Source organism: Miscanthus floridulus, chromosome 2, assembly GCF_019320115.1.
Source record: "Miscanthus floridulus cultivar M001 chromosome 2, ASM1932011v1, whole genome shotgun sequence".
Lineage (NCBI taxonomy): Eukaryota > Viridiplantae > Streptophyta > Magnoliopsida > Poales > Poaceae > Miscanthus > Miscanthus floridulus.
Window position 1 is genome coordinate 118026290 of NC_089581.1, and position 70005 is coordinate 118096294.

A 70005-nucleotide genomic window follows, 5' to 3' on the forward strand; every position below is an offset into this window, starting at 1 on the left:
GGCACCGCCGCGAACGCACATGGCCAGCTCTGCTCAGACCACCTCCGACTGAACCATCAACGTGAAGGTATCCGTGAGTACTCCCTGGTGCTCGCTAGCTCGTGTGCTGGCCTTGCCTTCGCTGTTGCTTACGGGAACGCCTCCGCCATTATAGGTCTGGGCTCACCGCCGGGGAGGGATTTCGAGACGATGCCCCTGCTCGCCGAACCGCTTCTAGACCACGTGTGCTGCCTTGGAGGTACTCATCGGCCCCTTAGTTAGGTTGTGGGGAGTTGGGTGTCGCCGGCGTGGCCATCCTGTGCCCACGCCATCGCGCCGGTGCGCGCCCTGGGGGCCAGGGACTTAGCCGCGGTGAAGAAGTAGAAATGGGAGGGTGCAGCTATAAAACGGTAGACTGAGGAAATAGTGCTCTGGTGCTCACGGAGATTATCTAGGACTTCGGGGGTGCCCGTGCATATTTGTCGACGCGCGCAGGCCTTCCCCCCGTCGTGGGTCGTTGGCCGTCTGGGCCGCACGGTGGCCTGCTATCGCGCACGGGTGGGATGGCGCACTGGGCCGAGCCGCACGGTGTGGGCCGACGTAGAGAATTTGGTTTTCTTATTTTTCCAGAGGATAGAAATGCTTATTCATTTTGGTTATGAATCCAACTTTGATAAATCATAGTAAATTGCGTGGTTGTCCAAAAATAGTGAAACTACTTTTGTTAGGTTCGCAAAAATACCATCTATCTGTTAGTGTAGTTAGTTCGCAGCTAGCTGTTATGATTATAGGCTCATAAATTCTAATTAGAAGACTTAGCATTATGTAGAATAATGTTTGTATGAATTCTTGTGGCAAATCGGTAATAGTTTTAGCTTTAGAAATTTTATAGTATGTTCACTAGGATATTATGTGCTTGCTGTAAATTTTGTAACCTTATAACGAGTTGTTAGATAGAGTGACTATTACTTTTGCTTTATCGCATATAGGGTAAATTAGCGTTCGGAGTAGGAACATTAGTAATTGCTATAAGAATAGATGCCATGTTTAATACTTGTTGGTGGGGACAATACGTAGCTTAGCCTTTAGTGGGTAGACCTCACTTAGTAGTTAAATAGATGTACTTTTGCATTTAGAGTTGTTGTTGCCATAGTGTTAATCATTGCATCATCATTTCATGTAGATCACGAACAGGTAGACTTCGTACCCGTCTGCGAGCCAGAGTACGACGAGGTGATCGAGGAGTACGAGGAGGAGCTCTTCGCATAGGAGGGAGCCCAGGAGCCTGTTGGTACTGACCTTGCTTACCTAGCACCTGCCCAAGGCAAGCCCCGGTACATAACCCCTATTTTAAATGATCACTGAATATATATATTTATGATATGCATTTACGTTATAGGCATTTTATGGAAACTACATGCATAAGTATATCTACCATGAGTCCTACTAGTTCAGGTCGAGTAGTTGCTATGCTCAGGATGTCAGGTAGCGTGAGTAACCTGACGTTACTCGCAAATAGGTGATTAAACTATGATATCATGATGAAATAATGGAAAGGAAAATGGTGACCGGGCAGGGATGTGGATTTGGTACTGGTGGGTGTGAGGGGTTGTGTCCTACGGCCAATAGGGCATAGCCCAGTTACACTTTATCCCTGTCTGTGTCGATTAAGGACCGGTCGTTGCATATGACTCTAGGCAAGTCATAGACTATTGTCCCGAGCACATACTTGGGTATGGGCGCAGGGAAGACTTGCTGCTCTCTTGTCGCGGATCCGGCTCTTTCCGGACCGACTGATGGGAAGAGGAGGTGGTGGAGGTCCTTGCACCGCACTGAGTCTGGGACTTAGGGGCGGGGGCTTGGAGTCCAAGTTTGGACGGGGACCTGGACACCCGGGACAGGAGAGTGGTGGGTTAGTCCTGCTTGTGCCTGGGGTACAAGCGGGGCATGTGTCTTCAGGGCACCTAGCTGGGCAAATTGATTCGTGAATCACCGGGTTATCCGGTACGGCTTGTCTGCAGTTTAGCACCATAGTAAGAACTGGAAGTGGAAAAGGAGAAGGAACAGTATCGATTGCTCAACTCTTGCTTGAAAGTAGAACAGGTGCTTATATAGATTGACTAGATGAAAACTTAATGCGGCTGATGATAATAATGTATCAATAAGGACTCACTATTAGTATTGCTTTTGCTAAAAGAGAACCAACAACCATAAAGCCTAGCATATTCCTTGGAGTTGGGGAAGTATTCCCACTGGTCAGATAAGTCTTGCGAGTACATTGTGTACTCAGGGTTTATTTACCCCTGTTGCAGGTGATGCTTGAGGAGTACCTTGTATGGAGGATCCTTCTAGTGGGCTCAGACAGAATCCTCGTTATCTTATCGTTAGATGTTATCTTTTAATATTCCGTTGTTTATCATTCCGCACTCTGTATCTAGGTATTGTAATAATGTACTTTTAAGAAACTCTAATGTATGAAATGGACTTGTGTTGTAACTCGTTCTCATTATTAGATCCTTAGGAAAAATGTGGATCTTTTGGGTTCTCCCTCGGGGTGTGCCCGACGGACACCATTCGCTATAGCTGCTTTCGGGGTGCTTAGTGTCTGGTGGAAGACAAGCGCCTCCATAAGTACGCTATTTCGGGCGGTTCTACCATAGGACGTTGCACCATACTCTAAAGTCCAGTGTCCTGATCAGTTCATAGGAGGTGAACTGCTGCTGAGAAGGAGTGATCGGACGCTAAAACGGTGCTTTCCCAATGTCCGATCAGATGGCGATCCAGCATCCGATCAAGCAAAGAAGACAAAGTAAGGATTGATCGTACTCTGGCTGTGTCCGGTCAGTGGTGATCGGACGCGTCCGATCGCGATTCTAGGGGTTTTGGACCTTTCTAGAATCGACCGGCCGCTGGGTGGCAACGTCCGGTCGCTGCCACCGGAGCGTCCGATCAGTAGAAAACGTACGAGATCCGGTCTCTTTCCTATTTCCTTTTCTGTTATGTCATGGGGACCCCTTATAACCATAGGGACCACCATGCCTACACCGTCGCTGTCTGCACCCTGCCTACGCTACCGCACCCATGCCGCCATGCCCTGCCTGCACCGCCATGCCGCACCGTCGATGTCCGCGCCCTGCTCATGTCAAGCGCCTGCCGCACAGCCGCTCCTGCCCACACCCTAGCTCCATGCCGCCATAGCAACGCCACTTCTCCTCACGCCTATGCCATCCATGCCTGCGCTGCCACCCGTGCTGTGCTCCCTGCACTACCGTGAGCCCATGCTGCTCCCTACACCGCCGTGCTAGTGCCATCCGTGCCCACGCCATCCATGTCCAAGCCATGCTCCTACGCCGTAGCCCGCGTCGTGCTCCTGCTCCGCTGCCCACATCGTGCCCTAGCGCTGCCTTGGCCCTGCCCTGCTTTAGCGCTGCATCCAGTGCCCTCATTGCATGGCTCGGCCATCGAACTTCGCCGCAACCCCAACCCTAGCCTCGCATTGCCGATCCGGTGGTTCCCCAATTCGTTCCACTTCTTGTCGATTCGCCGGTTCGTAAGGTAGCAAGCCCTCATTTCCAAATTCGTATCCATTGCTTGCTTTTTAGGGTTTTGTATCTCTAGATATATTGTATTTATTTGTATATCCTATCTATTCTATTGTATAGCGAGTCGGTGCTGTTGTGGTCCCATTGACAGTTGTCAGTTAACTCGGGGCCAAGCTCGCGAGTACGGATCGAGGCCAAGCCTCAGGAAGTGATAGTTGATTGTTGATCTTCGTTAGCGACAGTTATTCTTTTCAGATCCATCAGATGGCTCGTGTCAAGAATGTCGGAGGTGGTCCCGGTGATGAGGATCCAATGCCCCTGCCTCGCTAGCCTACAGATGCAAAAGGCAAGGCGACAAAGAAGCTAGCAACAAGGAAGCACAAGTATCCTGATGCAGATACAACGAGAGCAGTCGCAGTTGCAGAGGCCGCAGAGCGCGTAGAGAGAGGAGGTGCTCAAAGTGGTGTTGTTATTGCAGATCAGCTTTCTCCATCTACGAGGGCTGCACTTGAGCAGGTTGAGCGCCGTCATGGTGGTCCAGCTAGGACTCTCATGGTTGGAGGATGGCATGTCGCTATTGATGAGACTCAGTCTCAGGGGGAGCCTCAGCAGTAGCCACAGCCAGCAGAGCAAACTCAGGAGGGAGAGCAGGCCAAGGAGATAGAGCGGCACCTTAGCCATAGCTTCACCGCTCTGGTCGTACCCGTGCTACAGTCACATCGAGGTCAGAGACACAGCGAAGGGGTTCTCGCCCACCGCCTATACCATAGGGTCCGCCTCTAGTGACTCACTTGGATTTGAGGGCCACCACGGCCAAGCAGGTTCAGTAGCTCAGATTTGTGGACTTTGAGCAGTGGTTCTCGCTGAGGCGGGATGAGCGTGCTTCAGAGGATTTCTACACACCTCTATAGGAAGATTTTTATAATGCATATCTTAACAGTGGGGTAGTATTGAGACCATTGTAGCAGCAGCTGGAGATCATAATCGCCCTTACCTAGCTTACCTGCCAGGGCTGATAGATTTACTTGGATGGACAGGCTTATATGTTCCATCTTGGATCCATCAGTTCTATGCTACACTCTAGATTGACCCGCAGCATAGATTTATACACTTTACATTCAGAGGCAGAGATTACAGACTGATGAGCACTAGAGCCAGAGAGATACTCAAACTTCAGGAGCAGCCCATCCAGCTACATAAGGTTTGCTATGGACAGATAGCGCCTCCTAAACGCCCTCACGACGGTCTTGTGCCCCCTACAGATCTAGTCCATCATTGTTTTATAGAGCCATTCGGCGAGGGGTCGAGCAGGACACCCAGTGATCTCACTCCTATAGCTAGAGTGCTTGGATGCTATTATGAGGAGGACACTGCTTTCGAGGATGGGGTATCAGCGAGGGCTTGACTCGCATACAGTTATGGTTACTGAACTCTCTGATGTAGCAGACAGTGTTTGACATTTGGGATCTCCTTCTATCAGAGATAGAGGATACTATTGCAGAGGGGTTCAGGGGTCATAGGCAGCTGCCATATGCTCACTGAGGTTACATTCCTGATCTATAGGGCAGTTACTATGAGGCCACCAGAGATGCTGATAGAGTATAGTGGTGCTACTATAGAGTTCCCTGCATACAACATGACTTAGATGATCCGTCATAGTATAGTAAGGACACCCTAGCCAGCCGAGCCGACATCTAGAGGTGCCAGAGACTGTAGCTCAGCAGGATGAGACCATTAGGAGCATAGCAGCTATAGAGGAGGAGCAGCTTGATGCTCAGTAGGAGGGGATTATCACGAGCGACTCCTAGTGATAGCTTAGATGATGACTACCAGCCTATTCCTCAGATGCCTCCACGTCGACATGACCACGAGGCCGATAGTTCCAGTTAGCTCCACCTGCACCGCAGACAGACCCCGCTCTACTTGTCATACTTGAGCAGATGAGGTAGGATTAGGCTCGCCAGGCTCAGGATACAGCTACCACTTTTGCTCAGTTTCAGACTAGGCAGATGAGTTCCAGCGATAGCAGTAGGCGATCCAGCAGCAGCAGGCTATACAGCAGCAGCAGGCCATGCATTCAGTAGCAGCTTCTCATGTAGCAGCAGCTACTGGGGTTTATGCAGCATGTTGTGATAGCTATTGGGGCTCCACCTGCCACAGTCCTTCACCCTAGCTTGATCAGCCTGCCACCACTTCTATGACTCCAGCATTACAACCTAATGGGCTTCAGAGTCAGGGACTGACCACCAACACAGTTTGCTTCACCTACAGAGCAGGTGTCCTAGTGGTTTGCCTCACTAGTGCTAGCCCATAGTTCACACCTTTTGAGACAGGCTTCACATCGACTCAGACTTCTTCGCTACTAGTGCTAGATACCTCAGTCTCCAAGAGCCTTGGAGCAACTTTTAGTGAGTTAACAGGGCAGCCTACTCCGCCATATTTACATGTCCCAAGTCCTTCTACAGTTGCACCTATTACTGGGACTACAGAGACGCTCCCTTCTTCTATTGCATCATCAGAGCCGCCTGCTTCAGTGATTCCTGCACAGTCTATGGCTGCTTTAGTCCCTGATCCGACCCAGACCTGCTTCAGCATCGCTTCCAGCTACACAGGGTCAGACAGCTCAAAGCTTAGGGTTAGATGATGATGGCACACAGTTCTAGCTTGCTCCTCGTACCTCAGCGCCTAACTTGCCCACTGTAGCTCCGCCGACTGACCCTTAGGTTTTGGTGTTTGACGCCAAAGGGGGAGAGGGATCGAGTATGTTAGACTAAGGGGGAGTGACTTAGGGGGAGCTTAGTATTCTATTATGTTTGGTTTTTATGTGTGATACACTATTATGCATTCGTGTGTGTTTACTTTCATGCATCAAACTATATTTATGTGATAGTGATACCTACGTGATCGTGATATTTGACATGTGTGCTCTCTACTTTGAATCTTGTATATGTCATATCACTAGTGTTATGCTCATTTGCTTTGCTTCCTGCGTTTTACTCCGATGCAAATGAGCTTTATTACTTGTACTCATGCTTATTTCATATCTTTTGAGTACATCATATTGGCTTGGGTCATATAAGCTTGCCTAACTCTTTTGTTCTTATTGTCAAAAGCTTATATGAACCAAGCATGTTAAAAACCTCAACTCTTTTATATACTCAAGGTGGTATTGTCATCAATCACCAAAAAGGGGGAGATTGAAAGCATCTAGGCCCCTAGTTGGGTTTCGGTGATTAAAGACAATACGTGATTACTATAACTAACTGTGTGTTTTATAGAGACAATTAAGTTAGGCCATGGTAATGGAGATCGATTGGGCTATCATGGTGGTCATGCCCCTACGATGGAAATCATTTCGGTTTTCAAAGGATGAACGACAAGGTTAAGGATGAACTAGTTCTAAGTGTCGATTGGAGTGGAAGAGACACTTAGAGTAGTTTAGGACTTTGTTTTTTCTTTGGCCATACTATTAAGAGGGGTATGGACAAGTAGCTTGACCTAGATGAGTCTAGTGAGTTAGGTGTGGTGCACACTTGCTAAATCTAGCACTAGGTAGCTCCTAAAAAGCCTTTAGATCCATTGGAGCAAACTTTATTCACATATGATCGAGAGTTGAAAGTGAATGGAGGGTCAAATACTGACCAGATGCTGGCTCTAGGATGACCGAGCGCTGGCGCAGAGTCCGGTTAGTTTATTTGATCAAGGTGAAATCGTCTGGTGCGACTAGACACTGAGAGGAGAAGTGACCGGACGCTGAGTCCCAGCATCCGGTTGACTCTAGTAAGGTTTCAGAGAGGGAAAATCACGACCGGACGTGTCCGGTCAGTGTTGACCGGACGTTGTCCAATGTCCGGTCATATCTTAAACACTGGAGTTCGAGGAGAACTGACCGGAGCATTCGGTCACTCCGTAGAAGCACATAACGGTTTATTTTTCAGCCATGGTTATAAATACTTCATTCATGTGGGGGGTACTTTTGTTCATTCCAACAGTTGAGAAACACCTTTGAGAGTGCCAAGAAGAGCAAGGTCCTAGTGAGGTGATTGAGATTTGAGAATTCCAAAGAGAGCCCTCATTAGTGAGATCAAGAGTAGCAAAGTGTGCATCCACCCTTCTCATTAGGCTTGTCGTGGTCAAGTAAGAGTTCATGCTTGTTACTCTTGGTGATCGCCATCACCTAGACGGCTTGGTGGTGATTGGGAGTTTGGTGATCATCTGGCGGAGCTTGTGGATGACCCAACTCAAGTTGTGAGCGGTTGTGGGTGATTCACCGCGATGGAGTATCAAAGAATCAACCCATAGAGAGCACTTGATCCTTGCGCGGATCAAGGGGGAGCTACACCCTTGCGTGGGTGCTCCAACGAGGACTAGTAGGGAGTGGCGACTCTCCTGATACCTCGGCAAAACATCGTCGCTGTTCCTTCCTTCTCTATTTACTTTGAGCAATTCAATTCTTGTCATTTACTATTCATAGAATTGTCATGCTAGAGTAGGATTAGGAACATAGGTTGCTAAACTTTTGTGCGGTAGATCAATAGAAACACTTTCTAGATACAAGGGATTAATTAGGGCTAACCATAAGACTTAATTATTGTAAAGAATTTAGAATTAAGCTCAATTCACCTCCTCTCTTAGGCATCTTGATTCCTTTCAAAATGATTGATATGTTCCTAGGACGGTGAGACGATGTATCATAGTTTTGACTCCGCAGTAGATGATCCACATAACTACTATCCATTGGAAATTCCTTAACAGTTTGACCATCAGCGGGCTGCCTCCACATGTCTTGAAGCTCAAGCTCGGGTGTCCTATCATATTGCTTAGGAATATTGACCCTACCAATGGGCTATGCAACGGTACAAGGCTGGTGGTGCGGGGGTTCCGAAGAAATACAATCGGCGCTGAAATTGTGGTGGGGCAGCATGCTGGAAAGCGGGTATTCCTTCCTCAAATACCGCTATGCCCGTCTGATGACGAGATGTTCCCGTTCTAGTTTAAGATGAAGCAGTTTCCTATCAGGCTGAGCTTTGCCATGACGGTCAACAAGTTATAGGGCCAAACTATCCTGAACGTGGATGTGTACCTACCCACACCGGTGTTCTCTCATGGTCAGTTGTACGTTGTGATGTCTAGAGCCACGTTAAGAACCAATATTAAGATCCTTGCCCTCCCGTCTACTGTGGAGGCACAAGAGGGGGAGGCCAAAAAGGCACACAAGAAAAATGCTAAAAAGAATGTCGAGGAAAAAATATAAGAATGCATCAAATAAAAAAGATAAGGATAAGAAGACCCCAATAACAGATAGAACTTTCACAGAGAATATTGTATTTAAGGAGGTTCTAACGCCGTAGGCGAGGTAACTGAACATTACTAACGCATACAATGTATTTTTTCTATTCAATTTATATGGTACAAATAATATCTCACTAATGTTATATTTGTTGTTGTTCTAAAGGTATTGTTAAATGGTTTATCAGACTCTACAGGGAGATATTGTATATACACTTGAGTGATGGCATAATAAAATTTGAACATGTGTTATATTATTGTTATAAAAATGACACTTTGAGTGTTTTGTTTATAATATTTTATTTTGTAACCATTCATAACTATTACACGTGTATGTTCTCAAAACCATGAGTTTTGTCGAATTTTCCCCACTTTTCTTATGTGTCAATGTCGGGATCAACCGAATTAGCACCTGCATAATTATAAACATAAATTACTTGAATAAAACCTATGAAGCAAGTTAGCGATAATAATGAATAATAGTGCTAAACAACACCATATCAGTGGTCGAGGGATGGCACGATCGTAGTGGCGTTGGTTCCGCAGTATTCAGGAGGATAACACTTTTGTATTTTCTATTATTACACTAAGGTCATTAGTTTGTGAGCACGAAAGAAATAGATATCATAAATTTCTTCCTGTCAATATAAAACATTATCTTAGCCGCATCCTGGAAAGGTCTATAAAGTAGAGTTTATGAGGCTGCGACGCCGCGCACTCCGTGACATTGGTATTTAATTTTTACAGTATTATTATCTTATCATACGATTCGTGTATTTTTAGTATAAAATATTAGCTATCGTACTCGCTGCCTAGTTTGTTAGATGTTGCAAATATGTCCATGAGCACATTAGAAACCAGCAGTAGCAGCCTATGAAGGGAGAATAGAAACCCCATTGGCCCATCACGACATCACGCTCGCGTCGCTCTGGCTTACTCGCTCGCATTGGCTGCCGCAGAAGGAGAAGGACGGAAGCGGCGGCGGCGGCGGCGGCGCCGTGGCGGCCAGCGGCGCAGCGACACGTAGCCTCCCCCTCGGTCCTCCCCGGCTCTCCCCCTCGCCCCCTCGGGCCAGCGCCCCTGCACGGCTGCGCGACCTGCGCCCAGCCCTAGCGGCCGACGCCGGGCGGCGGCGGCGCCGCCGCGACGGTCGGAGTTCTCTGCAGTGTGCAGCAGAGAAGCAGCACCCGCCGGCGGTCTGGCCCTTCCCCTAGGCCCCCTCCGGCCCTCCCAGTCCCAGCTCGAGCTCCGACTTGAAGGTTGAAGAAAGATGAGCAGAGTCAGATCCATTGAGTAAGAATTGGAGTTTTCGTTTTCTAATTTTTTTCTTCATTGGATTCTTGTAACATAGATGAAGAAGAAGGGTGTTAGCATGTTTGCTTATTACTATTGCACATTTGCATCGATTTTTTTTTTTTTTTTGTATATGGAATAGCCAGCTATGAAATCCTGGCTCCGCCACTGAGTTTGGTTCACAAAAATGTTGTTCTTAGCCATACTTGCTTGAGATTCTTTTCCCACCTTGTGCATTACCATCCAGTTTACTTATATCTCTAGGTTATTTTTATCCCCTTCAAGTGCAGTGTTGCTCTCTCGTGATCCCCTGAGTGGAGTTCTTAAACCTTTGATTGAAGTGAACTGAGGACTTTACACATTGCCTCATGCATGCACATACATCTTCAGGCTAAAAGAAATGGAGAGTTCCAGTTCTGGTTCTTGTGGCCAGGGTGAGTAGTTTACCCCCATTATGTTGTTTGGAGTTGTTTACTCATATTGAATGTAGTAATTAAATTTGTGAGGTTCAAGTAGATAAGTTTAATTGTGTTAACAATACAATGTAGATTTCTGCTCGAAAGTTTGATGCTGTTTCCGGTGATTCCTGTTGAATGCTAAACATGTGATTTAATTGTAACCTTGTCGTTAGCTGTATGTTGTTCTAGAGTCATGTACTCACATTAATTTGGAATTCATTTATGTTCCGCTAATAATTGGGGTTGATTTTCACAATGATATAGTTAAACAAAGTCTTTGGTTTCATGCTACATTGGGAAATGGTTCAACATGGATATACATTTAGGAGGAAAAGCTGTTTTGGCAACTTAACACAATAGATAGTGATATTCCTTGCAACTTATCTAATATAATGAGTATGGCTGGGTTGCTAGGCATTCTAGGTAAATAACTCCTTTCTTGTGAGGAAATAAAATGGAGTTTACTGTAGATTGTTATGGAAATACTAGACATGCTACATTTTTTTTTCTAGTGAAAGTGATGCAATTGAAGTGCATTCTATGTTTGCGTCTTTGATATGCTTTGCTGAAGAGAACATCACATTGCAGGTACATTGTATCACTGGCTTGTGCTGTTTGCAGTTTGGCTTTGTGGCAGCCAGCATGTTCTGTCTCAGAAAACACCACTTGAACCAAAAGATAAATTCCTTCTGTCTGATCCACCGATTGGTCTCTTTGATCCCATAGAGATTTCACCATCTGTTCTTCCACACAATACTAACCCTGTTGAGCCACTGTCACCTATGTATCCAAATTACACGTCCTATGATCCAGTCTTGACTGGAAAATGCCATGTAAATTTTTCTGCACTCTCTTATGTCATGGAGAAGACAGCATATGATTGCTCCATTCCTTTAGCACCACTAGTTGCTAATGTTATATGTTGCCCCCAAGTTAATAGCTTGATGAATGTTTTCCAAGCTGCATATGGCAGTGGAAACGATACCCTAGTTCTCAACCAGGCTTCAGCAAATGCTTGTTTCTCTGACATTATGAACATCCTTGCAAGCAAAGGGGCAAACACCAACATTCCTGAGTTATGTACTCTGAGGCCATCAAATCTCACTGATGGTTCTTGTCCTGTGAAGGATATTAGCTCCTTTGAGAAAATAGTCAACACCAGTAAACTCCTAGATGCATGCAGCAGTGTTGACCCACTGAAAGAGTGTTGTAGGCCAGTTTGCCAACCTGCTATAGCAGAAGCAGCTATTCACATATCTTCAGGTGGGGCTAACATGTTTGGAAGTTCTAGCATGCCAGGGAGCGCTGTTGGGATTGATGTTGTTAGTGACTGTAAAGGGGTAGTTCACTCCTGGTTATCCATGAAGCTTTCATCAGAGGAAGCTAATAGTGCTTTCAGAGTATTATCTGGTTGCAAGGTGAACAAAGGTAAGCCATGTCATACTCTCTAGGTGGTCAATACTGTAAGTTTCATTGTTATCATGCACAAAACCAAGTGAATTGCCTGATTCTTATTCTAAATGATGTAGTTTGTCCATTGGAGTTTGATGAACCTTCTTCAGTCGTTAAGGCATGTGGCAAGGCATCATCTTCAACGCCTTCATGCTGCGCAGCATTGCACTCTTACATTGGAACTAGGCAGAAACAGATATTTGTCACAAACCTGCAAGCAATTAATTGTGCAACAAAGTTTGGATCAATGCTACAGAAAGCTGGTGTGGTGGATGATATTTATGGGCTTTGTGACATTGACTTGAAAGATTTCAGCTTGCAAGGTATGCACTGAAGCCCTATTTACTTATCTTCAATATTTTATTCATCATGGAACCCTTTTATAACTCCCTTTTTTTTTCCTTGTCACCACTTAACCGAAGCAGCTTTTGGACAGCAAGGTCAGTGTCAATCAATCAACTTTGTTTGATACTTTGATCCATGGACTTCCGTGACTTGATGCTAATTTCCAATCTTCACTATTGTAGGCTGTCTACTTCGGAGCTTACCTACAGATATTTTGTTTGACAACACTACTGGCATTAGCTTTACATGCGATTTGAGTGACAATATTGCAGCACCATGGCCCTCCTCATCTTCTGTCCAATCATTGTCACTTTGTGCTCCTGGTAAGGAGCAGGCATTCTAATTTGGGCGACATCACTACACTTTCCGAAATCACAACATGATTCTCACTACTTTCTTTAACATGTTCAATACTGCTGTTTGTCTAATCACATTGGCATCCTCTTTTGGATTCAGAAATGTCGCTGCCCGCTTTGCCTGTCTCACCGAAATCAGAAAGCTCAGGTACTTAATTTACAATTTGCTGATGAGGTATCATCTACTGTTTTCCATCCTCAGCAAATTGAACTTGTATCCTTTTTCTTCACCTGTAGGTCCCTCCAGAACTGGGATCGGCGTTTTGTTGCCGCTTGTATTCCTCACGATGACCATCACTATCTGAGGAACACTTCATCTAGTGAGCCAGAAGCTTCTTTACCCCCTGTTGTATTTTTTCCAGTGAGCCAGAAGCTTCTTTACCCCCTGTTGTATTTTTTCCCTTCTGTGCAGGCCCGCGTGTAAATTGTATGAATTACATTTTTGTAAATGAGCGCCCCCCCCCCCCCCCCCGTCTCTTTTTGGTCCAGTGGATAGATCATAGAACTGTTGTGTTAGAGTGGACTGTTGTGCCATTTTGGGTCTCTGAGCACTGGTTGAAAGTAAGCTAGGTCTGGAGCTTCACTGGAGATGATCTAATGGCAAGTAACAATCAGGACTGCTCTTTCCAATGTTCATAATCAAGGTTAGGTGAGACGCCTGATATCTTGAAATGGCCTATCGAATTACACTAGAATGAGCAGCTGGATCTTGGGTGGATCATTACCCACTTTCCCTGGTCCAACCAGCAGCCTGTTGTATGTATGCCATGATCTCGACCTCTTGCATGGCTGATATCACAGAGCAATAAAGCAAAGAGATCTTTGCCCAACTTGCAAAAATGCTAAGACTGTCTCCAACCGAAACACATACCCATTTAATAGTATAGGTCATCTACAGTGAAAGGATCATGGATCCAAATCTTGCTTTCTCCAACAGACCCCCGAGCAGCCAAATCCCACCTCCCTGCATGCGCCGCCTGCCTTCTTCCCTGCATGCACCACCTGCCTACCTCCCTGTCGAGCTTTGGCCTTGCCGGAGAGCGACCCCTCGGCCGACGAGCTCTAGACCCGCAGCCGGCGAGATCCAGGGCAACCTTGGACTCGCGGCAGGCGAGATCTAGGCCAACCTCGGTGGCGTGGACTAGCGAGATCCAGGCCAGCCCCCGAATCTCTCTCCACCTCCTCGGCTCCTTCCCCCGCCCCAAACAAAATCCCCCCAAATCCCTCCTTGTCCATCCCATCCCTCGATCCCATCTCCACCCGCCGTGGCGACGGTCACGCAGGGGGTGCTACTGCAGGCAATGCACACGGAGGAGCGCGTGGCGGGGGAGCACCGCTCGTCGGTGCTGCAGGTGACGGCCGTCGTGCCGGCGCTGACAGCCTCCACCTCCTACTCCCCGCTCCTCGCCGCGCCGCCCTCCAACGGCGTCCTCCTCAACCTCTCCGACAGCCTCCACTGCACCTACGTCTAGGTCCCGCCCGCCGACACGCTGTTGGCCGTGGCCCGCCCGCAGCTCGTGGGCCACCTCATCCACCTCGACCGCCCCGTACCGCATGCGGTTGGACTCCGCACCGTCCCGTCCTCCCGCCCCCTCCCCTGCGTCGTGAAGCCCGAGCCGCTCGTCGCGTGCCCTGCATCTTGCGCCCGCGGCTACGTCATCCAGCCCGCCACGTCCGCCGCCGACGCCGCGCCGCCCCTCATGCCCTCCTCCAACCCCTCCGCCGCTCCCGACGCCAGCGAGACCGCCGCCGTCAAGCGGACCGTCCTGGGTCCGAAGAACGCTGTCGCCAACCCCGCGCCACAGCAGCCCGTAAGTGCCGGTTCTCATCCTACGGACCCACTATAGTGTTTTGCGTCGTGGTGAGAGACGACGCTTTTTTGCCTTCCGACTCGCTTGGTACACAAAATGGATGCTTTGGTTGGGTCCTCTGTTGGAGCGTGTTTTTGAGACGCAAAACACTATGCACAGGTGTATTTTGCGTTTGGGTCGCCCTTTGCCCGTGCTGTTGGAGACCGACTAAATAACGCAAAAACCAGATCAGCAGCTACGCACAATATCTGGGCGTTCAACAATGCTGGGAAGAATAGATTCATTGGCAAATGCCAAATCACAGTTTTTGAACAAATATCAGCAGCTGTTACACTACAGATTCAATTTAACAACAGGTTTCGAACAGATATTTCGCTAATGTTACACTACAGATTGACAGATTCAATTCAACTGTTGGTTGATCTGCTGGGAAAGCAGCTACAAGTGTGTTGAATATTCTGTTGAACTTTGCCGCCGCAGAGGGGTGCCATCATCAGCATCCTGCGAATGAGAGGGGGTTGATTCACTCGATGAAGGCTTTGCACCAGCTGAGATGATGTTCTTGAACCAAGCTCCCTGGAAAGTAGGGCTGCCTCTGTTTTGGTTGTTACCCGGGGACTCGGGTGAGGCTTGATTTTTTGAAGCCAGGCCTGCCATAAATCTGTATGCTACTCTACTGGCATTCACGATTTCTGTTTTAGCCTGCCTGAACTGCAAAACATGAATTCACAAGGAAAACAATGATGATAAAACAGAAAGGATAAACAGAAAGGTATTGATAAAACAGAAAGGCCTATGCATATAATCAATATTTCAAGCTCCAAACCAAACACATGGGCAGACTGCAACACAAATATAAGGGATGTTTGTATTGGTGGGGAAAAAACAGAGATCTAAAACATGAGTAATAGACTAGGAAAAATAATAAAAAGCAAGAAGCAATCATAAGTTAATGCTAGGATTAAGTAAATTGGAGATAGCACATTGTATCACAGCAACAGATTCTGAAATTACCTTAACTGCTGTGCTCTCAGCAACAACCACAGCAGTATCACCAGGCATTGGCAAAGCGATTAACCCAACCTGCAAGGTTAGACAGAATAAAAGAGTAAGTTCATGGCATTTCAAACCTACCTAACACAATCATGCTAGGCTGTTAGCAACATAGACAAAAATTCAATGATTAAACATTATGATCAGAAATGACTAGCAACGACTTGACCTACAGGAATCTTCAGCCTCTTCAAATTGTCACACAAGTAGGTGCATTAGGACATGAATCATGAAGCAAACATAAAAGAGCCTTGTCTCAAATGGAAACTAAACGATTTTGCTAAGGTAATGAAATAATTAAGCTAATTACTGTTCTTGGGAGACATCCGTCTAGCACGTAAGTTTCAAGGCAGGCATCAAAAACCTTGTCAAGTGGCAACGCCCAGTCGCCCACACATAAGCTTGTGCTCAGGTCCACAGTGGCAAGGAAAACAATGAAACTGCCTCTAAGAGCCTGCTAAACGTCTGTGTTGTACATGGTCTTATGCTCCAAAGTTGAGTCTTAGAGATAGCAGCACTTATGCTCCAAAGTTGAGTCTTAGAGCTAGCAGCACTCAGTTTCATACATTAACCATATTATCAAAGCTTCAAGTGTGACAAAACACCAGTTAAATTGTTCAATACTTCAGTGGTGGCAAACACATGCTTTATTTCCAATGTTCAGTTCACACATTTGCTCATATTCTTTTCCTAGCAAGAATGTAAATCGCCATCTAAATCAGAACCTGCAATCTTCCTTCCAATTCGAGGACACAGTGTGTGTTTTTTGAACTCGAGAATTGTACATAATGCCACTATGAGATACACCTTGCACAGGTTGTCGCCATTCAGAAGAAGAAAACAATGGAATGCCCCTCCGTGTTCCTTACCTGGGAGCTTGGGGACGCCGAGCCTCTCGCAGAGCACGTCGCAGAAATGGTTACAATTCCTGGAGAGGAGGTCGTACGACTGCCCCTGCCACTCGCGGCCGAGCTCCCGCAGGATCCGGTTCACGGCGGCGATGCCGCACTCGGTCTCCCCGAGGACGATGCGCTCCCGGTAGGTGTACATGGGGTTCTTCCCCACGGGGCAACTGAACACGCCGCTACCGGTCTCGCAGAACCCGAACGACCACTCGTCCTCGCCATAGACCTGCGTTGAGGGGTTCAAGAAATGGCGTGAGATTTTGGGATCTGGAGAAGCTGTCGCTCCCTGGGATCTGAGCGGGTGGCGAGGGAAGGGGGAGAGGGGAGCTAGACCCACTACCTGCACGGCGCTGTGGAAGATGCCGCCGAGGCCGATGCGGTCCTTGAAGATGCGGTTGATCTGGAGGATGGTGTTGTTCGTCTTCTCGGAGTCGCTGTTGGTCACGTCGTACACGTGAAGCACCACCTCCTTCATTTCAGCACCCACGGCCCGGCCTCCGGCGGCGGCGGCGGCAGGCCCCTATGGGGTTTGGGTGGGGACACGGAAAGCAAGGGAGGGGATCGAAGCGTCGGCGGGTGGTGGGTGGTCGCTTGCAGTTGCAAGGGAGGAGAGGAGAGACAGACAGGAGACGGTGGTGCGGTGGTGGTGGTGGTGGAGAAAGCGGGTCGGGTTGGTCTACTCTTATCAACCCTTTTTGGGCTTGATCTTGTTGGAGTCAATGACGACTGGGCCCTCTCAACGAGTTTCTTTTCTATATATATATATTTCTTTTCTATATAAATTTTTTAAAAAATCAGTGTGTTGTCATCTTTGTAGATAACGCGCGATGGGTTGCCCGTCTTCCTCCTCGTCGTCGGTCGCGCCGCCTACCTCCTGCCCCTCGACCCTACCCTCCACTAACCACAGGGCGGCGCGCTGGCGTCGTCCTCGTCCTCGCCCGCCCCCGCCCCCACCACCGGTGGCCGACGTTGGAAGCCGCCTCGTCGCGCCACCCGCCTCCTGCCCCGCCCCTAGCCCCACCCAACCTGCCTTCTCCGGCCCTGCCCCGCCCGCCTCCGCCATCGTGTCGCGACCGCCGCCCCAAAAATCCCCCTTCTAAGCCCACAGGTGAGGAATCGAAAACCCTAACACCGGCGAGCTTCTCGTCTCCAATGCCGGTGAGCCCCCTCTTCTTTCTCTCCGACGTGGCATGGGCATGAGCGAGCATCACTCGATCCAAGCTGTGTAACAGGTCACGTAGATAAGTTTCTGCTTTTTGCTCTCAAGTGCTAAAAACCACCGTATTAATCCTAAAAGCTGCTAGGTCAAGATTGTAACAATCTAGATTTAACAAAAGATACATAAAAGATAATCTAGTACGAATTCAAGTATAGAATGAGACGATGCGGTACATAATACAAATAGCATCAGAAATTGATTTTTTTTCATGGTATACCATACAAATAACGTTATATGGGAGGGATAAAACGCATGCAAAAGAGTTATCCAAGCCAGCTGCCAGTATCTTTGGCAATGGTATGTCCATAACAATCATTCAAGCGCTTTAAATTCCTATGCCGCTCGTTCCCCCACAGTGTTGTAAGCTTCGACATCTCAAATTGTTCTTTTGTCATAGCCCTAAGATTGTTGATCCACTCTTTTCATGTGTTCATGTCCAGAAAGTTTTAGCATCACCATCAAATAATTCAACAAAGGAGAACAACTAAAATGAATGTGTCGATTACAACAACTGTGGCTCTAATAATTTGATGCATTTCATGGCGGTGACCAAGGAAATGAAAAGAAGTTTGGTTGGCCAATGTTATGACAAAATTGATAAAAGCATATCTTATTTGGTCACAGGTGGAAACAATCATGGTCACAGATTGATTTTCAACAATACAATAGAGCGACATAAGTAGTAGTCCAGAAATCAGCAATTCATTGATGTGAGTGATGGTTCCACAATTTTATTTTGGAATAATCATGTCAATGGATGTTGGTGTGATGACGAGACCGGCCAATGGTTGCTCAAGGCAACCCCAGTAGACATGAGCAGCATTGTGATGAATCTGGTAATGTTTTAGGGCAAAAAACGATAATTACTCATTGCAAATCCATAAGTAAGGCATAAGATGATTCAAATTTTAAAAGGACTTCATGGTTATAATGAAAAAAAACTAGCTACATACCCTATTTGTGCATATCATCTTGTTATTTCATACAAAATGTATAAAAAGATCATGTAGTTTTATAGATTTTAAAACCATTTAGTTTGTGTACGTATGAACTCAATTGTTACACTTGCACACCCATGACCCACCAGGTCACCGGAATCAGGCCTTGTTTAAATCCAGGATGTAAAGTTTTGGGGTATCACATGGGGTGTCATATGAGGTGTTCGGATACTAATAAAAAAAACAAATTACAGAATCCGTCAGTAATCCGCGAGACGAATTTATTAAGCCTAATTAATCCGTCACCGCCACATGTGTGTACTGTATCACCACATTGTCAAATCATGGACTAATTAGACTTAAAAGATTCGTCTCGCAAATTAGTCGCAAACTGTACAATTAGTTATTTTTTAGTCTATATTTAATATTTCATGCATGTGTCCTAAATATTCGATGGGATAGGGAGTAAACTTTAGGGAACTAAAAAAAAGACCTCAGTCGATCACCGCACCACCACAGGTCCACAACTGACTACTCATCTGTCTCAAATTATCTGTCGCTTTTGGTTTCCGTGCCGTAAGTTTAACTCAATTTGTAGAAAATACGTGCAACATTTGTATCTTTAAATAAATTTATTAAAAAACTAGATTCAAATATCTTTTCAATAATACCAATTATGTATCATAAATATTAATATTTTTTAATATATATTTTATCAAAGTTGTTTTCTTGGGAATCGAAAATGGCAGATTTTAGGAGGAAGGGAGTATGCCCGGCAAAGCCACACAAGGAAGTCACAGGTCAATTTTGTCATGTACTCATGTCCTCCGGAAGAAGCTGACTCTGTTTTTGTCTCCGAGCTTGGGATCATCATCATGTACTACGTACAGGCTTAGTACAGTGGTAGTACAGTACTACAGTAGTTGGGAGAACGCTGGCGGCTGGCGTGTGTCTTCTCTCTCTTTTGTCACTTGTGCCTCGGCGTCCGAGAGACACGTCAGACCAGCTGACACCTGACGGCACTCGTGTCACTTTCCCCAGATAATACTACGAAGAAGAAAGAAACAACCTTGTTCACGGCCTCGTTTAGATTGTAAGTTTTTTCACTTTCTCTTCATCACATTAAATCTTTGGACACATACATAGAGTATTAAATATAGATAAAAAAATAACTAATTACACAGTTTGATTGTAAATTACGAGACGAATTTTTTGAGCCTAGTTAGATCATGATTGGACAATAATTGTCAAATACAAACGAAAGTGCTACAGTGTCAAATACTGATTTCTAACCTCAATCTAAACAAGGCCCACAGCTCGACACAGGCCCTGTTTAGTTTCACCAAATTCCCAACTTTGACATTATGCAAAAAGAAGATTCCCTGTCACATCAAACTTACGGTACATGCATGGAGTACTAAATGTTGACGAAATCAAAAATTAATTGCACAGTTTGGTTGTACTTTGCGAGACGAACGTTTTGAGCCTAATTAGTCAACGATTGAACAATTATTACCAAATAAAACAAAATGCTACTGTAGCGCAGAGTCGGAGGAGCCCGAAATCATGGCTTCTGCTCCTCTTCTCCGTTCATTTTCTGCCTCGATTTCCGAAACGGCTCTTGCTACAGTGTTCAAGCAGTGTAGCTACAGTCGCGCGCGGAGGAGGAGCCGGAGCACTCGAGCTGCGCCAAAGAGGGCCTTAATTTCAAGGAAACTTGATCCATGTCTTCGACGTCATCCATGGCGCCGCTTGCCCACCGCATCGCGCTGTTCCTCCTCCTCGCCCGTTGCCTTCTCCGGTCACGCGCCGAAGTCGACTTCATCTACAACGGCTTCCGGGATTCCGCCAACCTGAGCCTTGACGGCTCGGCGTCGGTCCTCCGTGGCGGCGCGCTCCGGCTCACCACCGACCGCGGCCACCTCATGGGCCACACCTTCTTCGACCCACCAGTGCGGATGCTCAGGGGCGACGCCGTCGTCTCCTTCAGCACGGCCTTCGTGTTCGAGATCGTGACCGTCGGCAGGGGAGGAGGCGCCGGCCTCGCGTTCGTCGTCGCGGCATCGAAGGTGCTCCCCGGAGCAAGCCCCGGGCTCTACCATGGCCTCCTCGGCCAGGACACCATGGGCAGCTCCTCCAACCACGTCTTCGCCGTCGAGTTCGACACCACGCAGGCGGCCGTGCTCCTGAACGAGACGAACGACAACCACGTCGGCGTCGACCTGAACAGCCTGGTGTCCAATGTGTCAGAGCCGGCCGCGTACTTCGCCGACGATGGCAGCAACGTCCCTGTGCCCCTCGAGAGCATGCAGCCGATCCAGGCCTGGGTGGACTACGACGGCCGCACCAAGATCCTCAACGTGACCATAGCTCCCGTGTCCGTGGCAAGTCGGCCTCACCGGCCGCTCATCTCACAGCCGGTTGACCTCTTGCCCATCTTCAAGCAAGACATGTACGTTGGCTTCTCGGCGGCGACCGGGAAGCTGGCGAGCTCACATTACATCCTCTCATGGAGTTGCTGCACTAGAGGACTAGCACAGTCCGTCGATCTCTCCCGGCTGCCGGAAGTTCCAAAGCCACAGTGACGGACCAAATCCTGGAGGCCAAAAATCGAAAGCTACAGTGGACCATATATATATATATATCACAGAAAATAATTATTCTCAAGCAAAGTTTACAAATCGAGAGAATTTCTGCATCTATATAATTAATAGTGCGATACAATAGCTAAGAAATATCATGGAACATTGAAAATAAATACCTATTGTCTAGTGACGATTTGATACATTCGCATTGTCCACTTCCATGTCCTCAATAACAACTCCTAATAAGAAAAGGAGCAAGCAAAAGGTTAATAAGAAAATGATCAAGTAAAGGTTAATAATAAGATCTGGTGCTGATGATGGAGTAGTTTTGTCGGTGTTTTGGACCGGCGGGCCCTCAATCAACTAGTGAAAATGTACTGCTTGCTCCTAATCCCGAATGATGATGCAAAGAGACAAAAGGTTTATACTGGTTCAGGCAATAGGCGCCCTACGTCCAGTCTGAGAGATCGATCTTGTATTCCTTGCACCGAAGTGTTTATAGTAGGGGTTACAAGCAGGTTGAGAGAGGGAGCTTGTCCTATATCTCTGCGCGGAGCGGTGTGAATTGCTTGAGGTGTTGATCTTAGGCAACGGGGAAGCGTGCGTGTTACAGAGCGTTGCTTGCGCGTGAGTGAGTGAGTTCGTCTGTCCGTCTGTGCGTGTGCCCGTGTGTTCGTGTTCGTCTATCTCCTGAGCCCCCCTAGAAACGGCTCCGGTCCCTCCCTTTTATAGTTGAAGGGGGGACAGGGGTGATACATGCGTTCGCTACGCGGCGTCTTGTGAGCGAAGGTGGCGTTTCCGAGCCCTATAGCTTGTCACTGTGATGGCATGGTCGACGGAGCGGTCTTTGTCCTTGATGCACTGAAGCGACGCGCCGGTCACACCTGATCCTGTGCGACGTGGGAGCTTCAGTGCTAGCCTGACGTAGAGCATGGCGGGCGACATGCCGGTTGCTGTGTGTTGACCGCGTAAGGAGCCGAGGCTCAGTTGGTGCCGAGGCCGAGCCATCGTGGGGGGCTCGGTGGGCGCGAATCCCGAGGCTGCCAGCCCCTGAAGCGGATTGCTGAGGCTTGGAGGGAGTAGTTGGTCCTATACACTGATTCCGAGGCTATAGTGGCCCGGATTTGACTCCCCACGCCGCGTTGTTCCTGGTGCGGGGGTTAGGTAGCACAGCGCAGTGTGGGCGTCGGTCGTGGGCATAGTACCGAGCACAGCGGCCGGTAACCCCTGCCCCGTCCTGTCCTGAACGACATGGTGTTGATGCGACTTCCCGTCTCATCGGCCGCTCTGCTGTGTCGAGCCGTCGTCCGGCTGATGTTGCGGGAGTGGTTGGTCGCATTAATTGGACATGACGTTCTGTCGGGGAGATCGGTCGAGGCGGAGGCGACGGGGTTGTTGCCGAGCCGGCCTCGAGCGAGGCGAAGAATCGGTACTTCGTCCGAGGCTTCACGCGCGGGGCCTCGAGCGAGACGGAGAATCGGTTCCCCATCCGAGGCCTTTCGTGCGGGGCCTCGAGCGAGGCGGAGGATCGGTAGGCCATCCGAGGCCTCTCGTGCGAGGCCTCTAGCGAGGCGGAGAGTAGGTGGCCTCGGACAAGGCCGGGGTTTAGCCAATAGTTGTCTCTTAGCTTTGATTTTGACAGGGTTTAAGCGATTTTTTTTGGTTTTCGCTTAGGGGACCCCTTTTTATGGTACCCGACAAGTTTGTTGTTCGGCATCTCCCGAAACTAAAATTATTGTCCTCTTCTTCTTGTACACTGTAATGAGAAATTAGAATCAAAGAGTCGAAATTGGGAACTTGGAAATTTGAAATCAAAATCAGTTTCAGATTCAAACCTTGCTTAGATGCTCTTCTCGGCTACTCACCTGAAAGCAAGGAGCCGGCAGGCGGCAGCGCCGCAGCGGGCAGCGGGTGGGCGGTCGGTGCCCGGCTGAGGAAGAACCGCGCCGCCGCAGACTGCCTAAAGAGAAGGGGTGACGCCGCGGAGCCGGACCGGAGCGCAGAGTGGAGGGCCGGAGGGGGCGAGGGGCGGCTGTCGGCGGCCAGTGCCCGGCTGGACAGCGTGGGCTACGGGCGAGGCCACGAGGGCGGGTCGGCGGGCGGTAGCGGTCGCGAGTCGCGAGCGATGGAAGACCGAGCGACTCAGCGAGCAAGCACCGAGCGCCTGCTGCCCTACTCCTTCTCTGGGCTTCATATGTTGGGATGCTTCATGGACCAAAACTAAAGACCTGCTCCCTTAACATGGGCTGCGACTAGGGCCGTGGCCTGGGCTGCCCTAGTGCTGGGTCCACCCCTGCAAAGCCACCGCCTCCTCCGCTTTCCAGATCCGCCGCCTTCAAGATCGTCGCGCTGTCCTGTGTGGCCACTCTTGCCGCCATCGTCGTGGCGCTGCGCTCTGGCTGCGGCAGAGGGCGGTGCTCGCCGAAACGCTGGAGGAGTGGGAGCTGGACCACCCGCACCGGTTCCCGTACAAAGAGATCTACAAGGCGACGAAGGGGTTCAAGAACAGCGAGCTTCTCGGCGCCGGTGGCTTCGGCAAGGTGTACAGAGGCGTGCTCCGGCGGTCCGGCGACGTCGTGGACATCAAGCGGATCTCGAGCAACTGGTCGCAGGGGATGCGCGAGTTCGTCGCCGAGGTCGCGAGCCTCGGGCGCATGCGGCACCGGAACCTGGTGGAGCTGCGCGGGTGGTGCAAACGAGGGCAGGACCTGCTGCTGGTCTACGAGTTCATGCCCAACGGCAGCCTGGACACGCACCTGTTCGGCCGCGCCGGCCAGCCCCGGCAGCAGTTGCTGTCGTGGGAGGAGCGCGTCAGGATCCTCAGGGGCGTCGCCTCGGGGCTGGTGTACCTGCACGAGGCGTGGGAGCAGGTGGTGGTGCACCGCGACGTGAAGGCCAGCAACGTCCTGCTCGGCGCCGACATGAGCGCGCGGCTGGGGGACTTCGGCCTCGCGCGCCTCTACGAGCACGGCGCGGACCCGGCCACGACGCGCGTCGTCGGGACGCTGGGCTACATGTCGCCGGAGATCGTCGTGACCGGCAGGGCCACCACGGCCACCGACGTGTTCGCCTTCGGCGTGCTGCTCCTCGAGGTGGCGTGCGGGCGCCGGCCCATCGACCAGGCCACCGGCGTCAACCTGGTGCGCTGGGTCCGTGAACTGGGTGCTAAGGGCGACCTCGTGCACGCCGTGGACGAGGGACTTGAAGGCTGCTACGACTCTGAGGAGGTGAAGCTGGTGCTGTGGCTGGGTCCCATGTGCAGCCAGACGCGGCCGGAGACACGGCCGAGCATGAGGCAGGTCTGCCAGTACCTGGATGGGGAGGTAGACATGCAGGAGGCAATGATCGTCTTTGCAGACGACGATCCCATCGACTTCGGCTCGCTGGCGTCTGACATGGTCGTCGTGCGCGACAATATCAGCAGGCTCGCTACAGGGTGGAAGATGAATGTTCAATAACTTTGACATGATCCACAAGTAGAGAAACGATTTTTGATCCACTTCGAAATTTGGCTTTAGTCCCGGTATTTTTCGCGTCCGGGACTAGAGAAACATTTAGTCCCGGTTGGTAGCTCCAACTGGGACTAAAGGTCCCTGCCCAACGGCTACTGTGGTAGGCTTTTGCTGCAAGGGACCTTTAGTCCCGGTTGGAGCTACCAACCGGGACTAAAGATTAACTTTTACTCCTGGTTGGTCCCTCCAACCGGGAGTAAAAGTCTACTCCCGGCTGGAGGCTCCGTCCGGGACTAGAATACGTATATTGGCCTTGTTCGGCTGACATGAAACCCGGCTTGATCCGCTTCTTTTTTCAGCCGGAACAGTGTTTTTCTCTCACAAATTCAGCCGTGAACAGTAACTTTCAGCCGCTACAGTGTTTTTTTATAAAAAGCCGAACGGCCCCATTATTAGCAGCGTAGAATGCGTATTCGAAAACCAAAACGAATCATCAATTGAAAATAGAAATAAAAAAAAACATTAGGCCGGCCCACGTGGCCAGGCCGGGAGGCCTCTTTAGCCCCGGTTGGTATTACCAACCGAAACTAAAGGTGGACCTTTAGTCCGGGGCGAGAAACCGGGACTAAAGGAGAGGCCCTTTAATCCCGGATTCGTGCTCCCGGTTAGAAAACCAGGACTGAAGGGGTTTTCCAACCGAGAGTACAGCTTGTTTCTGTACTAGTGATCACCAATATTGACTATTGGATTCCTGTTATTATAATGTTACTAGGAACATTCTGTTAGTCAGAAGATGAGATGGTTGCGATCATAAAGAACAAGTAATGTTCAGTACTGTGCACTTATATGGGGCAAAGCCTGGTTTCAGATACTGCAATTCAGAGGGACCTGATTGGCAACTTCAATCTTAAGTAACTTTGTAAGATCACAATAAAATATGTTTGAGATGTTACAATAGGGAAGTGATGTCAACTCAGATATACAGGGGGCGTTCAAGTGATTGTCTACAAAATTACAAGCTTAGATACATAAGAATAGTTTATGAAATCAAGCGGTATAATACAAGCCTGGGTTCAGGCATCTGAAAAGGAATACAGACGTTGTTTGCTCTCACAAGCCCTAATAGAGTTGCTATTGCATCTTGCGTCCGCTGGAGCTAGAGATCTTCATATGCCTCCAGCAGATAACTTATCCTGCACTCACACAAAGCCACATAAAGGAGTGGGTTAGAGGACTCAACATCAGGAATAGAAATGTACTGATTTGGTACATCAACATACATGTATTTGGAAGCAGGCGTGGATCAAAGAGAATATGCACTCAAAATGGCGAAGTGAAACTAGTGAATTAGCAAGAGAAACTTGTCTGAAGCAAGGTACCAAACAGCTTCAGCTAGTTCACATAGATTTGGGACAGGAGGGCTGGACTGAATTTATTTTCCCACAATGCTATGTGCATGAGTATTTGTCCTAAGGGTTCTGAAGGAGAACCAATTTCTGAATCTAAATTAGTCAAGCTGGGCACATACCATAAAAGACTTCATAAGAAGTCTAAACAGCTATCCAGTGTCTAGATTGCTGTCAGAAACCACTTTCATCTAGGATTTAGATTGTTAAGACAAACTATACTCATTTAGGTGATTTGTTATGTTGGGCAAGCCATTCTCAAGTGACAAACAAAAACAATACAGACCTTTTGAAATTAGTAGGGAGGATCCGGGTTAAATGCTAAAGATTCCCTCCAGATAAGTTCTTTTATATGCACTTCTGTAAAGGATGGTTGCTCAAAATCAAAGCTGAAAGGTGCAGGGCAGGTAGGTTCTTCATTGATCTCATGAAGTGAAGCCAAGTATGGGTGATGCAGAGCCTCATCAACTGCATAACAAAAAAGGTATTTGAGTTTATAGTTAAGCCACCACTAATAAAGTGGCATGCGTGAAGCCAGGTACCTGTAATCCGTCTGCTTGGATCAAACACAAGCATTCTCTCCAACAAATCGACTGCACCAGGAGACATGCTGCGGAAACACAGGCGGAAGTCCTGCCTTGGAAACTGTGGTAGTTGTTTCATGTATCTTTTTGCATTATCACTTCGAAGGAATCCCAGGCTTGCATCATCTGGTGAGCCTATGAGCTTTTGGAAGAGAAAAAAAAACTCATTAATATTGGTACCCAGATTACAGGGTCATATTTAACAAAGGAGAAAGGTACTCAATGGTGCAGATTAATAGAAGTTAATAATGCATCCTACAATAATAGACCAGGATGTCTCTGAAAAATATCAATAGAAGAGAGGAAAATTCATAGAAACACGAAGTTAAGATAAAACATTTAAAAGGTCAAATCTGGATTTCTGATCTGGTAAACATCGCAAATTGACTTCAGTTAAAATCACAGGTGACTCCTACTCAAACATACATAAAGAGGAAAAACTTCAACACAATATAGGCATAAACAAGACAAGTTAATATCTTGGTTTTTCCAAAGGAGCCAATCCATAAATCACTGAATTGCACTAAGAGAAACACTAGCACAAACAATTCATTACGATAATTTTACCTCGGTGATCAATTTCAATTGCTGGATGTAATCCCGTCCAGGAAACAGGGGTTGGCGAGTAACGATTTCACCTAATATGCATCCAACTGACCAGACATCAATGGCAGCAGTATACTGTGAACAGTTCAACAGCAGCTCTGGTGCCCTGTACCAACGAGTGACCACATACTCTGTCATGAGATCTGTCTCCGAGGTGGTCCTTGCAAGCCCAAAGTCTGCGATCTTGAGGTCACAATTTGCATTTAGGAACAAATTGCTCGGCTTTAGATCGCGGTGCAATATATTTGCTGAGTGCACATATTTTAGCCCTCTTAGCAACTGATACAAGAAGTACTGCAAGGAAAAAGGGGAAACAAACAAATAAAGAATATATCATTGTTGCTAAGCAAGATACATGGTAATCCATTTCTGAATTGGGCACAAGCAACATTTATTTGGATAGTTGGATTGGAATTTATTTTGATATGACATAACTTTGGCCCAAGCTGGAGCAACAGACCTGGCAATGATCATCAGTCAATGGCTGATTTGAGCGTATGATCTGATGGAGATCTGTATCCATTAACTCAGTAACAATGTACACGTCATTAAAGTTCTCTCTAGTTGGGGGGCGTATTACGTCCTTTAAGGCAAGGATCTGTGATTACAAATTAAAATAATTATTAGACAAATTAGATCATAGGAATATCATTGCTGAGTAGAAGTGTACAACATGGTTATAACACATGCACACGGAATTTGTGGACAAATCAAACCCTCAATACTACTTTAAGCCATGTAAACAAAAGCAACGATAATCAATGATACAAGCCTGCCAAAATAATGTCAATGGATGCGCAGCCAACCATGTGGGTGTCAGCTGAACTCAGGTCCTGTTTGGTTTTAGGATTGGTAACGCAAACATAAAGGAATCAAAGCTTTTAACATAACGGCCACACATACAATGTGATCTGATTTCAGTTCTATTTACGTTACTATTCTAGGAACCAAACAGCACGTCATGGTCTTTGGATATTCCTTTTTTAACAAAGTAGAAAAGGCTAAAGTTTTTTCTCCAAAATATATTAAATTTGAAAAGAAAACCATACACCATCCCGAATTCAACCCCACATCTCCACTTCGCTTTATATGTCAACCATGAAAATCCGGAAGATGGAGTACTTCCTCCATCCTATTTATAGAAATTCTACATATGTAGAGAAACAGAAATTTGAATACACTGAATAGCAACTGGATGTTGCAGTAACTGTGCTTCTTTCATAAGCAATAACAAAAGGCACTTTATGTTGCAGCTATATTTAGCAAATTGGCATCATAGATCTTTACAATTGAAAAGACTAGCACAACCGTAAGCTTGCCGAGAGCTAGGAGATTCTGGACAAACAAACGAGGACAAGCCCCAAATCCAAGTATCGCAGAGAAATGGCCAGTGGCACTGGTAAAAAGCATCAAACATACGTACGTTCTCATGGTCCATGTGGCGCAGCAGCTTGATTTCCCTCAGCGTCCGCTTGGCGTCGATGTGGTTGTCGAACGCATTGCCAACCTTCTTGATCGCAACCTCCTCCCCTATCTGCGAGTTGACAGCCGCGCTGAAACAAGGGAACAGCCCCCAAAATGTTTACAACATAATAAGCACATCTACGGGCTACGGCAAACAAACTTTGCGGCAGTGACTCGTCTCCCCATATATTTTTGCCTAACCCGTCACAGCCGCACCAAATCTACACGCGCAACCCCAGCGCGTAGGCAGAGCAAAGACAGCATGTCGATTTGCCACCACCAGTGGAGCGGGGACTCGGGAAGGATTGGGAGGGGGGAGGGGGGAGGGGGAGGGGACGCACCAGACAATGCCGTAGGCGCCGCGGCCGATGGGGCGGATGGGCGGGGCGTACTTGGAGGAGACCTCGAAGAGGTTTCCGTACACGTTGTACAGCACGTAGCGGCCCCCGTGCGTCGCCATACCCTTGATCTGCGCTCCACCGCCGCCGCCGCCGCCGCCGCCGGAGGAATCCATGGTTTCTTCGTCTCCTTCCTTCCTCGCCTCTCTGGGAGGGTTGTGGGGCTGCTAGGGTTGGTGCTGCTTGACTAGCGTCTAGTCGTTGATGGGAGGGCGGCCTCAAGGGACTGTGGTGGAAGAAGCTTCCCTCTTTTTGACTCGGGCGGCGACCGGGGAATGGGGATGGATGGATCGGGAGCGGGACGAGGAAGGAGGTGGGGCGGTGTTTGGGGGAAAACACCTCGTTTTTTCCTTAAAAAAAACAAAAACTCTACTCATTTGTATTAGGAGAAGAGTAGGAATCCTAGTTCACCAAAGGTCAGAGTTCCACTTTCTGATTTTTAAATTTTATATTTCTTATAAAGAGATTCTAGTGAGGAGCATATGGTAAGTAATTGTGGCAGTGATTGAATAGGGAGCAGTAGCAAGTGAGTTCTTTTAACTTCTAGATTGTAACGTAAGTAGAGCTCTTGATCAGAATACATTTATATTTTTAACCGTTTTGCGCTGTACCTTTCAACCAACCTTGCTAAGAGCCACACGTTTCTTCCACGGTCGATGTCAAGTCTTCAAGACAGTGTGTACGCATCATCATAGGAGGATTTGTGTGAAAGCTCGTGTGGCTGAAACCCAAAGTAATCTGAAACCACGAGCTTGCCCCTTGCGTTATATAGTAGCCCAGGTCAACGTTTGGTCGTCATACGTGTGGACTTGGGGATTTCAGCTATGGTTTATTAGTCAGCTAATAGTATTTTTCTCTCATAATAAATCAGTATTCATTAAGCTTATCAGCTCAGAAATTAACCAACGAGCAGGCTGATTGCGTTATGGACATTACAATAAATTAGAAGGTATGGGTGCTAAGTCAATTTTACAAAGATATAATAACGAATGCCCACTATGTTTATCTTTTTTAAAAAAGAAGAAGAAGAAGAAGACTGTTACATAAATATTTGGGATGTTTAAGGGTGATGTCATCATACCACGTCGCCTAAAGCTGTGGATTGTTCAACATGTAAAGAGTAGAGCTACTATCCATGGGCCAGCAGATGACACGTCCTTTCTTTTTCGAGAACATTCTGAAGATATTTGGTTGTTGGTTTCAGTCATGGCTTATCAGCCAGTTAATAGTATTTTTCTCTCACAACAAACAGCATCAGCCGAGCTTTTCAGTCCAGAAACCAACTAGCGAACAAGCTGACTGTGTTATGGACATTACAATAAATTAGAAGGTATTGGTGCTAGGTCAATTTTACAAAGATATAATAATTAATGCCCACTATGTTTATCTTTTCTAAAGAAGAAGAAGAAGAAGATTGTTACATAAATATTTGGGATGTTTAAGGGTGATGTCATCATACCACGTCGCCTAAAGCTGTGGATTGTTCAACTTGTAAAGAGTAGAGCTACTATCCATGGGTCAGCAGATGACACGTCCTTTCTTTTTCGAGAACATTCTGAAGACATTTGGTTGTTGGTATCAACCAGGGCTTATTAGCCAGCTAATAGTGTTTTCCTCTGTAGCCCTGAGCAAATTTTACCGAGAACCGAACTGAATTTATCAAGAACCGAAATCCCGGTTCCTTGTTCGGTTCCCATTTCCTAAGAACCGAAATTTGTTCGGTTAATTCGGTTCCTCCCCTCGGTTAACCGAACTAACCGAGGAACCGAACTCCCGCCTCCCGGAGACCCAGAGTCCCGGCGCCCCCTTGCGACGACCGACCTCCCGCGACGCCACACCCCGCCCAGAGTCCGGCGCGCCCTCCCGAGTCGCTAATTTTTTGGAAGCCGGAGTTGGTCGGTTAGTTCGGTTCGGAACCGGAACCGAAGCCGAACTTCGTCGGTACCGATTTTTTGGAAGAACCGATCGGTACCGACTTTTCTGGGAACCGAAGAACCGAGGATTCCCGGCGAACAGGCTGATTGTGTTATGGACATTACAATAAATTAGAAGTTATTGGTGCTAGGTCAATTTTACAAAGATATAATAATGAATGCCCAATATGTTTATCTTTTTTTTAAGAAGAAGACTGTTACATAAATATTTGGGATGTTTAAGGGTGATGTCATCGTACCACGTCGCCTAAAGTTGTGGATTGTTCAACTTATAAAGAGTAGATCTACTATCCATGGGTCAGCAGATGACATGTCCTTTCTTTTTCGAGAACATTCTGAAGACATTTTTTCTCTCCATTGAGAAGGGACATGAAGTCGAAATACAGGAACAGGGAGGAAGCAAGCTGGAGAAGGAAAAAGAAGAAGAAAAAAAAGAAGGAAGAATCAGGCTATTAGTAGTATTTTGTTTGGATGAAAATAGAGATATGTTTCACAGCTGATTTTAACCGTACAGCACACAATTTTTTCACAACGACAGAGAAAAGAATATGCAGAAAAACTGAAGACTCGTTAGTTGCCGAGATTGATAATAACCAAAATCAAGCATCCTATCCAAAGTAACAAAGCGTTGCTTGCTTCCGAAAAATAAAACTGGTTGATCCATGCTTTCGTTGGAGTGTTCGGAACCACGTGCCGCTGCAGCTGCGACTGCAAAACCACAGCTGCCAACCATGAGCAAAGCAACACAAACATCTGCAGCTGCAGGCTGCAGCAAGGAGAAGCGAATGCCCCTGTGTTTTTATCCAAGGCGCTTTGTGCTTGCAAAATTGACTTTCTCATTTTCCTACTTAAAAATTGGTTTTACCATCTTCTGTTTACAGATAGATGTGCAATAATCAAGCGTGATGGAGGCCTATGGAACTCTAAAGCGAATGCTGAATTAGGGGCAGGCACATAGCAGTTTGCTTTTGGAAAATTTCCAGAGACCTTGTACAGGTAGCTAAGCGACTGGGACAGGAAGGTAAAAAAAAATTGCTATGGAAAAGTAAAAATGATGCAACAAGAGGCGGGCACGTAGCACTTTGGTTTTGGAAAATTTCCAGAGACGGGCCAGTTTGATGCGCCTTCAGATGCTCTGGCTCAACAAACATTTGTACAGGCAGCATGGGAAGGTAAAAAGAATTGAAAAAACAATTTGGAAAATTTTCAAAGACCTAGTTGTACAGGAAGGTAAAACAAAATTAAAAGATAAACATTTGTACAGGCAACATGGGAAGGTAAAAAGAATTGAAAAAACAATCTGGAAATTTTCAAAGACCTAGTTGTACAGAAGGTAAAAAAAATTAAAAGTAACAAAAACACATTGTGGCTGCTGGGATTCGAGCCCAGGTCTCCACGGCCACAACGTGGAATTCTTACCACTAAACTACAGCCACTTTGTTGCCTGATCTTTTATGTATACTCTTTTAATTGTAATAGGTAGTAATTGAGCATCCGTGTACCAAAGGTGCTAAGTGCAGTAGTTGCAACCAAATTGCCCAGCTAAATTATGAACGGTTGGGCAGGCATATGCAGGAACCCTTTAAGGGCTGTTTGGATTGAAGGATATTTACATAAATTTTGGAGGCTGTCGTTCCTTAGAAAAGGAAGTGCTTGGATGTGTTTGGACAAAGGAAAACAAATTTCTCGCCTCGCTCTCTCATCAGTCATCACGGCTACCCGCACTTGCATGTTCTTCTCTCCTTCCTCCGGAGGCTTGAGCTGATGAGTGATAAGATCGATTGGCAATGCAAATCGCAACAACTGTCAGCTGTGAAAAAAAAAACACATCGATTCGTGGAAGCAAGGCAACAAACGAAATAGGGAGAAGAAAAAAAGTTTAATTTCTTGGCTGCGAAGACATGGATGGAGCCTGCGGCCTCTCCTTGAACTCATGCGCTGAGGACGGAGAGAATATGAGGAAGGGACACAGAGGGAGCGGCCAGGGAGACAGAACACAGAAGAAGATAAAATAATGACGTTCACGGGAGAGTGAATGGCCAGCAACTGGTTAGATGATTAAGCTAAGATAGATGGTACAGGTGTATTAAATAATAATAGTATATGATAGGCGACTTATGACTCTCTGAGCCTCTAAATCACTCTAGGATGCAGCAACAGTTAGAACTGATTTATTATTTAGGGGCATGTGATGATTCAATCATATTCGTGCAATCCAAACAGCTCAAAGTATTCTTTCCTGCGTTTTAGAATCCTTTATTCAAACAGATCCTAAAAATCATGATGGTCTGGCAAATGTTCGAACCATGGAGCTCCATTTTAATTGTGAACACTTGCCAATTAAAAGATTCAAAAACTCGACCTACGAGGGGAATTAAAAGATTCACTTTGCCAACAAACATGAGTAAGACAAGCTCCTGTTCAGCTGGTATTAAAGCCGGTTGATAAACCGGCTGAAGCTGTTTTGTTGTGAGAGAAAAATACTGTAGATTCTAGCTGATAAGTCGGATAATAAGTTCAAGCGAACAGGCCCGGCTGATAAGTCATTACTGTTCGTTGACTGAACAAGTACGGCTTACTTAGAGAAGCGAACAGGACGGTAAGTACATACATTCTTATTGTAATCCATTAACAAGTGAATCTATCACCCACTTTTTTTAATGCATAATAAGGATTGAGCTGATCCGTTTATTTGTGTTCTGAGTTCTGACTCGTTGGATGGAGAAGAAAAAGGAACACCGGCCGCATCATCTACAACTACAAGCTGGTCGCTCAAGCATGAGCATCCTTGGTTGCGGCGACGTGCGTCTCGTAGGCCAGCTGCGCCGCCAAGAGATCCACCACGGCGGTGCCAACGGACTTGAACACGGTGATCTCGTCGTCTCTTCGTCGCCCCACCACAGTCCCGGCGGCCAGCTCAGACAGCGTCCCGGCCACGTCCTCCCTCCTCATCACGCCTCGCTGGACCACGCCCACCAGTTCCCCGGCCTCCTCCATCGCCGCCTCAAAGTGGATGAACACCCTCCCGCGGCGCAGCGCGTCGTCGTCGCACTCCCGCATCGCGGGCGTGAACGACCCCACCAGGTCCAGGTGCGTGCCGGGGCGTAGCAACGCCCCGCGCACGATGGGCTCCCGCGACCCCGTGGCGCAGCTGACGACGTCCGCCGCGGCGACGGCCTCGTCCATCACGGGCGGAGCCACGTGAGGGCCATAGGGGGCTGCGCCCCCCCCCCCTTGGTCAAGGGAGTTTTTCTGAAGAGCGAAACGTGAGTAGCTGCGACATACGTTATTAAGTGCAATACGCTTGAGTGAATTCTTCGTCTGGTGCTATCCCAGCACCCCCTCTTATCGAACTCAGCACACGGTGCTTCGATTAAAAAATTGGCTTGCACTGCTATATATGCGTCTGAAGTCTTTGAACTGCTATCCTCCCTCCCTCCTTCTCTCCCTGGTCTACGTGTAGGAAGGAGAAAATTGACTTTTTATTTATTACTAATGCTTGATACTTGATATGCTGGACTTCATGCTAGCTTGGTGCAATATGCTGGATTGAAATTTACTAAGATATATAGCATCTTTGACGTGGTCTGTGGCTAGCAATACCTTCTATTCTAAACGCTGCAACTGCTATCAGGCACTAGATTTTTTAGCTCCCATAACAGTTGGCTGCTGCTGCCTACAACAATTGCTATACTACGTAAAGACAATATATGTTTCGCAAGCATTTCTCTTCTTAGAGCATTAGCAGGCATTGTAGTGAATAATGTTGGAGCTCATCCACGATGTCATCAAACAAGTTTTACATATGCACAAGCACTTTATCTCATTTTTCATCTTACTTGCTAGCTTCTCTTATTCATGGAGCAAGCGCAAGCTAGAAGGTAGTAGCATCTAGTTAGGTGTGGCATGAGCTTATGGAATTGGGCCCCTCTTGATTTTAGCTCAGGCTCCGACACTGTCGTCCATGCCGTTGCCGTCCACCTCCTCGACGGCGAGCCCCGGGTGCAACTCGCGGAGCCTGGCGACGAGCGCCGCGGACTTGGCCCTAGTGCGGTTCCAAACGAGGACGCGGGAGATGGAAGGGAGCGCGGCGAGGTGCACCTCCGCGAGGTAGGGCGCGAGCGCGCCGGCGTCCACGAGCGCGAGCACTGAGGGCGGGCGGGACGAGGAGGAAGGAGGCGGCGAGCACGGAGACGACGACCGTGCGGCGCAGCGTGAGCGCGGTGCCGTCGATGGAGGCGAGCGGCGCGCCCGTGGCGGCACTGAAGAGGGAGACGGTGGTGTGCACGGACGGGAGGCGCGGTGAGTTGGACGGGAAGGAGGTGACGACCTTGAGCGCGAGGTAGGGCAGCGACGGGTGCGCGCACCAGGAGGGCATGAGGAGCAGCGCGGCCGACGGCGCCGCCGTTGGGAGCGGGAAGGAGACGCGCTGCGGGCACTGGATGCACGCAGAAAGGTCCGGGTGGGCGAGGCCCGAGCGGAGGTGCGGGATCAGGGACGTGAAGGGGAGCAGCGAGTGGAGCGCCGCCGCGTCGATGTAGACGAAGATTTTTTTTAATTTTAACACTTTTTGAAAACTAAATTTAAATATGTCGGTTTTTTTTAAACTAACATTTTTTGTCGCGTCTATTGCCCTGGCGCGGCCAAATGCATGCGTCGTGCATGGTGGCGCGACATCGGACTGACGTGGCGACGACCGGATTCGCTGACTGCTGATGTGGCGGGGCCTGCCGCGCCACCGATCTTGGCGCGACAGTGCCACGCCCTGATCCGTGGCGCGGCAGAGCCAAATATAACCCCTGCAGCCAGTACCGCCTGCCCGAGCAGCAAACCCAGCCTGGCCGCCGCCACCCCCCCCCACTCGGCCCTCCGTTGTCGCCTCCCTCCATTCTCCAGCCGTCTCCCTCCCTTCTCGTCCTCGTTCAAGGTCATGACACATATTTTATTTTCGTTTAAACGGTGGATAGGATTTTATGAATGGGAGTTAAGGTTAGGAGAAAAATTATGTTTGGGAACTATGAGCTACGGTTTGAAGGAAGATATTAGTTTGATTTTGTCAATGTTAAGGTTAATTATTTAGTTAGAAGTATGTTTACCATATATATTTTTGTTGCTATATGTGTTGGTTACATTATTTTAGTTGCAATGCAAATAATTATATTTTACATTAATTTGCGTTGTTTTGATTGATGTTTAATTTGAGCCGTTTTATTAGATGGAAGACATATTTCGGGAGCAGTTATGGCGAAAACGGGGTCGTCCTAAAGAATTGTACCACGACGAGTCTAGCAAAGATGCCCTCGTCTCTCCTGAATTCCCTGTCCCTAACTATGACTATGAACGTCCGGCCGACATGTTTCAATCGAGACATCCGGACACAGCGGCTCGTTGCTTCTACATGTGCAATCGTTTTAATGTAAGTAATTGTTTCCGTATGTTTTTCTTCTTCATTTGTATTATTAGGTTAATAATATTTTTGTTGAATTTTTATTGTGTAGGCCCATGAGAGGTGTTTTTTCAGTGGATCGACGGTGCAGACAAGTTTGACCCCTGAAAGGACCTAGGATGCCGCCTAGAGGGGGTGAGTAGGCGTTTCTAAAAATTAACACCTTTAAAAGCGGAAACAATTAGAAAGGGGAGTTTCCAAAATGGAAACTCCAAATTAAGAATACTACCACCCCTCACAAGTTAGCCACAAAGTAAACAAGGTATAAAGAATATATCTAGAAGCTACAACCCTGCAACACCAAGTTAGAACAGAGAATAAATATTTTCAGTGCAGGCAGGAAATACCGGACGTGTCCGGTATACACGATTTCTGCAGATCGGCCCCGAACTTGCTCCTTTCGATTACTATCTTCAAACCAAACTGCAGGCACCTAATGGAGATGGTAAAATACACAGAGAACCTGCAGAATAGCTAGAGCAACACAAATATCAAATGAAATGCGAATTTAGACACGATATTTGTTTTACCGAAGTTCGGACTCGTTCGAGTCCTACTCTCCGTTGAGGGGGCTGCGGGCGACCCAGCGAAGGTCAGCCCTAGAGGGTACCACGAAGGTCACTCTAACCGAAGTCTTTTCCAACTCCTTTTCCTCCTTCCACTAATTTGATTCCGAGGCGGCGGAATCGACCGTTACAAACTTTCCGAAGCAACCACAATCTCTCGGTTGCTCTCCGGCGACGCCTAGCCATCTAGGACCGAAGAGTCCAAGAGTAACAAATGCGAATCACGAGATTGACAATGTGCACAAGTGCTCAAGTGGTGGCTTGCTCTCTTTTTCAAATTCTTTCTCAACCCACAAATTGATTTTGCAATTTGGATCACACACTCACTAAGAGAGGGTTTAGGAGAGTTGGCAAGGCTCAAAAACGTGTGTCTATCTCAGCAGAATCAGCAGCCTCCAAAGGTGGAGGCTTGGGGGTATTTATAGCCCCCTTGAAAAACTAGCCGTTTTATAGCCGTTGCAATACCGGACATGTCCGGTATGACTCATACTGCGCCAACGGTAACTAAGTTACAGTGAAGTTGTGAGGCGTCGGAACTCCCGAAGAACGCTGGGACTTCCGACCGTCGGAACTCCTGACTCAAGTCAGAACCCCCGACCCTCAGTAATTTTGAAAAACATGTAACTGAGTTAAAGTTAGTGAGGTGTCGGAACTCCCGACATATGTCGGAACTCCCGACCCTCACGGCTTTTGAAAACTAGCCGTTGGCTTCTGGTCATCCATACCGGACACGTCCGGTATGAGTACCGGACACGTCCGGTATGACCAGGACAGTGAACCCTCTAAGTCAGTTGAAGTGCGACACGTCGGAACTCCCGACCCATGCCGGGACTCCCGATCGTCGGAACTCCCGACCTACGTCGGAACTCCCGACTAACCAACCCGAGAACAACAATTTTACAGCTGCTGGACAAATACCGGACACGTCTGGTATGAATACCGGACACGTCCGGTATTGCCAGATCAGCAACAAATCAGTTAGCTCTTTTGTCGCTCAAATACTCAAAACTCACATGGGTTGGCTTGAGCACTTATGAAATATTATCTATCAACATGATGCATCCCTCTTAATAGTACGGCATACCTATTAAACTCAAGATAAACGGAAATATGAATTTGTACCACTTGAGTTGTTCTTTTTGAATTGATGCCGTCCCTTCCAATCTTCATCAAGTAAGGGTGCTAACATGTTGATGTTGATCTTTTCACTTGAGCATAGCCATCTTGAGCATGTGACTTGATTCCATTCATCAAGTTTGAATAATCCCAAATGTATCAAGTCACTTCCATCAAATACTTCATTATAGATTTGATCCTTCACATCAATATGACCATCTTAGCTTGATTAGTACCTCAACTAAATGCAAGTACTTTCTTCTTCACCCTAGCTAGGTTCTTCGGCCGCCAAGCCGTCGCTTGCCCTTCACCCTTGCTTAGTACCTCGAAGCCTTTCCTTGCTATCTTCACCATCTCAAGCCATCAAGTCACATCTTGTGTTGAATCATCCATTCATATGTATTGTTATCTTTTTTATTTTAATTTAGCAAGCTTCAAATATGAGACCATTCTATATGCAATCCCTCATGTCTCATTAACTAATAATCATGAGCTTGCTTTCACATAGTACATGGAAATCCCACAAGAAATAAGCCTTCACATGAATTCCATTTGCATTGTTGTCTTGTGCTTGAACTAGATTGTTTATACAACAACATATCATTTTGGCTTTCATTAAGTACCTGTGAGATAACCTATTACCTGTTCACACTTAGCAAACGGGTTAGTCCTTTAATCACGTTGTCATTCAATCATCCAAAACCCACTAAAGGGCTAGATGCACTTTCAATCTCCCCCTTTTTGGTGATTGATGACAACTTGATTAAAGCTTACAAAATGATATAAACATTTAAACTTTTGGGTTCAATGATTTATGAGAGGCTCCCCCTTAATATGTGCTTATGATTAGAATCCACAAAATGACCTCAAATGTCAATTGCACATACTAAAACAAATAGGAGACTCCCCCTAAATCATTGCATCCGTGGGGTGCATGTGTGTGTGACAAAGAGAAACTGTGATGCATATGACAAGATATATCATACAAGAATAAATATAAAGGCATCACATCAAATATTTTCATTCTAGCATGCATAGTCCTTATGAAAATAAATATGACACATGTAATTCACACATAGCACTCATTACAAATTTTCTCAAGTCCAGAAACCACTGATATATATAGATAAAGATCATGTCTCAAGAGATACATAGATAAAGCATAAGTAAGTCTCATCTCTCACATGATACAATCTATCTCAAATCCAAGATACATCAATGAAGCTCAAAAACAAACTACAGCCTGCAGTAGAAACCACTGATATATATAGATAAAGATCATGTCTCAAGAGATACATAGATAAAGCATAAGTAAGTCTCATCTCTCACATGATACAATCTATCTCAAATCCAAGATACATCAATGAAGCTCAAAAATAAACTATAGCCTGCAGTACATATCTTCAGGTACAAAGATAAGCAAATGAAACTATCCTGAAGCTTTAATCAGTCTCTCTCCCCCTTTGTCATCTATCACCAAAAAGGTCCAACAATGACATACTAAGGACAAAGGGGCTACAAGCTGTCACGGAAAGCTGAGATCACTCATCATCATCATCTCGACTAGCATCCTCATCATCTGAGCGTGCAACACTGACTGGACAAGAACCACCCGCACCAGATGGGTCATAGCCACCAGACCCATAGAAGCCACCACCACCTGTCAGGTCACTCCACCAATCTATAGCATAGTCATCTGTAGCGCTGGGACGTGGCTGAGAGTGAGTAGGCACATGAGCCTGAAGTGGTAGAGTGTCAGGGTGCTCAGGTGCCTGCTGCTGCTGCTGTCGCTGTATGAACTCAACATACTCTCTATCATATCTAGCCTGCTGCTGCTCCTCAGTCTCAGGCTCACTAGCTGCCTCATCTGATAGAGGAGACCTAGGAGGATCAAGCTCAAGATTAGAAGCAATTTGCTTCAAAGTCCGAGTGTCCTTCCTCCTAGCCTCCCTCTCCTTCTACTGCCTAGTCTGGATGTCACGGTACATCCCAAATATGGAGCTGAAAAGCCTGCGGATAGGCGAAGGAGGACTGCCACGGCGTGAAGTAGAACGTGAAGGAGCACGTGGTGAAGGTGAAGCTCCTGCTAGTGCACCACTCCCAAGTGCATCTGCCTCTGGTGCTGCTGCTGCTCCTCCTGGTCCTGCTGGAGGTAACCCTGTCTCAGGCAGATCTGCAATAATCTTCAGGGCCTTGTGAATCTTATCATACTCGAATGTGTGCCCTATCACCTGCTCAATCATATGCATGATATAAGGAGCAAAACCACAGCCCTTGAGGGGCCTCTCTCCCACACTTCTGATCTCAGACCAAATAAAGTCAAACACGCTGAAGGGCCAAGCATCAGGTGCCATCCTGTGGAGTAGGTTCCTGGAATAATCTGCAATGTTGCCCTTGTCTCCACCCTTGCAGTCAATAGTCTTTCTGAACATCCTGTCCAGGTATCTGTAGGTAGGGTGAAGACCAAGAACCTTCCCCACAGCTCCTCTCTCACCACCTGGAGGATACATGTAGGCAAGCTGCTCAGGAGGTAGCACCTGCTCGGTGTGGATCCTGTCCCTCTGGAGATCATCCTCTAAGAAGCCAAGATGGGCGGCAAAAATATCATAGTCAACACTGTACCACTGGCCCTCAAGCATCCAGTGCATCCGCCTCTTATCCTCCTCAACAAACAGAGTAGCATAGAACTGAGCTACTACCTCTGTGTTCTAGTCATGTTGGAACTCCATGATCTCATAGACCCCAGTGCGCTGGCAAATGGCAATGGCATGATCAACTGAGGCCTTCTGCAACTCTGTAACGTACTGCCAGTCAATCCACAGAGACCTGGCAATCACAGGGTTCCTGGTGAGAATCACACTAGAGTAGAAGTCCAGGTGAAAGGCTGTCTGGAAGCGGTGATCGTACTGAACCTTAGGTAAGCCTCTCGGATCAACCCTTCGCTCATCTCTAGCTCTCCTGGTCATACCCTTTCCTCTGTAATCAACCCTAGAAACATAGGAGGGTACATTGGGCAGATGTGTCTCAAGGAGACCATAGTGCATCCCCTGACCAGGCTGATGCTGAACTAGAGGAACTGGCTCCTCCTCCTCAATCTCCTGCTCCTCATCTGAGCTGTCACCATCTGATCCTCTATCAGTGCTCTTCCTCTTTCTTTCATCTCTAGACTCCACTCTGAACTCATCAGTGTCTGTGTCAGAAGAAGAGCTCCTGGACCCCTCTGCATACTGAGCTGCTGCACTAGAGGCAGCCCTGGTGGACCTCCTGCTGGTCGGCTGAAATCCAGGATGCATATCATGTCTCGCCTTCTTGTACTTCTCAAGTGCTGGATCATGCCTGTGCTTGGACCTCGGCTCCTGTCGTCCACTCATGGCTGTTGTCCTGTATCCAAAGATTTTCATAGAATTTTAGATGCATGCCCATAGCTTATTCTCGAATTGTAATTAGACATAGATTCTTTTATCCAAGGTTTTACAATCACCTCGACACACCATTGTCACAAGGTTTGCAAAACATAGATACAGAAGAAACTGTGCCTAATAAACAATTCTAGGATAGCATTGAATCAAAGGAAGCAGAGAGCCTGCTCTGCTGGGTCATACCGGACACGTCCGGTAGCATACCGGACACGTCCGGTATGGGCGACCAGCAACCCTAACCAGGGTTCCTTGATTCAAACCAACACGGATTAATACCAAACTTTGGGCATTGCTTCTCCATCACCAATGCAGCATATTGACCGAAGGAATTTTCAAATCATGTATTGACCAAGTAGATCGGACGAGGTTCGTGATTAGGGTACCTTAAGAGAAGAGAAGAGAGAGCGATGTGAAATCCAAATCCATGGGCTTTCAATCCTTGATCCAAGCCTTCTCCAATGCAATCTCCCTCTCTCTCTTTTCCTTGGTGAAATCCTTGGTCGCCCTAGGTGGGAAGAAGGGCGTCGGCTGGTTGATTTGGAGGAGGCAAGTCTGTTTGGGCCGAAGGGGTATGCTCTGTTTTTATAGTCCCGCTCATACCGGACACGTCCGATAGCATACCGGACACGTCCGGTATACGCGAGCTGGCCCAAAAAATTCCAAAATGTGTTCTCACTCTTCCAATCCCTTTCTCTGTTGTTGCTCAGTCCAAAAAGGTGTATGATCTTGATCCAAACCGAGTACTATCACTTTTCTTATCGAATGCCATCAATTTATTTTCTCTTTTCCAAATATATGGCATAATCAATAATTTGCTTGCTTGAGAGAGATAAAGTGAGACAAAGTAGATTGGACTTAAGAAAACCATGTCATGTGTGATTAGCCGATCAAACAATCAAGGAGAGCTATAATCACCACATGACAGGGCTAGGTCGCAAAGACCAAGATTCAAATAGTTTTTCAAATTCACACCACCTACACATGCTAGTTATGGGTTTTGAAAAACATCTCTCCTATGTCACACAAATGCACATTCTAACATGTAAAGGGCCTTAGATGCACTTACAATACATGTATGTAAAAACATACCTTTGCCTTGAGCCCACAAGAATACCACTAAGAAGATACATGGCATGATAATCTTTATGTTGACCTTGATTGCCAAGTAATCATGCTTGATACAAATTCAATTTTTCATCCAAAGGACTACAAAGAGTGCTAAATAAATTTGTTAGTCTACAATGGTGCAAAATAGAAATTTAGCTCCCCCTAAATAAGTGCTTCAAGTATTTTGAATGACTTTCAATAAGCACATTGTTCTATTGAGAATTTGGGAGTCAATTTTCTATTTTGAACCACAACCAAATAATTTGCCATATTTAAATTTGAGTTGAAGAGATGCTCACAATCCACTTAGATTTGGTAAACCACAAACTTCTGAGTAAATTGAGTATATATGAAAATATATGAATCCAAAAACTCAGTTGCTTATTCAATTAGTGTTCTGGTTCCTACAATACCGGACACGTCCGGTAGGCATACCGGACACGTCCGGAATACACAGAACAGAAGCACTGACTTTCTATCCCTGGCCATACCGGACACGTCCGATAGTAATACCGGACACGTCCGATAGGTTCAGGACAGAACCAATTAATTTGCTGCTTGTGATTCTTCGTTTTAACTGTAATATTTATTTATTGTATACTTGCATCTCAACAGATAAATTACTCTACTAGAGAGCTAATAAAGGCATCATATGGCAAATATGATAAATCTCAAGTGAAATTAATTAGCCACTTCTATTATTTCACACATGTACCTATTTGTGAACTATAGAACATGAAACGAACAAAGTGACTATCCTAAAAGGTTTAGGTACTTGTTACCAATGGTGAGGATGAAATATATGAGATGTTCATTGAATTATCTTCGGGTCAACCATATAAGGGATTATGATAAGAATTGGTTGATAGATTGAGTGAATATAGTCAAATTTCTTGCTCAACCACCCCGAACTCTTCATCTCATCACCAAGTACCTACATCATTAACCTAAGCACACTTTGGTACCCAACTCTTGTTGGGTCCTTTTGAGTTAGTCAATAAGTGCTTAGGCACCCAAATGGCTTTAGCATTAGTTTGTGGTGAACACATCACCTTACTAGTGCTAACTCCATTTGTGGTCTTCCTAAGCATATCATTATAAACAAATGTGTTTGGCTTAGGAGTTTTACCATTTGGGCATTCATAGCTTAGATGCCCCTTTCTTCTACAATCATAGCATATGCGGCCTTTGTGTGCTCTATGCTTGCTTTGCTTGTATGGACATCTATCAACCTTGTGGCCCATCTCATTGCACCCATAGCATCTTCTAGTTGCAACTTGGGCTTCCTTTCTTGCTTCTTTGTACATTGGGCATTTCTTGGTAGGATGCCCCAATTTCTTGCTCATGAGACAAGCACTTTGTCCATGACTCTTCACTTGCTTGGCCTCCTTGGTAGAAGCCTTTTGATTGGTAGCTTCAACCTTGTCGGCCCAACTCTTGTGTGGACACATAGCCCACTCATGTCCATACAATCCACAACCATAGCACATCCTTTTTCCATGTTTCTTGCTCTTGGTTGTGTTGGCCTTGCTTGAGATGTGATTCTTTTGTTGGGCTTTGGAGGAAGCAAGGTTTGAACCCTTCTCAAGCTTCTTCACCATGCTATCATGGTTATCTTGAGAAGGTTGTGCTTTCTCCTTACCCTTCAACCGAATCACATCTTTCTTTAATCTTTGCACTTCTTCTTTGAGCTCTATGTTTTCTATAAGATTTAGCTCAATCGAAGATTGGCTTGCTTGAGGAGCACATTTATTAGTACAAGAAATATTTAATTGAGATGGTGTACTAGTGAGCGGATGTGTGAGAGGTTGAGAGAATTTTACCGATGTAATCACAACCTCATGAGCCACCTCAAGCATGATGCTTGATTCTACTACTTCCTCATGAGAGCACTTTAGATGAACATAATTTGCTTGTAGCTCATTATACTTGCTTGATAGTTCATCTAGCCTTGCCTTGAGTTCGAAGTTTTCCTTCTCTAGTTGTGAAACACTAGAAGAGGAGTTAGTAACTAAAGCATGCTCAATTGACAATTTTTCATACCTCTCATTTATTGCCTTTAGCTCTTGCAATTTGGAGATGAGAAACTTTTCTTGATTTTGAAGCGATTGCTCTTGCTTCTCAATCTCTTCTTCAAGCTCATCATTCTTTTCAACTATCTTTATGATGATGAACTTGTCTTTATGGTTGAGATGATCAAGGTTGTAGTTGTCTTCAACTTCAACATCACTCTTATCTTGATCATCTACTTGTGCTTTCTCCTTTTCTTGATCTTTCTTGTTATTCTTCTTCTTGCTTTTCTTGGCCATGAGACACAAGTGATGAGTATCATGAGATACTGAGGTTGACTCATCACTTGGTCGCCATCGGGCTTGAGCATCGCTGCAAACAGCTGCTTGTTGGTCTGCTGCCTTGGCCATACTGGACACGTCCGGTAGGCATACCGGACACGTCCGGTATGTGCAGGCAGACAGCACGTCATGTGTTGCTTGTACTTCTTGCTCTGGCTCGGTGCTCATGAGGTCTTGTGAGGCTTCTTTGCTGCATGAAGACACAATGGACATATTTTCCATTGACTCGACCTCAAGTGCATCATCGCATTTGGATTCTCCATATAACTCAACGAGTTTGGTCCAAATGAGATGAGCACTCTCCGGAGGTGGTTGTCCATTGAATATTGCCTCATCTTGAACCTCTGCACTCAATGTACTCAAAATGATATTAATAGCTTGAGCATTGAGTTGCACGCATATCTCTTCCTCTTTTGATAAATTCTTATAGTTGCTCCAATCAACTATAGGAAGAGGTATGCTTGCAAACACAATATGCTCAACAATAGGACTAATATGTCTAAAAGCATTGAGTACATGAATTGACCAAGGTAGAAAGTTTGAACCATCATTTTGGAGAAGCACCGGCTCCAACTCGATAGGCGTCGACATCCTTTTCTCACGGCGGTGAAGCTTTAGGTGAGAACCTTGCTCTGATACCAATTGAAAGGACCTAGGATGCCGCCTAGAGGGGGGTGAATAGGCGTTTCTGAAAATTAACACCTTTAAAAGCGGAAACAATTAGAAAGGGGAGTTTTCAAAATGGAAACTCCAAATTAAGAGTACTACCACCCCTCACAAGTTAGCCACAAAGTAAACAAGGTATAAAGAATATATCTAGAAGCTACAACCCTGCAACACCAAGTTAGAACAGAGAATAAATATTTTCAGTGCAGGCAGGAAATACCGGACGTGTCCGGTATACATGATTTTTGCAGATCGGCCCCGAACTTGCTCCTTTCGATTTCTATCTTCAAACCAAACTGCAGGCACCTAATGGAGATGGCAAAATACACAGAGAACCTGTAGAATAGCTAGAGCAACACAAATATCAAATGAAATGCGAATTTAGACACGATATTTGTTTTACCGAAGTTCGGACTCGTTCGAGTCCTACTCTCCGTTGAGGGGGCTGCGGGCGACCCAGCGAAGGTCAGCCCTAGAGGGTACCACGAAGGTCACTCTAGCCGGAGTCTTTTCCAACTCCTTTTCCTCCTTCCACTAATTTGATTCTGAGGCGGCGGAATCGACCATTACAAACTTTCCGAAGCAACCACAATCTCTCGGTTGCTCTCCGGCGACGCCTAGCCGTCTAGGACCGAAGAGTCCAAGAGTAACAAATGTGAATCACGAGATTGACAATGTGCACAAGTGCTCAAGTGGTGGCTTGCTCTCTTTTTCAAATTCTTTCTCAACCCATAAATTGATTTTGCAATTTGGATCACACACTCACTAAGAGAGGGTTTAGGAGAGTTGGCAAGGCTCAAAAACGTGTGTCTATCTCAGCAGAATCAGCAGCCTCCAAAGGTGGAGGCTTGGGGGTATTTATAGCCCCCTTGAAAAACTAGCCATTTTATAGCCGTTGCAATACCGGACACGTCCGGTATGCATCATACTGCGCCAACGGTAACTAAGTTACAGTGAAGTTGTGAGGCGTCGGAACTCCCGAAGAACGCCGGGACTTCTGACCGTCGGAACTCCTGACTCAAGTCGGAACCCCCGACCCTCAGTAATTTTGAAAAACATGTAACTGAGTTAAAGTTAGTGAGGTGTCGGAACTCCCGACATATGTCGGAACTCCCGACCCTCACGGCTTTTGAAAACTAGCCGTTGGCTTCTGGTCATCCATACCGGACATGTCCGGTATGAGTACCGGACACGTCCGGTATGACCAGGACAGTGAACCCTCCAAGTCAGTTGAAGTGCGACACGTCGGAACTCCCGACCCATGCCGGGACTCCCGACCGTCGGAACTCCCGACCTACGTCGGAACTCCCGACTAACCAACCCGAGAACAACAATTTTACAGCTGCTGGACAAATACCGGACACGTCCGGTATGAATACCGGACACGTCCGGTATTGCCAGATCAGCAACAAATCAGTTAGCTCTTTTGTCGCTCAAATACTCAAAACTCACATGGGTTGGCTTGAGCACTTATGAAACATTATCTATCAACATGATGCATCCCTCTTAATAGTACGGCATACCTATTAAACTCAAGATAAACGGAAATATGAATTTGTACCACTTGAGTTGTTCTTTTTGAATTGATGCCGTCCCTTCCAATCTTCATCAAGTAAGGGTGCTAACATGTTGATGTTGATCTTTTCACTTGAGCATAGCCATCTTGAGCATGTGACTTGATTCCATTCATCAAGTTTGAATAATCCCAAATGTATCAAGTCACTTCCATCAAATACTTCATTATAGATTTGATCCTTCACATCAATATGACCATCTTAGCTTGATTAGTACCTCAACTAAATGCAAGTACTTTCTTCTTCACCCTAGCTAGGTTCTTCGGCCGCCAAGCCGTCGCTTGCCCTTCACCCTTGCTTAGTACCTCGAAGCCTTTCCTTGCTATCTTCACCATCTCAAGCCATCAAGTCACATCTTGTGTTGAATCATCCATTCATATGTATTGTTATCTTTTTCATTTTAATTTAGCAAGCTTCAAATATGAGACCATTCCATATGCAATCCCTCATGTCTCATTAACTAATAATCATGAGCTTGCTTTCACATAGTACATGGAAATCCCACAAGAAATAAGCCTTCACATGAATTCCATTTGCATTGTTGTCTTGTGCTTGAACTAGATTGTTTATACAACAACACATCATTTTGGCTTTCATTAAGTACCTGTGAGATAACCTATTACCTGTTCACACTTAGCAAACGGGTTAGTCCTTTAATCACGTTGTCATTCAATCATCCAAAACCCACTAAAGGGCTAGATGCACTTTCAACCCCAGGTACCTCCTTTTCGACGATTGGTGGAGAGGGCGACATCCACGAGAGCACTTCAAGCGATGGGTTCCACCTCCCCCTAACCTCCCTCCAATGACGGCTAAGGAGAAGCACTTAGCCGCAGTTAGACGACTCTAGGAACCTTCTCTATGCGATTGCGGAGATCGAGCTGTGATAAACCCTAACAATACGTTGGAGTTTGTGTGTCCGAACAAGCATGAAGTAAGTGCAAAGTGTATGTGTTGAAATATTGAGCTATATGTGTTTATGTACTAATGTCATGTTATTTAGGTGTATTCAATGGCGAAGTGTCGTTTTAAGGAGTGGTTGTATGGTCCTAAGAATAAATGGCCTGAAGAACCTCCAAAGGCAAATTAAAAGAAGAAAGAAAGGTTAATTTACAAAGCACCGCTAGTCAAATGCGAATGTAGTGTTAAATCCAACTACGGTCTAGTCCCTTCGGAGCTTGGAATAGGCCATTATTGCGGTCATATGATTGACTATAATGAGGTTGGTTATTTTTGTGGTAACCATGAAATCGTATTTTGTTTCTTTTGGTAAGACATATATGATATAATTTTTCGTTTTAACAGAGCACTAGGAAATGCAGGAAGGAATGTTATGATGGTCAAGCTAAGTTCTTGGATGAACTGAAGGGGAGGCAAGTAATTGCACGGAAGAGGGGATATGGACCTGACTACGTCAACCTTTTCGTTAAACATCACAAAGATAAGGTGCGTGAGTTTGCTAGACAGCGCGGTATTTGTAACCCGATCGACGTTGGGCTTGAGAAATGGGGATTGGGGAGATGGATGACATTAGAGAAGGAGAGGGCAAGGAAGGAGGCAAGGGAGGAGACAAGAGTACAGATGCAGGTTTTGAACGAGCATGTTGTTGCATTATGTGCCAGTGAGTGCTTGAAAGTCTTTTTTTTCGTTGCCTGATTTTAAATGTAATATAATCGCGTTGCTAACTGATTGTATTTTATACATGAAGGGATTGGATGCAGCAAGGACCATGCTGCAGAGGTGGCTCGTGCAAGGTACAAGGAAAAGAAGTTAGTTGAGCACAGAAAGTGAGCTGGTCGCACCATTGAATCACCGATTGTGTTGTCTGATGAGGGGGACGAGGATAAGGACGACACTACCAGACTCAGCGAGCTCATCACTCTAGCAGAGGTGGGCTTGTAGGTAGAGGAGGCTAAAGACGACACTAGTAGACCGAGCGAGCTCATCGCTCTAGTAGAGGTGGGCTTATAGGCGGAGGAGGATGACTACGCATTCTTCACTCAGGCCACAGAGGCCGCAGATGAAGCGGAGTGAAATGTCCTAATGGCTAGAGGGGGGTGAATAGCCTAATAAAAATTTCTACAACAACACTTAACCAAATGGTTAAACAATTATGAGGCAAAGCAAGTGTTGCGCTAGCCTACTCAAAATGCAAGCCACCTACCACAATTCTAGTTTAGATAGTGTCAATTCACACAAGAGCAATGACACTACCCTATGTTAGTGTGCTCTCAAAGGCTAATTAAAGAGCCACACCAACCAAGCATGCAAGCTCTCACAACTAGCTACACTAAAGAGCTTGTCAACTAGTTTGCGGTAAAGTAAAGAGAGTGATCAAGAGGGTTATACCGCCGTGTAGATGAATGAACCAATCAATCACGAAGATGAATAACAATGATGACCAATCACCTCGGAATCAATGATGAACACAATGATTTTTACCGAGGTTCACTTGCTTGCCGGCAAGCTAGTCCTCGTTGTGGTGATTCACTCACTTGGAGGTTCACGCGCTAATTGGCTTCACACGCCAAACCCTCAATAGGGTGCCACACAACCAACACAAGATGAGGATCACACAAGCCACGAGCAATCCACTAGAGTACCTTTTGGCGCTCCGCCGGGGAAAGGTCAAGAACCCCTCACAATCACCACGATCGGAGCCGGAGACAATCACCACCCTCCGCTCAATGATCCTCTCTGCTACAAGCCGTCTAGGTGGCGGCAACCACCAAGAGTAACAAGCGAAATCCGCAGCGAAACACGAACACCAAGTGCCTCTAGATGCAATCACTCAAGCAATGCACTTGGATCACTCCCAATCTCACTAAGATGATGAATCAATGATGGAAATGAGTGGGAGGGCTTTTGCTAAGCTCACAAGGTTGCTATGTCAATGAAAATGTGCAAGAGAGTGAGCTTGAGCCGGCCATAGGGCTTAAATAGAAGCCCCCACGAAATAGAGCCGTTGTACCCCTTCATAGGGCACAGCGCGGGGTGACCGGACGCTGGCCCTCAGCGTCCGGTCACGTGATTCACACCACGTGTCCTCTGCTTCAAATACTGTTCATCAGATTTCAACGGTCGTCTGCTGACCGGACGCTCTGGCAAAAACTGACCGGACGCTGAACCACCAGCGTCCGGTCATTTACAGTAAGGTCCAAATCCGGTTTTCTTCGGTTGGACGCGTTCAGTCCACCTTGACCGGACACAGACCAGCGTCCGGTGCTAAACCCTAGTCACTGTGTTGCCATGTTAGTTTGACCGGACGCAGAAACCAGCGTCCGGTGCATCTCAGGTTCAGCGTCCGGTGTTTTCAGACCCAGCGTCCGGTCAGTTGACCGACGCCAACGTCTTTGCGATCAACTCGTTTTCACTTCTAACTTTTTCACCCTTGCTCCAATGTGCTAACCATAAGAATTTACATCCGGCGCAATAGAAAATAGGCATTCCATTTTCTCGAAACCCATCTTAACCCTGCAAACACCACCTCCTTTGTAAATGTGCCAACACCACCGAGTATATCACCTTGTGCACATGTGTTAGCGTATTTTTACAAATATTTTCAAGGGTGTTAGCACTACACTAGATCCTAAATGCATATGCAATGAGTTAGAGCATCTAGTGGCACTTTGATAACCGCATTCCGATACGAGTTTCACCCCTCTTAATAGTACGGCTATTAAACCTAAATGTGATCACATTCTCTAACTGTCTTGATCACTAAAACAAAATAGCTCCTACAAAATATACCTTTGCCTTGAGCTTTTTGTTTTTCTCTTTCTTCTTTCCAAGTCGAAGCACTTGATCATCACCATGCCATCATCATCATCATGCTATGATCTTCATTTGCTTCACCACTTGGAGTGTGCTACCTATCTCATGATCACTTGATAAACTAGGTTAACACTTAGGGTTTCATCAATTCACCAAAACCAAACTAGAGCTTTCACGGAGGCCGCTTACTATAGGCGAAAGGTAGATCAGGGCAATGCAGGTGAGGCTAGCCACAGCTACAAGGTTGTGGCTGAGGATTGGTACTCGGACGACGAGTTGCTTACTCAGTATGTTTCTGATTGAGGGTTTTTGATTACGCCGTCTGTTAGTTCCATACTTTATTAATAATCAATGTAGCTATGTAGTAGAAATTCTATTATGTTATCTTATATTCTATTTGAGCTACTGATGTATTGTACCCATATATCATGTACTCGGATTACTCATGGTTGATCTTAAGTGATCACATCAGTTTGTATCATGCGTTGAGAATTTCGAAAACGAACGTAATCGAGTAAAATTATCTCAAATACAGGTTCTACCGCGCCATAGTCCATGGCGCGTCAGTGACGCGCCATAGACCACGGCATGGCAGTGACGCGGATAGATAATGGCTAGCCTCAATTGAGCTGTTGACGGTGTTGTAAAAAACTACAAGTGTTGCCGCGACCGTGCGCAAGTTGAAACGAATATGAAGCAAATAAATGGACGACAAGTTGCCACATAACATTTTCATTGGTTTATGAGTCTGCAAGTTTTCAGAGACAATATTCGTTCGACGTAAGTTCGACGTAACGAACTAAGTCCCAGGAATATAAGGATCCCTCGAACGCCTCTTGGAAACCTCGTCGTCCGGTGGAAGAAGGGGGTCATCGTACTCCACCTCAAGAAGGGGGTCGTCGTACTCCACCTCAAGAAGGGGGTACAGCTGGTGCAGCGTGGGAGGGGCCATCCTGTTATAAATTGATAAACAAAGGGTTAGAGTATTCAAATTAATAATATTCAGATTAACATTATGTAGCATTGCAAATTTTGAACTACTTGTTATGCAATACGAACACAATATGAAATCACTTGCTGCCCTCGTATTCTATGCCTGCTAGCCTTGTGACCAGATTGTTTACAAACAGAGCAAAGATTCCTGCCACAGGTCTCGTTGAAGTCTCCCTCGCCGTACAAGTCTTCGCCCTACCCTCTCATAGCATCCATGTCCCCCTTGAGTCACTTCTTCTTCCTCCTACCCTTCTCTACCTTCATTAGATTTGGATGTGGCACGTAGTCATAACCATTATAAGGTGGCCACTGTGTCGGGTCAAGGTATGGCTCGAAGCTCATCTCCAAAATACTAACAGTGTTCGAACGGAGATACAAGGGTGACATATATGGCAGATCCTCATAGTTGTACCCGCGAACCCTACAGGCCGTGATCATATGAGAGCAAGGGGCATGCATGATCTGAGGGACGTTGCAACTGCACTCTACCTTTTCAAGATCAACTCGGTAGTTTCGTCCACCATAACGTTCGCCGCCTAAGCTTGTGCCACCCTTGCCCCATACACTAAAGATATGGCGGCGGGGTCCATACGGCTCAGCGGTGTGCTGCTTGGTCAATTCCTCGGCCTCCTTCAAATGTTCAGCTCTGGCCTTTCCAAAACGCCCCGGCTCAGCTATATTCCTCTACGCAAGTTCCCACCTCTTCACAAAAATATTCGTTGCACTTATGAAAGGAGAACTCAATAATTCCAGACACAGGCAACGATCAAACTCCGGTAAATACATGGTTGAAGGACTCCGAGGAGTTAGTGGTCATGACGCCATACCTAAAACCCCCCTCATCATATGCTAAAGCCCACTGAGCCTTTTGTTCCATCTGCGCCTCTAACTAGGCCTTTCCCGCTACATTTACCATCTTGTCTAGTTCTCTCTTTGTCTCCTTGAACTGGTGCTCTGTACGTACACAACATAGAGCCTTTACCTTGTCACATACCTCCTGCTTCCGCTGACGCCGCCAGAAATTAGCGGCAAAGTGTCTCATGCACCATCTATGTACTAGAGGCGGGAACCCATCTATATGCTCAGCTGCAGCATTAAGAAGCCCTGCGTGACGGTTCAAGATCAAACATATAGTGCGAGTTGGGCCAAGCACTTGTACACGTAGAAGCCGCATGAACCATGACCACGATTCATTGTTCTCTTCCTCTACCAAAGCAAAAGCCATGGGTACTATCTGGTCCTCAGGATCAATAGAAGCAGCCATCATCAAGGTGTCCCTGTACTTTCCTGTCAGGAAAGTGCCATCAACAAGTACGACTGGCCGACAAAACTGGAATGCATGTTCCGTTTACTTGAACGACCAGAACACACGATAGAGGACATGCCTCAATGGGTCCCGAAAACACATACCTTCGGTGTCTACAAACCATTTCAAGCTAGGGTTGTAGTAATGCATTGCACATAAGATGCGGGATACCCTGTTGTACGCTTCCTCCCAACTACCCCATCGAATTGCCAAAGCAATTTGCTTAGCACGCCAAGCCTTTCCGTATGTTACATCGTACTTAACGAATCTAGATATGGACTATTGTAAAGAAGACACCGAAATATCGTTATTGTCATCAACGAGCCCCAATATACGATAGGCAAGTTAACGTGTAGTGTGAAATCACCGCCAAATATCGAAGTCATTGCTTATACAGCCTACTGCAGTTGAATGAAACTGCTCCTGCGTCAACTGATCGTCCAAATCCGTGTTATCCTGAGTTGCTTCTTCTTCGACCCCTATTTCTTGTTCATTGCCTCCAAAACCATCAATGGACGGGTCTTCCTGAACACCCTGCATCATGTACCCATTCTCCACCACTAACTCAGCCACGGGCACATTAGAACCTTGGAGAACCCTAGTGTAGCGGGACCAGTGAGCAGGGTCGCGCAAGGGCATGAGGACATAGTATGCCCTAGTCTTCCCAGTATCAAACCTCCCCTTCAGTGTGAAATCACCGCCAAAATTTGCATTCAAACGGACACAAAGGTCGTTGAAGTTAGGAGGTTCATCAAACTATTCCAATTCTTCTTCCATATCCTCAAACATACCATCTTCTTTTCTAACACTTCCTCCATATAAAACTTTAACACAACAATTCATCTGCAAAAGCATTTCAAAAAACTTCATCAAGTCGTCGAAATCGTCATACGTAATGTCCATAGTAACATTAATACATATTCTAACTATAACTATACTAAATAATCTAATATTAACATCTATACAAGGCTAACTACAACAACTAATTAGACTAAATTCAATGTATAACTAGACTCAATAATTATATTAACTAAACTACCTAACTTTACTATCTATACTAACTTACTAAACTAACTTCACTAACTAAACTAACTAACTTTAGTAACTATACTAACTATATTTTACTAATTTTACTAACTATACGTAATGTCTTCGCGGCGGTGGCGCGCTAGACCGGACCGGGAGGCGCAGGCGCAGGCCTCGGCGGGCAGCCGCCGTGCGTGGCTGGAGGGGGTCGTGCGCCAGTGTGCGGGCGCGGCGGCCGCACCGGGCGGCCAGTGGGCGTGCCGTGTCGGCGTTCGTGGCGCGGCGGCCGGCATGCTCGACGGTGGGCAAGGCCGGCGTGCTGGGCGGCGTGCTGGCGCTGCGGCCAGGCGCGGGGTTTGCTGGTCGGGCAGGCGGGACTGGCCGCGGGGGTTATATTCGGCTCTGCCGCGCCACATCAGCAGTCAACGAATCCGGTCGTCGCCACGTTGACCCTCTGCCGCACCACCATGCATGGCGCGATACAAGCATTTGGCCGCGCCAGGACAATAGACGCGGCCAAAAATGTTAGTTTTAAAACAACCGACAGTGTTAGATTTAAATTTAGTTTTCGAAAAGTGTTAAAAAAATTCTAGACGAACGGGTGCGATGGCGGCGCCGCCATGCCTGCTCTGCTCTGCTCCGCCTCTGTTTCTCTTGTGCTGTTGTCGATCGTCGATTCGCGGATGCGGTTTGGGGCTTTTTGGGCGATTGGGGACCGGGAAAGGGAAAGGAAAATGATAGGGCAGGAAGACAAACCGGGAGTAAAGTTGACCGGGTTGACTCAGGAGTCTATTGAGGATTCGTACCGATACTGTGTATATCTTGACAGTTGGCTCCCCAGAAATTTCGTCCAAGCAGCCGGGTCAAGTAGTCAACGTGAATTATGCTCAGCAATTTACACGAAATTCCTGCGAAAATGCTTCTGTTTAGACGAGTTGCTAAAAGTTGCTGTTATCCAATTTGGTGTTCCTAATCCTATCGTCCTAGAATTATCTAGGCTTGTTTGGATCTCACGAATTAAATCCAGTATCTTAGTCACACAAAAAAAAGAATTAAATCCAGTATCTAAAATGTATTTCATTTATTATTAAATTACTTTTAAATTCCTCTTGCTTCTTGGAACCAAACATGTTTGAAATTGTTTCATTCTAAGGGCTTGTTCGGTTCTCAAGAAATAATTCCCTAAAACAATTGTATAAAATTTGATCAGCCAGATTAGTTTCTAACCGTGTTCTAAGATAACCGAACGAGAGCCCTAAACGAACTTTCCTACCCAATATCTGGTATGACCGAAAAATGTATTACCTACTCACGACGAATTCGCTGCTATTCAATAGATTTTGAGTCTCCGTGAGTGGATGAAGCACTGCACTGTTAAACTAGGCACAAGACGACTTTTACTTTGCAGTTTGGCAGACCTGGTTTCAGATCCCTTCCGACTTGCTCCGCACTGCCTAACCTCTTTCAGCTGTTACGCACCGCCTGCGAAGAGACATCACATGGCCTGTTAGTTTGGCTGATAAGTCAATGCTAAAAGTATTGTTGACTGATTTATTGTAAGAGAAAATTACTATTTGTTTGACTGAAAAAATACGACTTATAAACCAAGCGAATACGGCGACATCTCTCTGACTTTGCAGCATCAGTGCTCACCATTGAATATCGATCACTGCCCAGCGTCAGCATTAACCAATTGTCCCACGCCTGTAAAAAAAACGTGGAAACTAACTGACTTTGCACTTTTGCAGCATCACCGTTCCGTTCGCCATCTACAAGTAGTGCTGGAAAAAAAAAACTAGAAGCATGATTATTCACCATCGATCAGTACTCAGTAGCTGATACTACAAGGCCAACCAAGTAGCGCCCCGTGCGAGGAAGAGAAACGAACTGACTTGAAAGGGCACAGCAGGTGTTCAGTTGTGCAGCTGTCCACCATTAATCAGCACCAAATCAATTGATTTACGCTAATCACAGAGGACATTGCTGCATTACAGTCACTGTACAGAGCTAACACGAGCAGTACTGCTGGGAGCGTCGCTTATTAGATTAGACCTACCGTTTCTGTCAGAACGTACGTCTCGTTGCAACGGCCGTTCCGTCAGTCAAGTTTTCAGTAGTTTACTGCAAATCCTTGAACCTTGCATGCCTAACCAATTGGCAATTGGCAGATCTAATGTTTCGACAGGAAATGTCTGGCAGGAACGTCTGAACACAGAAATACGCTCGGATAGGGAGCAAGTGGTAGAAACAGCTCATGAAATCTGATTTTCAGAAACAATTGATAAAGGGAGCAGACAGAGGGAGGTCGCTAACGAATGCTAGGACGTTTGGTTCGGGCAGTTTCAATGTTTTCTTTGATGTGTTTTCGGCACTTGCGACGCAAGGTCAACTCCACTCCAGTTTTGATCTTCTCACTGCTTTCGGTAATTTCTATTGTGGTTTTCATGTCCGAAGTCTCAGCTGTTGTGAACTCTTTATTGCATACAGTCTGATGAGTACCTTAAGCCTGCTCCTCTGTATCCCTGATTCATTGATCCACTGAACTGATTCGTTGATCCGCTGAATTCATTACATAGCCCAAACAAAGGTTTAAGCGCTGTGAAGAAACAGAGTTCAGAAAATAGCAGTCAATCATCCGGTCCACACAACCACATCCGACAACAACCAACAAGCCATAACGCCCGATATTTATTTTTTTGTTTTTTAGCCCTTTTTTTTTAAGTTTTTCACAAATATGTTTATGGAGTTATGCTTTCAAAATCTGGATCCTCACCTCAGCGCCGGAATAATTGACGCCGAGTTTACACGTCTCGGCGCCATAGTTTTTGACGCCTAGGTCTTGGGGCCACGTCGGCATAAAAGCAGAGCTGGCGGTTACATGGCAGCCACCTCGACGCCGTGGATCTTGGTGCCGCAGATCTTGCCGCCGAGCTTGCCGCAAAGAACTTAGCGCCGAGCCGGCCTTACAGGTGGGTCCGTTTTCTCTCTCTTCCTTCCTTCATTTTCCTCTCTTCCTTTCTCTCTCTCGCCCGCCGCCTCCCGCCGCCGGCACCACTCCTCCTCGCCCCGCCCACCAGCTCGGTGCCCCATCCCCAGGCCTGCGCGCCCGCGCCCCGCGCCCCCCAACCTCGGGCAACGCGCTTGTGCACACATGGAGCCCCCGCTTCGTGCCTTTTCGAGACCCTAGACAGTGGCCTCCATATGACAGGCCAAAGTATATTGCGGATATAGCTTACCGTTGAAACAAGTGTGGATCCAGGAAGAGGACGGGGCACAGGATGGTTATGGATCAGATACCCAGAAGAACAAGGCGTAGGAGTGGAACCACATTTCTTACTGACCCCGAGCAGTACGAGTGTGGCAAGTGCGGTAGACCGGGCCATAATCCACACACTTTCCATTGGCAGATTAGTGAGGTGCGACTATTGGTTGTTTTTATTATTTCATATTTATCGTATTCATTCCATTAATTATGCATGTCTCAATTTATGCTTCTAATTGTGTCAATTACTTGTACATTTCTAAGTTTATGTTTCATTGTATATTGAATTTCTATTTCATTGATTTTTTTGTAGGATGCGCAATTCCACCTGCTCGACCCGGCGTATGAGGAGACCCACCGAGGACGTCTCATAGCGGAGGGGCAGATAATAATCTATACATCTTGTTCAAATTTTTATAAGCGTATATATGTTCGTGAAGCAACGGGAGACTATATTTTATTTCATGCAGGATCTTCCACTCCTTCGTCCTAGAACCCACAACGGGTTTTTGGACATGCAGTGCGACAATAGGTACACTCCTTTTCTGCAAAGTGCTGGCCTAGATGTCATCTCTTTTTAGGTTCATCGTGGGTTGTCCACGTTCAACTCAGCGACCTTAACTGCGTTGGTTGATAGGTGTTATCTTCAACCATTGCCTCCATTCGTAGGCATTTGTTCATGTGCTTGCCTTTCTGACATGTAATCTTGCTTTGTCTAAAATGTAGGTGGCAGCCGGAGACTCACAACTTTCACTTGTCTTTCAGAGAGATGACAGTCACGCTCCAGGACTGTCAGAAGATGCTAGATCTGAGGATTCACGGCAACGCAGTGACTGGGCCGTGCAGGTCAGAAGGTTGAAGAACACGAGTAGAGGTCTTCCTTGGGCGTGAGGTTGGTGAGCAAGGGGCTCGCACTTCTGGAGTTCTAATCTCCTAGCTCCGGCAATAGTTCGCATAGTACCCTAAGGAGGCAGACGACGAGACAGTTGGGTACTACTATAGGGCGTGGATCCTACACTAGTTTGCCTTTGTTCTCATCCCCGACGCAACGAGGGACACTGCATCATGGATGTGGGTCCACTGCCTCACTGACTGAGACCAGGCAGGTCAATACAGCTAGGGCTCTGCAGTGTTGGCTTTTCTTTACTGGTAGCTTTGCAAGGCGTGTTGTCGAACTTCGTCCTCAGCCTCACTTGGTGGATGCGTATACCTACTCTAGTTGTGGATGTGGGCTCATCTACCAGTTGGTCGTCTCGAGGTTCTGGCTCATCGTGACTGGTTCCCAGGTTAGCCTCCACGGCGGTAGCCGGCGTGGGCGTACATTTGGGGCTAGGTTAGAGTTCCGCATGCGAGGTTAGAGCGGGCGTACATTGAGTTCACGAACGAGCTAGACACGCTCACGACCTCTCGTGTAAGTAAATTTTATTTTCTATGCTGGTTTGAAATGGTTTAGTATAGCATCTAACATCTTGTTTCGACATGTTGTAGGTGTCGTGGGAGCCGTATGATGGAGAGAGGGCACTTCCTTTTCGGTTGAGCAACATGTGTGGGTGCGACTACGACTTCTACAGGATGAGGTGCCCTCTAATCAACTTCTATGTTATCGAGTTCCACCTGCCAGATAGAGTTGCACGCCAATTTAGAGTGAGACAGTTTTGGCCAACAGCTCCGTTCACGACTAGCGTTGACTTACCCAAGTAAGTGTTCTGTTATTTCAATTGTGCCATTATAGTCCATTTCCATTAGTTTCTATTGAAAGCTCTAGTTTGGTTTTGGTTAATTGATGAAACCCTAAGTGCTAACCTAGTTTATCAAAGTGATTATGAGATAAGTAGCACTACTCCAAGTGATGAAGAAATGGCGAAGATCATGACGATGGCGATGGCATGGTGATGATCAAATGCTTGAACTTGAAAAGAAGAAAGAGAAAAACAAAAGGCTCAAGGCAAAGGTATAAATAGTAGAAGCCATTTTGTTTCGGTGACCAAGACACTTAGCGAGTGTGATCATATTTAGGTTAGATAGCCGTACTATTAAGAGGGGTGAAACTCGTATTGAAATACGATTATCAAAGTGCCACTAGATGCTCTAACTCATTGCATATGCATTTAGGATCTAGTGGAGTGCTAACACCCTTAAAAAATGCTTGTGAAAATATGCTAACACATGTGCATAAGATGATACACTTGGTGGTTGGCATATTTGAGCAAGGGTTAGAAACTTCACCGGCGGAGTGTCCGCCCGTAGAGTGCGGACAGTCCGATGGTGCCATCGGCGTCCTATACAGAAAAGATAGGGGTTCACAGAGTGACTGAATGCTGGTGGTGCAGTGACCGGACACTGGGTTCAGAGTCCGGTCAATGACAGTAGTAAGCACACGGTCTCGGTCTTGTGACCAGACGCTGGCGTGTAAACTGACCAAATGTTGGCAGGGTGCGTCGGGTCAGTGCTGACGTACGCTGACGTGAGGCGCATAGAGGAAACGTTGAGTGACTGGACACCGGGTGAGTCCAGTCGAGCATGACCGAACGCGTCCGGTCGTGAAATTTCACGTTTGAAACCTTACTGGAAACGACCAGACGCTGGAGTCCTGTGTCCGGTCACTTTCTAACTGACGTGTCCGGTCATCACTTGACCGTTGAGATCGGGCGATCGACGTTTGAAGCCAATAACATGTGGCAAGCATCGAGCGACCGGACGCTGGGGTCCTGCGTCTAGTCGAACTGACCGGAGCGTCCGATCACCCCGAGTTGTGCCCAGTGAAGGGGTACAACGACTCTATTTCGTGGGGGCTTCTATTTAAGCCCTATGGCCGGCTCAAGCTCACTCTCTTGGCCATTTGCATTGACATAGCAACATTGTGAGCTTAGCCAAAGCCCTCCCACTCATCTCCATCATTGTTTCATCATCATTGTGAGATTGGGAGAGAATCCAAGTGCATTGCTTGAGTAATTGCATCTAGTGGCACTTGGCATTCGTGTTTCGCTGTGGGATTCACTTGTTACTCTTGGTGGTTGCCGCCACCTAGATGGGTTGGAGCAGCGAGGATCATTGAGCAGAGGTTGGTGATTGTCTTCGGCTCCGATCGTGGTGATTGTGAGGGGTCTTTGAAAGGGTTGAGATGGCGACTAGAGGGGGGGGGGGTGAATAGTCTTTTCTAAAACTAATCGCATCGGCTAACCGAAACAAGTGCGGAATTAAGACGATCGGTCTAGCCAAGACTACACCCCTCTATCTATGTTCTCTAGCACCTTCCGAAGATGCTAAACAAGCAACAAAGGTGTCGGGCTAGCTAGAGCTCACCTAACCAATTCTAGAAGCAAGGTCACACAAACCTATGCCTCTAGTACTTTAAGCAACAAGGGAGATCCTACACATGCTAGTAAGCAAAAGCACAAAGCCAACTAAGCTCACTAGCAATGCTCAACAACAAGGCAACCAATGCCAAATTAGAGAGCACAAATACTTAGCTACACAAACTAAGCAATGTGACTAACAAGGTTACACAAACCAAATTAGCCACGCAAGGGAGCTACTTCTATGCTACACAAGCAAGAAGGTAACTAGTAAGCTACACAAGCTAACTATTTACAAGAGCAACAACACAAGCTTAATGTATATGAAAATAATCGCAAGCTTGTGTAACGGGGATGCGAACCAACGGGAAGAACAAGGTTGACACAGTGATTTTTCTCCTGAGGTTCACGTGTTTGCCAACACGCTAGTCCCCGTTGTGTCGACCACTCACTTGGTGGTTCGGCGGCTAATTGGCATCACCCGCCAAGCCCGCACGTCGGGCACCGCAAGAACCTACCCTGGAAGTGAGGGTAGCTCAATGACACGCTTTACTAAAGTTGCTCTTCGCGGCTCCCGCGAGGCGAGCACAATGCCCCTCACAAAGCACTTCTCCAGAGCGCCGCACAAGCTTCTTGCGGGCTTCGATGGAGACCACCACCAAGCCGTCTAGGAGGTGGCAACCTCCAAGAGTAACAAGCACCACCGGCTTGCAACTCGATCACCTAGTGCCACTCGATGCAACCTCACGATGCAATCGCACTAGAATCGCTCACTCACACAATCGGATTATCACTACCAAGTATGTGTGAGATGGAGGGCTCCCAAGCACTACCACACAAGCCACCAAGGCTCTAGTGTGCTTAGCTCTTCAAAGCTGTCGGCCAAAGGCCGACCACCACTTCTATTTATAGCCCCATGGGCTAAACTAGCCGTTACCCCTTCATTGGGAGTTTTTTTGGGTCGACCGGACGCAGCACCGGACGTAGCACCGGACGCACCGATTGTGAATACCGAACGTGTCCGGTCGCTATACCGGACATGTTCGGTAGCTGCCTGACCACCACGTGTCCTACCGTTGCCTCCAATGGCTCTCTAACAAGATGACCGGACGCTCAGCACGAAACAATCGGATGCTCAGCCGCTGTGTCTGGTCGAGTCCAGTAAGCCTCTAGGGCCGACCAGACACGTCTGTTAGAAACTGACCGGACAATGAGCCTCAGCATCCGGTCGATTACAGTAAGCACCCACGGACGACCGGACGCGTCCGGTCACACCGGACCGGACGCTGCCAGCGTCCGATCAACTATTCCACCAAACACCGATTTTGCTGATTCACACGGGACGCGTCCGGTCGCTGAGTACATCGCCAAATACCGGACTGTTCGGTCACCATACCGAACGCGTCCGGTCACTCTGTAACCAGCGCGACTAACTCGTTTTCAACTCTATCTTCTTCACCCTTGCTCAAATGTGCCAACCACTAAGTGTATCACCTTGTGCACATGTGTTAGCATATTTTCACAAACATTTTCAAGGGTGTTAGCCACTCAACTTGCCATGGCACTTGATCCTAGCGACGATGCAAAGTTAGATCACTCGAGTGGCACTAGATGACCGATATGCAAACAAGTTTGCCCCTCTTGATAGTACGGCCATCTATCCTAAACCCGGTCATAAACTTCTCTACACACCTATGACCGGTGAAATGAAATGCCCTAGGTTATACCTTTGCCTTGCGCATTCCATTTCATCTCCTCCAATGTCGATGCAACACATGCATCAACATGATCAACAATGATATGATCCACTTCATATCATCACATGATCATATTGGTTCATTGATCTTGACGTCACTTGCTTTTCACCGTTGCCTTCGTCCATCGGTGCTAAGTCTTGCTCAAGCTTCACCGCCATGTGGTCTATCGCTCCAAAGCCTTTGACTTGCCCTTTACGCTTGCAACCGGTCCATCAAGCCAAGTCTTGTCTTGATCTTCTCCACCTTGATCACATGACTCAATGTCATGTCTTATGTGCAATGAGCTCCTTCATCTTCACATGTGTGAGCTTTGCAACATCTCCAAGCCATTTTCACCTTCATGACATATGTTGCTCACACACATGTACCTGTGGACTAATCACCTGTGTATCTCACATAAACACAATTAGTCCACCTAGGGTTGTCACTCAATTACCAAAACCATACAAGGACCTTTCAATCTCCCCCTTTTTGGTAATTGATGACAACTCTATAAAGATTTGGAAATTAAGCTCTTTTGGATTCATGTTGCTTGCCCAAGCAATTTTACCATGTGAAAATGATTTTGGACAAGTACCACAAACCCAAAATGGTAGTATTAGCTCCCCCTACATATGTGCTAGAGTGTTTGATTTGAAGGTCACACATATAGATTAAAATTGTGGGATAGTAATTACTACAAAATAATGCTAAGGTGTTATAGAATAAACCTTTGAAGCGTGTACCAATCGGAGTTGCACCTTTAAGTTCATCCTTAGCACCATGGTTAGCTAGATATCACATGGAAATAAAAGCACTAGATACCTTGTGAGATCAATATTAAAAGCAAGGTACTAGCATTACTTGAAAAACATAATAAGTGTCTAGCTATCATCCTATGCATGCTAGTTATCAAATCATCATTCAAGTTCTACAACTAGCATACACCACACAAGCATGCATATTGAATTTTAAAGCTTATGCAATGCAAGCAAGCACATGAATATGCGCATATCAAATGCAATCAATCAAAGTTCATGAGCTTGCTCCCCCTACTTATGTGCTTCTCTTATCCAAGAATTTTGATCCATCTCTTTTCTTCAATGTTGCTCCCTCTTTGTCCATGTCCATGTCCAACCTCTACTTCTTTGAGCTTTTATATCTTATCTCTCCCCCTTGTACAATCTCAATCTCAAAGCTTTCATATCTTTGTACAATCTCTCCCCCTTTGTCATCAATTTCCATAAAAGGTGTGATTCTCATTGATGCAAAGGTATACGTTTGGGGTAGATGGTTGAGGCTTGAATCTTGCATTTTTTATGGACATCATTTGATTGGTGGAATGACACCACTTGAAGATACCACTTGTAACTTATACAACTTGTATCTTGTGTAGGGCTTCTTGAGATACCACACATAGGATCTTTGATCTTGATATCAATTTGTGGTACACCTCCCCCTATGTGATAGCATGGGTCATCCATTTGATACACTTGAGTTCTTGTAGGTGAGGGATGCATTCTTCATTTGATGATCACTTAAAGTTGAGGATCACTTGTGGAACCATCATCTTGCATGATTGATATTATGTATAGATGTGATATCACTTGAAAGAATCTTCTAGTATGGAACCACTTGTTGGATTTTTCAATAAAAACCATTTCTTGAACATTTGCTATGTTCATGAGTACCACTTATAGGATATCACTTGTGAGTTGATCTAGACATTACTTGTAGATTCTTGATGAAATACTTGAGTCTAGATACCATTTGAAATAAACAAACTAGATATCTATTTGCATTGTTGTCTTGTGCTTGTACTCTTATCACTATCATGAGCTTCTATGATTGACTTGAACTAAATTGATTTGCCTAAGCTTCCAAGTCCGGTTTGAACCAATGACAAGCTTCTTCACATCTCTTGCAAGGGTTATCTTGCCAATGTTGTACTTGTCACTTCTTAGCAATCCAAATTGAGTCAAGTACTTGGGTTCACTAGCTCATGAACAAATTCATGTACTAACCACTAGATCAAGTAATCATTCAAACAATAGTGGTAGGCTATGAATTTAAGCATTTCATTTGTTATGCATGATCCTATGAAGCATGTACTATATGCACTAACCGCATACTAGTAAGGGATGAAATGATCATGCACATTACAATGATACCTTTGCTATGTTGGAGTAGATGATAGTCACATAGATTCTAATTCATTACTCCAATAGCAATGTGAAGTCTAATTATAAGCTTGGTGAAGACCAATAGATACCATATTGAATTTTATTCTTCACCCATATGAAATGAATACCACTTAAGATTAAGGGCACTTTCTTGTTGTGGTTGACTTGCTTTATCTTTTGATCTTTGCTTGCATGAGAGCATCAATTTGAGAATACCACTTGAAATATCATGACTAGCTCTCTTTTAGGTGTTGCTTGCTTTTCTTGATCAACCCTTTTGGTTGCTTCAACTAAGCATCTCAAATGTTTCTCGGATCACCACTTCCATGTTAGCCTTCCAAGTACCACACTTGGTTTACCTACACATAGGCGGCAAGCCCCTACACTAGGGAGAAGTGACCTCTCTCCAAGAATCATTCTTGATACTCACTTGAAATGACTTGATTGATTGATCCAAGTGATGGACTTAACTTGATGAGTAACCTTGATTCCTTCTTTAAGTCATTTTATTTCTTCTTGTTTAAGTTCTTTTCTTTCTACCAAATGATTTCCAATAGTCACTAGAACTTAACCTTCAACTTCATCTTGAGTTTGATCTTGATCTTCCAATTTGAGTACCAAATGTATGCAAAGTACACTCCACAATCAAATAGCCTTGTACTCTTTGCTTGTCATGCTTCTAGATCATCTCAAAACCAAACTTAGGTACCTCAAACACTTGTAAACATGTTTCCAACTTGAGGACCTTTCAATCAAAGTGACTCTAGATCAATCCAATATTTGTCACTTTTCTGACAGATTTTGTACCCTTCAAAGAAATAAGCATATCTCCCAAAGTACAAATCCAAATACCACTAAATTTGGTGGAGATGTTCTTTACTAAGTTATCTAGTAGCTGTAAAAATTTGAGCTTCATTTGACTTCTAGATTGCTGCCATATATCAATTCTTCCACCACTGCTACATACTGAAGACAGCTGCACTATAGCTGATAAGATCTACTCCAAAACCGAAGCATTTCTTATCCAATTCTCATAAAAATTGTACAGCATATTATACCATAAGTCTAGAGCATGTATACCGATTTTTATACCAATCCAATAAGTTTTGATTACTCAAACATAACTAAGATCACAGCTAGCTCAGATTCTCAAGTATATGATAGATTTCAATAATTGAGCTATACTTCATCAAATATGAATCAAACTTGAAACCAACTTGTTTGAATACTTCCATAAGACATATATCCATTCAAACCACTTACTAAAAGTCATCTCATGGATTTATCCAACACAAATCAATCCAAACTTGACTACTAATTAATTGTCCATTCAATCATCTCATAGCAAGCAACATTGCATATTTATCCAATTCAATTAACTCATATGCACCCAAATAAAATAATCAACTAGAGATATACCTTGGTTAGCTCATGATCATACAACTAGCAAGCTTCAACTCAATTATTTGCAAGTCATCAAATATATCCAATGAATCACCAACAACTTGAATTATAGCACTTGTATATTGATAGCACACTTTGACTTCACTCAATTTGTCATGGCATTGGGATAATGATGTGCACTAAGCTTCATAACTTGATTCAACATATGATGAACAATGTGAGATCAATTGAATCAAGTCTCCAATGCCGATGGTACCTACAAACAATCATCCACTTTTTGATGGTACCCAAACAACTTTGGGTCCTCTCAAGTTAGGAGCAACATACTTAGGCATAGCCTTAGTATGAATAGCGGGATGTTTTGCAATTGCAACCAATGAGGTACCATTTCCATACTTTCTAAGCACATTATTATCAACAATTGAAATAGGCTTAGAAGTATCACCTAGGGGACATGAATGTGCCATGTGTCCCCTTTCCCGGCATGAGTAGCACTTTCTATTTGCTTGAGCCTTCTCTTCTTTGCTCATGTGGTGCTTCTCATTGCCTTGCCTCTCATGGATTGCTTGAGCCTTCTTCTCAGGCTTGGTAGGACACTTAGAGGCAAAGTGTCCCATATTTCCACACTTGAAGCACTTGATATGAGCATAATCTTTCTTCTCATCTTTATTCTTGCTCATCATCTTGGCATCTTGAGTTTGCATTGGATGCCTTGCCTTTCCACCATTTCTTGTTTTCTTCTTCTTTATTATCAAATCACTACCATCTTCATGGTTGATCTTGATTTGAACTTGGGTGTCTTCTCTTGCTCAACTTGTGGCTTTGGTTGAGACTTCACTTGTTGCTTCACCAATTGCTTGGTTGGGCACATTGAGGTAAGATGACCCCAAGTGCGGCACTTGAAGCACTTCACATGCCTTAGCCTCTCTTCTTCTTTCTTCAACTTGAGCTTTTCTTCATTGGGGCAACCATTTGCAAGATGTCCCACTTCATGGCACTTGAAGCACATGAAATGAGAGAACTTCTCTTGTTCTTGCTTCTTCATCTCTCTTTCATATCTTCTCTTGCCCCATCTTTTGTCCTTGATCTTGCTCTTGTTGAAGCCAATGCCACTTATGTCATTGCGGCTTTCTTGATGATTGACTTTGCTAGTCTTGAAGCCGACTCCACTCTTATCACCAAAGTTTCTTTGAGTCTTCAACATATGCTCAAAGGTGACTTGAGAGTTGTAGCACCTCTCTAACTTGTTGCTCAATTTCTTTACCTGTTCATTTAGCTCATTGTTCTCCTTCAAAAGGTTAGTCTCACAAGACATAGAAGTAGAACAAGCATCTAATTGTGAAGAGCATGGCATATCTAATAAATCATCACAAGAGGTGGATACATGCTTCTTGCCTACATCACAAGGGTTAGCAACATTTTGCAATTTATCATTTGATCCATGTGATGAGCTCTCATTATTTTTAAGTTTCTTTGTAAACATTTTAATGAGAGAAGCATGTTGTTCTAATAATTCATCATGAGATGCAAGTAGTGTCTCATGATTCAATTTTAGCTCATCAAGTGAAGATTTATAAGCATTATGTAATCTCTTATGTTCTTCACAAGAGTTCTTTAGAAATGAGTTTTCATTTTCTAATTTCAATGTTTTAGCTTTCTCATTTTCTAAAGACATGGTCATGCTAGCAAGTCTACTAACAAGCTCATCATATGAATCAATATGATCAACCACATTATCATTTGATACCTTGGTGTCACCTTGTGACATGAAGCAACGTGGTGATGTAGTCGGAGAGCTTGTAGTAGCATTTTCATCATGTCTTGAGCATGAGCCATCATCACCATCAAGTGTGCATGGGGTAGCATCATCACTTGCAACACTTGTGGCATCATCATCAACCTTGTCAAGTGAACTTGTAGTGGATCGATCATCATCATCATCACTTGACCATGAGGTGGAACAATCTTCCACAATCACCAAATTGTGGTTATGCTCAACACACTCATGCACCTCCTTCTTGGGCTCATCCTCCTTCTTAAATTTGCCATCATCCCATATGGAGGAATCACCGAAGGTTTCCTTGATGGACTCCCATATCTCACGAGCGGTTCCCTTGATGTTTACTTGTTTCATCAAATCAAAGCTTAAAGTATCCATTAGAAAACAACAAGCATGTGCATCAAATTCATAGAGAACTCTTTGAGCTTTGGTGAGATTTCTATGGTCCAAGACATGGGTGAGACCACTTGTGACAACCCATCAAAATTTAGGTCTCTTTGCATGAAAATGATCAAGCATGTGATTTTTCCAAAGTGCAAAGTTTGTGCCATAAAAAATGTGTGCCTCACAAACAACTAGCCCATTAAACGCCATCCTCTCGGGTCGGTGAAGACCACAAATGAGAGACCGGGCTCCGATACCAATTGAAAGGGTCGAGATGGCGACTAGAGGGGGGGGGGGTGAATAGTCTTTTCTAAAACTAATCGCGTCGGCTAACCGAAACAAGTGTAGAATTAAGACGATCGGTCTAGCCAAGACTACACCCCTCTATCTATGTTCTCTAGCACCTTTCGAAGATACTAAACAAGCAATAAAGGTGCCGGGCTAGCTAGAGCTCACCTAACCAATTCTAGGAGCAAGGTCACACAAACCTATGCCTCTATTACTTTAAGCAACAAGGGAGCTCCTACACATGCTAGTAAGCAAAAGCACAAAGCCAACTAAGCTCACTAGCAATGCTCAATAACAAGGCAACCAATGTCAAATTAGAGAGCGTAAATACTTAGCTACACAAACTAAGCAATGTGACTAACAAGGTTACACAAACCAAATTAGCCATGCAAGGGAGCTACTTCTATGCTACACAAGCAAGAAGGTAACTAGTAAGCTACACAAGCTAACTAATTACAAGAGCAACAACACAAGCTTAATGTATATAAAAATAATCGCAAGCTTGTGTAATAGGGATGCAAACCAATGGGAAGAACAAGGTTGACACGATGATTTTTCTCCCGAGGTTCACGTGTTTGCCAACACGCTAGTCCCCGTTGTGTCGACCGCTCACTTGGTGGTTCGGCGGTTAATTGGCATCACCCACCAAGCCCGCACGTCGGGCACCGCAAGAACCTATCCCAGAAGTGAGGGTAGCTCAATGACAAGCTTTACTAAAGTTGCTCTTCGCGGCTCCCGCGGGGCGAGCACAATGCCCCTCACAAAGCACTTCTCCGGAGCGCCGCACAAGCTTCTTGCGGGCTTCGACGGAGACCACCACCAAGCCATCTAGGAGGTGGCAACCTCCAAGAGTAACAAGCACCACCGGCTTGCAACTCGATCACCTAGTGCCACTCGATGTAACCTCACGATGCAATCGCACTAGAATCGCTCACTCACACAATCGGATGATCACTATCAAGTATGTGTGAGATGGAGGGCTCCCAAGCACTACCACACAAGCCACCAAGGCTCTAGTGTGCTCAGCTCTTCAAAGCTGTCGGCCAAAGGCCGACCACCACTTCTATTTATAGCCCCATGGGTTAAACTAGCCGTTACCCCTTCACTGGGCGTTTTTCGGGGCGACCGGACGCAGCACCGGACGCACCGATCGTGAATACCGGACATGTCCGGTCGCTATACCGGACGTGTCCGGTAGCTGCCTGACCGCCACGTGTCCTACCGTTGCCTCCAATGGCTCTCTGACAAGATGACCGGAC

At 46.0% G+C, this 70005-nt stretch overlaps 2 protein-coding genes, 1 non-coding gene and 3 pseudogenes across 5 annotated transcripts; 2 read left to right on the top strand and 4 right to left on the bottom strand.

The window, feature by feature from the left end:
• Positions 1-9694: 9694 nt before the first annotated feature.
• On the top strand, positions 9695-13521 carry LOC136539458 (uncharacterized GPI-anchored protein At1g61900-like). 3 transcript variants are annotated; one of them, XM_066531418.1, is made up of 9 exons: positions 9695-10103; positions 10389-10537; positions 11150-11989; positions 12091-12336; positions 12439-12453; positions 12541-12681; positions 12815-12862; positions 12952-13033; positions 13075-13521. In XM_066531418.1, exons 2-8 carry the CDS (start codon positions 10504-10506, stop codon positions 13017-13019), a joined length of 1392 nt encoding a protein of 463 aa, XP_066387515.1. In that variant the 5' UTR covers positions 9695-10103; positions 10389-10503; the 3' UTR covers positions 13020-13033; positions 13075-13521. The 3 variants fall into 3 exon arrangements, with proteins under 3 accessions (XP_066387515.1, XP_066387513.1, XP_066387514.1); XM_066531416.1 differs by having other exon boundaries at positions 12952-13521; XM_066531417.1 differs by having other exon boundaries at positions 10394-10537; positions 12952-13521.
• A 1240-nt stretch (positions 13522-14761) lies between these two features.
• LOC136539460 (deSI-like protein At4g17486) lies at positions 14762-17101 on the bottom strand (annotated as a pseudogene).
• A 3263-nt stretch (positions 17102-20364) lies between these two features.
• On the top strand, positions 20365-24672 carry LOC136539461 (L-type lectin-domain containing receptor kinase S.4-like; annotated as a pseudogene).
• Positions 24673-25569: 897 nt separating this feature from the next.
• LOC136528409 (mitogen-activated protein kinase 6-like) lies at positions 25570-29612 on the bottom strand. The gene is made up of 7 exons (XM_066521366.1): positions 29079-29612; positions 28697-28826; positions 27734-27871; positions 27235-27567; positions 26626-26809; positions 26370-26551; positions 25570-25870 (listed from the first exon to the last, which is right to left on the bottom strand). The coding sequence occupies exons 1-6, from the start codon at positions 29249-29251 to the stop codon at positions 26379-26381; spliced, it is 1131 nt and encodes a 376-aa protein (XP_066377463.1). The 5' UTR covers positions 29252-29612; the 3' UTR covers positions 25570-25870; positions 26370-26378.
• A 2821-nt stretch (positions 29613-32433) lies between these two features.
• TRNAH-GUG (transfer RNA histidin (anticodon GUG)) lies at positions 32434-32505 on the bottom strand. The gene has a single exon. It is a non-coding gene; the product is annotated as a tRNA-His (tRNA).
• Positions 32506-33841: 1336 nt separating this feature from the next.
• LOC136536930 (protein SAR DEFICIENT 4-like) lies at positions 33842-40845 on the bottom strand (annotated as a pseudogene).
• Positions 40846-70005: the final 29160 nt, after the last annotated feature.

Bases quoted from the DNA above. Each gene is read 5' to 3' on its own strand.
- LOC136539458 (XM_066531416.1), top strand. From the start codon at position 10,504: ATGGAGAGTTCCAGTTCTGGTTCTTGTGGCCAGG. The intron at 12,682-12,814 runs GTAAGGAGCAGG...TTTTGGATTCAG, and splicing joins ATTGTCACTTTGTGCTCCTG to AAATGTCGCTGCCCGCTTTG. The intron at 12,863-12,951 runs GTACTTAATTTA...CTTCACCTGTAG, and splicing joins ACCGAAATCAGAAAGCTCAG to GTCCCTCCAGAACTGGGATC.
- LOC136528409 (XM_066521366.1), bottom strand. From the start codon at position 29,251: ATGGATTCCTCCGGCGGCGGCGGCGGCGGCGGCGGTGGAGCGCAGATC. The intron at 27,872-28,696 runs GTACGTATGTTT...TTGTAATCACAG, and splicing joins GCCACATGGACCATGAGAAC to ATCCTTGCCTTAAAGGACGT. The intron at 26,552-26,625 runs GTACCTGGCTTC...TTTGTTATGCAG, and splicing joins TCCAAGCAGACGGATTACAG to TTGATGAGGCTCTGCATCAC.